The sequence below is a fragment of the Sceloporus occidentalis genome, unplaced genomic scaffold (genome assembly GCF_023333645.1).
Source record: "Sceloporus occidentalis isolate IW3139 unplaced genomic scaffold, rSceOcc1.0.p SCAF_5, whole genome shotgun sequence".
NCBI lineage: Eukaryota > Metazoa > Chordata > Lepidosauria > Squamata > Phrynosomatidae > Sceloporus > Sceloporus occidentalis.
In genome coordinates this window covers 22,335,193-22,396,140 of record NW_028316985.1, presented here as the reverse complement: position 1 = coordinate 22,396,140, position 60,948 = coordinate 22,335,193, and the positions used below count along the sequence as shown (strand labels likewise).

The window sequence follows — 60,948 nt, the reverse complement described above, 5'->3', positions numbered from 1 at the left end:
ATGAAGCTAGTCCACATAGGCTGGCATCCTGTTAATGGCAGACACATGTGTAAATCCAACATATGCCTGTGTGTGTCTTTTTGGGAGGGTCATTATGGAAATCGATATTCTCTTCCACCCAACATAATGATCAATGCCCCCTTTCCCAACTCACAATTGAGCTACTGCAGCCACCTACAGCCATTCCTCATGGAGCGCAGAAGCATGGATGGGAGAAGCATTTGTCAATGTCCATGACTGGCATTCTAAGAACAGGTGAAGGCACAAGGTGGGTCTAAGTGAAGAGTCTTCTATTACAGGAGTAATTTAAGTACTGAATCCATCACAAATACATTTTCTAAACCGCATGGTTTCTACTTGTTGCAGCTGAAGCCATCACAAAAAATGCTGCTCTCCACATGAGAGGCCCTGGAGAGAGAGATGCTGCATTTTCTCCCATAAAGATCCCATGGGGAAGGGTGCTCTCAAGGACCAAAACTGCCTAATGGAGATTTGAACATGGGTGGCAGCTCCCAGAATTTCAGTGGCCATGCTTTCCATCAGATTCTGGGAGTTGTAATCCAGAAAAGTAATGTCCCAGATTCCCTCATATGCATCTGGACACCTCACATATTAAATATTAAGCTTGACCAATAACAGACATATTATTTTAATAGCGTGTATAACCTGTAAATACTGGATTTGTACAGGAAAAAATAAATAGATGCTGTATTAACCACAGTAATTGAGCTATGATTTATTTGTATGGCATTTTTTTTCTCCCATGAAGGAAAAATAATAATTTGTTGCTTGTCAGAATGTTTCTGCTGTAGCAATCACATGCAAATAAAGTAAATTATTTAAACTTATTATATGCTTCTGGTTCGTAGAAATATAGTGGAAATGGGTAATTTGCATCAGCTTCCCCTCACTTCTCCCGTCTCAGTCTTCAACAAAATTTATGGATTAACAAATATACCATCTCTTATTGAGGTCCTAAGGGAATGGCACTAAGCAGTTACTAGGGATGTGTAGACCGCACCAGGTGACAACCTACAGTGGGGTGACACCACTGCTCCTGAAACATCTGTTTTTTGGCAGAAACAGTCGGTGGCATTTGCTTGTATCTCTTTAAAATGCTGAAGAGATGGTGTGAGTGGGGTGAGGGTCAGTGGGAAGAGAAAGGAGAGGCCCCATTGTAATAGAAATTTCAGGAAACTTAAAGTTCTAGGCCTGGCAGAGCAAAGAATTGACAAGAGGACCTAGTAAATTGAAAATCCATAAATTTATTTCCAATTTGTCGACAAAGGAAACAAGAACTCATTGGAATTCAAAGTTCCAAAAATCTGAGACCCAGAAAAATACAAAATGGCTCTTTTTATACTATTTTAGACAAAGAAGCTTCTTCAGTATACTTGATTGGCTAATGACAATTTAAACATACAGAATTATTACAATCAGGACAGGAATATATGAATACATTAATAACTGCATCATCACTCCTCACCCCTCCTTCAGGAATTTAGTAGCTTTTCTTCTAACCTTCTAACCTTCACAACTGCATCTCCTTATCTAAGTTGTGTGTATGTTATGTCTGTTAGCTAGTGCTTGCTGGTGCCAGCTGTTCTCTCACGTCAAGATGCCCTTCCTATTACTTTGCTCTAGTTCTTTTCTAGCTTTTAAACCTCATTTTAAAAGCTTTTTCTTCTTCTAACCAAAGTGACTACATCTTTCTATAGCTTTCTATTATAACAGGAAAATTCCACCACTACACATGTTTTTTTAAATGAATAAATAAAGAAATAAATAAAAATAAATTTAATTTTTTAAAATTTTCTTTAAAAATCAAATTTTACCAAATTTTCACTTTAATCACACGGAACTATGCATATGTACAGTAAATGTATTTATTCTGTGCATATGACATTGTAATTTAAAGAGCATTTTAATTTTGCCAGTTGTTTATGTCACAACTATCACCATTAGATTCAGCGATATACAGGAATTACAGTTTATGAGTAAATTAGTACCAAAAACATGACTAAGAATTCTGTATGGATGTAGTATGGGAGGAGGTCAAAGGGGTGTGTGTGAAACCATGAGTTACTGCACTGGGTGACACCAGTCCTAAGGGAAGCCACTGGCATTAAGCTGCAATCTTTTTTTTTTTCCAGATTGTTTTCATATCCTTTACCTCCCACAATCTGATTTTTTTTTAGGACAGAAAGAACCACAACTCTGAGGGGCCATGCTTCTCCTCTAAAATAATCTTTCAGCATTCATTTATACTGTAGAAAGAAGGCAGTTTGACACTACTTTACTGTACTTCCATCCTATGGAATCCAGGGATTTATAGTTTTACAAGATCTTCAGTCTTCTCTGTCACAGAGTGCCGGTGCCTCACCAAACTACTGTACAAATCACAGGATTCTTTAGGCTGGAGCCATGGCAGCTAAAGTGAGGTCAAACTGCATTATTTTTACAGTGTAGATGTACTCTGTGTAGTTTAAAAAATCAATTTATTTCCATACTGGGAATTGGTTTTCCCCACTTCAACTTTGCTAGTCATTTCCATTTTGAAAAGAAGAAACCTGCAACCAGGAAAATATCATCATAGATGAATCATAGAATCATAGAGTTGGAAGAGACCACAAGGGCCATCCAGTCCAACCCCCTGCCATGCAGGAACTCACAATCAAAGCATCCCTGACAGATGGCCATCCAGCCTCTGTTTAAAGGCCTCCAAAGGAGACTCCATAATTGGTCCCTTCATCTCTCTCAGCTTTACCCAAACTGGTGCCACCCAGGTGTGCTGGACTAGCTCCCATCATCCCCCATGTTAAATGTTCCTCATCACATCTCCAGGGTCCATTCACACTATATAATGATAGTGCTATTATTGTACTTTAGTTGCCATGATTCTGTCGTATGGTATCGTGGGGTTTGTAGTTTGATGAGGCAATGGTGCACTCTGGTTTGATATTCTAAATACCCCTCCCTGAACTGCCAATCCCAGGATTCCATAGGATGGAATCATGGCAGTGACAGTAGAACAATAGTGCTACAATTGTGTAGTGTAAATGGGCCCTGGGTTCCTGGAGTTTACATACCTCTGCTCTGTATTTTCTGCTGTTATGAAATTCAGAAGCTATAGTAGGTGGCTCTCTTTCTCTTATTATTAGAATAAATCTACCAACAACAGTGGGAGAGGGAGAAGGAACCAGTGGCTGAATTGTAACTGAATTGTAACTGAAATAGCTAATAAATATTTTCATAAGCAGAACAAGTTGCAAACAATCAGAGGCCCGATACAGACTGGCACTTTGTGCCAGCCTGTGGGCAGAGTTAGGGTGCAGCACCCACATGCAGGACACCCTAACCCCACCCCCTATGGTGCCATTTTGGCACATGCTGGTCCACACGGCATGTGCCATCATGATGCCCCTCCGGTGCTGCATCCACATGATGCAGCACCAAAGGGACATCATAAAGCTGTGCCACTGCGACTATGTCACCCCTTGAAGGGTGCAAAAAAGGAGCCGTTTTTTGCAGCTCCTTTTTGTGCTCTCTGGAGGCCAGACCAGGGCCATGGTGTGAGGTGGCTGTAGCCCCAATCCAGCCAGTGAAGGGTGGCTGCAGACCCTTTGGGGCAGTCTGTATAGCCTCAGAAACAACTTTTTAAAAGCCTCTTCTGGGCAGTTTAGAACACTTGACTTGATCATCCAAAGACATTCCAATTTAAACTATTTCCAGATGAAAATGTGGTATACAAGCCTAGTCACAGCTAGACACACAAGAAGGGGGCCAGGACATCTACCCAAACAGATTACATAACCTCTTATTAATGGTTCTGAAATTGTTTTACTGTTTTGTTAAAGAAGAAGAAAGTAAATGACAATCCAGGCTTAAGCTTTTCATTAGTTTCAGTACTCTGAAGTTACTGAATTACTGTGGTAGATAACTTGACTAGCCAATCAAAAAGCATGTTTTTATTTAATCCATTGAAATGATACGTGTAATGATTATATTTGAGAAGTGTTAGGCTGGAAAATCATAACTTCCACTATCGAATGAATGCACGGTTTGTGGGGCTGCTCTGGCTATTCACACCACTTTTTTCCTCCTTCTGTGCATTGCTACTACACTCTCATAACAAATGCCTATTTGATATCTGTCCAACATTCTCTACATATATACAAATATTTCAGTCAGAGAGCTCTTCCATGCAAGAGCCTTTTCTTGTATGTAATAACTCTCTGCATACATGGATGTGCATGCAAGTAACTCCTTTCAAAGAAACTAACTGACCCTACTGTGTTGTGGCAAAACACAGTAGGGTCAGCAGTGGCAGTAGTGGTGGAGTGAGCTGCACCATGTGTCTCTACAGTCTTCGTGCATTAATATAAAACTCAGAGGTGGGCATGCATACACCCATCCCACCTTCCAATGTTTCATAAATAAAAATCAGGACACAAATGGTCAAGCAACATCACCATGTGGTCAAGATGGCAAGGGTTATTAATGAGGAAGAAATCACAAGCTAGAAGAGGCTGCAGCAATTTGCTTTTGCATAAGCCTATTGGGAAGGGCAAGACTACACCTTTATTCACCTCTCTATCCTGCTGGGTTATTGTTATTGATTGCCTTCAAGTAGTTTTCAACTTATGGTGACCATGCTACAGTGTTTTCTTGGCAAGATTGTCCAGAGAGGTTTTTGCCATTGCCTTCCTCTGGGGATGAGAGTATATGACTTGCCCATGGTCATCCTGTGGGTTTCCATGGATGAGTGGGGAGCTGCCCCCTGGTCTCCAGAATCATAGTCCAATGCTCAAACCATAACATCACACTGGATTTTCCTGCTGAGTTAACTGAATGCAAATGATTTAACCACTTTGAGCTCAATTTGCAGCACCTGAGGTACAGTGAGGACAAAGGGGGAAAGTGGGAGGAAGAAAGAGAAATTGGAACATTTTATAAGCAACCAAAAAAGTAGGATGATATAGGATTAATCGGATCTGACCCTGCTAAATCGCGACGGTTGGAGGGTAAGGCATCCAGGTTTGTTGCATGTAAGTTCTTCTGTATGGACTTCCTTAGGAAAAGGGCCAATTCCATTACTATCACAATATTGGAAGATAACGGAACAATAGCGCTACAGTGGTATTTTCACATGTCATGCAGTTGCACTATATTCACGATACAAAAACAGAAGAGAAACACTATTGCGTTCTGCATATCCATTCTTATATTGTTAATATATCATTATTGAACATTTCACACATGTGCCATTTTGCCACTACTGTGCATGTGTGAAGATCATGGTTCCATCCTGAACATAGCAAAATAAAATTGATAAATTTAAAACATTATTTTCATAGAATTCAAACAATATTGTGCCCTCCACCTCAAAATAAGAGAGAAACCCACTCCAAAATCAACCTTAGCAGAGAATGAATTGCCTGTACTAAAATGCACTTTGGGAAAAGGTCCTGGATTGCTCCACAATAACATGAATGAAATATTATTGACTTCTACACCTTTGTCAATGAGGCATTATCAGCAAACCATTCATGGGATTTCCCCATGACTGAGTAGTTACAGGAGCATTACAGGTTATTTGTGAAAGAAGTATGGGATAAGCATGACGTCAAGTGAAAATCTTTGACATTTTCTCTGTGCTTGTAGTTTGGCTATTGTTAGATGTGCATTGCTCACCTATTTACATAAACAATGTCCATTATGTACCACTATGCATAGTATACTATTTACATTTCATAGAGCAAAATGTAAATTTTACTGTAATGGGATGTGCATTGAGGCACAACATCCAACTACACATAAACAAAGAATGGGGTCAGATCTGGTAGTGACTGATCCAGAAACAGAACTCAGCTTGTGACAGATTGCTCAGCACAACCCCAGTGTGATGTTGCTGTGAAAAAGATAATTCCCATTTTAGGAAAGGAATTTCAAATAAAACCACAAATATCCTCTTCCTTTTATACAAATTGATAGTGTGATCACACTTGGAGTTCCGATCAATCCACCTTAAAAAGTATACTGTAGACATGGGTAAGCTTCAGAAAAGGAAAATCAAATCAAGGGGTTGGAGCAACTTGCCTATGAATGCAGCGCTTTTTATTGGGGGGGGAGGGAAACATGACAGAGGTTTATAGAATTATTCATGGTATAAAGAATGCATGTAGGGGAGTTTTTCTGTCATGCAGTTTTAGAAACCAGGATCATCTACTGAAACTAAATGTTGGAATTCCAACAAACTATAAAACTTGTTACTGCAAGATGTATTAATCACCACCAACTTAGGTAGCTTTTAAAGGGGGTTCAAGGGAAATTTAAGGAGAACAAAAGATAAAAGTAAAGGTTTCCCCTTTGACAAGTGTGTCTAGTCATGTCTGACTATAGGAGGCAGTGCTCATCTCCATTACTAAGCTGAGGGATCCAGCATTGCCAAAGACAACTCCGTGGCCATGGGGCCAGCATGACTAAACACCGAGGTTCACAGAGTACTTGTTACCTTCCTACCAAAGTGGTACCTATTTATCTACTTGCACTTTTACATGTTTTTGAACAGCTAAGTAGACAGAAGCTGGGACTAGTGACAGGAGCTCACTCCATCACGTGTTGCTTGGGTCTCGAGCTGCCAACCTTGCAAGAGGTCCTTAAAGGAGGAAAGGGTTATCAAAATTATGACAGCCATTTGCTACTTGCAGGATCAGAGACAGTGTGCTGGGGAAAAACAGGGAGACTGAGCAACTGTTCATGGCTTCCTTCAGGCATCTATTTGACCACTATGTTAAATAGGATGCTAGCTTTGATACAGCCCCGTCTGATCCAGCAGGGTTCTTCTTATGTCCTTATGGAGAACGAATGAACTGGCATTACAAGATCTACTGTTTTGATCTCTCTCATTCTGTGTCAAACACACATACATACATCCCATCACTATAAGGCAAACACATTTGCCTTGAAAGACCTTCTATCTAGATTTGTTCCATATTTATCACTTAATTTAATGGAATATTTTGTTCTACATTACCACAGAAACCTGAATGTTACTGCAGCTGACACAAGTCTCTTATAGTATGATTATTTATATTACTGCTTTTTAAAAAAACTATTTCATGTCTTGAAGTCCTTTTCAGACTTATCAGCAATCTAATAAAAACAAGTTCTGCTCTGATTAGGTTAACTGCCTGTACATTTATTTGAAAGAACAAAAGACCCTCTACAGTGTCTCTGTGTATAAAGAAATGTATATTATTGCTAGTACTTTCCTTGCTGGTTATTTTAACAGGAGGAGCAGAAATAAATAAATAAACAAGTAAATAAATCTCCTTGGAAACTATGGGCTAAATCCAATTCACAGCCCATATAGAGTAAACCCACTGATTTAGAGGGACTTGGTTGTTGTTATTGTTTGCCGTCAAGTCGTTTCTGACTTATGGCAACCTCAAATCTTGTCAAGAAAACCCCAAACCTATTATGGGGTTTTCATAATATTTTCATAACAAGATTTGTTCAGATGAGGTTTGCCATTGTCTTCTCCTGAGGCTGAGAGGGTGGCACTTGCCCAAGATCACTCAGTGGGTTTCACGGCTGAGCCAGAAATCAAACCGTGGTCTCGAGTCATAGTCCAACACTTAAAACTGCTATGCCACATTGGAATCTTTTAATGGAACTTATTTAAGTGTCAACAAGCCCCCTTCATTTGATGGAGTTACTATAACTGGGACTAAAAAATGGATTCAGCCTTTGGCTCATTTGTAATTCTCACATGTCATAAAATTGGGAAAACCTGTGCTTGTCTCTACCCTCTCCTCAAACTATACTGGAGGGTAGGGTGACCCTATAAAACTGTGAAGTGTGGCAGTGAGGGGATGTAACCAGGGAGAAATGGCAACTCCTCCCTGTGGAGGTACAGGACTGGCTTCTGCCAGGCTTGAGGCTCTGCTCTAATATTTCCATCTGAGCCTTTGTTTCATAATTCTGTCACCATGACAGACATGTGGCCTTGTAAAATAGCTTCTGGTGACACAGAAACCCATAAGTCACTTTCAAAGGAGAGCAACTATTGAAGGATAGAGGACATAAGAAATCAATTTAATTTGCTTCAGTGATAACAGATACAGTATACACAGTGCCAGTTTCTTTTTGGCTTTGGTTAAAATAGACTTTCTTATCTGAAAGTCAACTTTTTGACAACCTTCTCATTAGCTGGCAAAAACAAAGATGTGAAAACACTCCACTATTCCCTGTAGCGTAAACAGTACAGAACACATTCAGAAAGAAAAGAAAAGAGAGAAAATACTAATAAAGTTATGTCTGGAAGGAATTCAAGTGTAGTGCAGGCAAAACATTTAATATTCTCTGGAAGAGGAAATGTGTTGTTGTGAAATCTTGCAGATATAGTAAACAGACCCTGTGGCATACCTACATGCCAGCCAGACCCCCATATCTACTCTAGTATCACTGTTATATGGCCCAATAAATGTCACCCACAACATCGGGGGATTCATCCTTCAATAATAGTTGCCATCAATGCCCTAGTGAATGGTACACAGGAAAAACAGGCCAGTCTGTATGCAAAAAATTATAAAAAGGCACAAATCTGACGTCAGATATTGCAATTTAAAAATAAAACAGTGGATGTATACTTCAGTCTCTCTTTTACCTTAAGGCACCCATCCTTGAACAAACAAGAATAGCCAAACAAAGAATTCTCCAGGAATTTCATTTCTATCGTTTGGCTTGAATAGGGACAAAGCCTTTTTATTTCTGCAGTGTGTTTTGGACCATATGCAAAATAAAAACTTGTTGGGTCTTTTTGTGTAATGGGAAAACTGGTGAGGAAGAATGTAGTTGAGTTTTTAATTAATCTTATCACTGTTATGCTGTATCTTAAAATGTCAGCCTTCATCACGGTGACGCATGCCTTAAATCACATCCCATTTGTAATGCACTCTGCATGGGGCTGCCTTTGAAGAATGTTTGGAAACTTCCAACTAGTTCAAACAACTGCACTCAAATCAACAGCTGCTTACTTCTTTCCAGGCACAATTTAAACTGTTCATGATAACCTAGAAAACCTTTTAACGCTCAGGTCCAGGTCCGGGCGCAATACAAGGTGTTGGTCATCACCTTTAAAGCCTTACATGGCATGGGCCCAGGTTACTTGCGGGAACACCTCTCCCTACACAATCCGCCCTGCACTCTCAGAACATCAGGGAAGTATTTACTAAAACATCATAGTATAGGTTAATGACAACTTCCCACAAGGCGTTTATAGTAGCGATTCCAAAATTATGGAATGGCCTACCGGAAGCGATCGGTTGCATTACTACCTTAGAGGCCTTTAAGAAGGCACTCAAAACGGATCTCTTCTGGCGGGCTTACCCATCAGATTCTATATAAAAGCTGATGACAATATCCGACTCTCGACTGTGATCACTGACTACTGATAAACTGATTTTAGAGAATAGGAATTGGTAAATTCAATATTAGTGTTTTATTGATTGTATTAGTATTCTGTATTATTTGTATTACCTTGTATTATTTTATTGTTGTAATCCCACCTCGATCTTTGGAGATGCGGGAAATATAAACTCTATATTATTTATTTATTTATTGAAGGACAGTATTCTCCCATATGAACCTACCTGTGTTTTGAAAGGAGAAACTTCTCTCTGTCCCTCCACTCTCAAAGGTACATTTGGTGGGAACATGGGAGGGAACCTTTTTCAGTGGCTGCTTCAGGCTTCATCCGAGAGAGGGTAGTCTAGCACTCTGCTCACTACATTTCTTCCAGCAGTTAAAACCTTTTTATTCTCCCAGGGCTCTGGAGAATTGTGTCTTTAGGGAAATCTATCACATATAATGTGCTGGACTTTTGTCATTGCTGGTTAATTTAACTGTGTTATAGTTATGTGCCTTCAAGTCCTTTCCGACCAATGGCGAACCTATCACAGGGTTTTCTTCATAACATTTGTTTAGTGGGGGGTTGCCTTTGTCTTCTTCTGAGGCTGAGAGGAGGTTACTTGCCCAAAGTCACCCAGTGGGTTTCTACAGCCAAGCAGGGATTCAGACACTAGATTGCAGAAATGTAATGCAGCGCTCAAACTGCTACACTTTGCCAGCTCCCAGGTTTAATCTGTGATAACTTTTTTAAAACTTCTGTATGCTGTGAATTTTTAGCTATGTTTAACTGTGGTAAGATGCCTTGAACTCCAAACAGGGGGAAAGGTGGGATATAAACAAATAAGCAAAGAGCTATATACATGTGTGTATTTCAAGTTGCTCAGAGGCATACCTAAGTTAATTTAGCAGGCCTCTTTCTCTCTGCTTAGGTTTTCCTTAACTCCTCACAGACCCTGCAATGAGCCATACAAGTAAAGAGAGTAGAAGTTTGAAATCTTTCTAGAGATTATCAGCAGCTAGTATTTGATAAGAATACTTTCCCTCCCAAGAACAGGCATCTTCCTATCACCACTTGAACTGACAGAAAGGAACATACCTGTCTTCAGGGAGGAAAATGGTGTTTCCCCACTCCTAACCTGTGTGTTTCACTATAGTTTCAAAAAGTAAGGTATGGTGGGCTACATAATCCCCACCTAGTAGAGTACTCCTTTGTCTTGGCCCTACAGGGAGACCATCTAACGGCTCAATGGTACTCAGGGCTGTGGCTTCCTTGAGTCTATCTACCTGTAATGTAGCTTTCCTCTTCTCCTACTGGCTTCTACCATACACCAAGCATTACTGTATTTTTAGTGAGCCATGTCTTCTCAGGTTTCAGTTTAGTCATGTTGGCTCTAGGGAGAATTCAGACTTGGTTTGCTCTTGGGCCCATTTAATTGTTTGTTTTTTGGCAGTCCATGGTATCTACCAAATTCCCATCTAGCATCACATTTGCCATATACCTGTAACCAGTAAAGCTGTATATAGTATCACCAATGACTTGTTTGGCTTCAGCACACCCGTGAATCTAATTTGACTGGATTTGAGTGGATCAGACTCTTCAGAATATTACAAGATCCCACAAGACTCCTAAACACAAGAAGTGTTTAGCATATCAACCTCTGAGTGGCAATATCTATTGGCATAAAAGCTACTCTATATTCAAGCTAGTAAAAACACACTGCAAACTTTACACAATGTGATGTAAAGCCTTGGCCATCAACAAAGCATTATAGGAATCTATTGCAGAAGTGGAGTGCACAATAAATAGCTACTTAAAGTAGATCACGAAAGCTACTGAACAAAATGTCCACAAGACAGACAGAGAATGGGTGAAAACAACTCACAAAACTGAGTTTCATACCTCTCAATTTCTCAGCGTTTCACTCATTTTATGTGGCACAAAACAGTTGACTATAAGAGGCACAACATCTAACAAAGTTAAAATCAGCAAGCACTCAATTCAGGAAAAAAGAGAATTTTAATCAGTGATTAGGTATGTTTATAAACAGGTTATTAAAAAGAATTGTACAGCTGTGCTCCCAAGTAAATTTGGAAACAGGTTATCTTTGGATGCTCTTTCATGATTGACTTCCTTCAGTTTCATTCTTGAGCCCTTGTAACAACAACATTGTATGGTGAATTGGAATAATAAACACATTTCATTACTCTATGCCTACAATACATTAATACTGACTAGAAAATACTGAGCACATCATTAAGAACAAAAATTCAATTTCTCTGTCTCCTCTGTTTTTCTTATCATTGGGGATAGTAAAAAAAAGGTCAAATATCCTGGAAGGTCCAATGGGATGAGGCAACATGTCAGCTGGAGGGCAGTTGAGGTTCTCCAAGATTAGACTTGGAAAGATCCACAAAATCCACATTAAGGTTTCGCACCTGTGGCCCAGTGGCAACCTATATTATCAGCATTTAATATAGATGGGACTAAGTCATCATCATTTGTCATTTGGGGGCTTCTTTCTAGCTTCCACATCTCTCTTGATGTCTTCAAGTTTTTTTGCGAGATTCGGAACCTATGAAAAAGCAGAAGTGGACATCAGAATTTCTAAGAATTAATTTGAAAGCGAATGTCTTTCAGTGGAAATGAGTACAGCACAAACTAGTTGGGTATCCCAGCTTACCCACTCCTATTTCATATTGCTAATACCTTGTATACTGGACTATACGTCAATCTCATATATAAGTCAATGGCAGGTTTTGGGGCCAAAATTATGGATTTTGAGATGACCTATGGATAAGTCAAGGGTAAAACCTAGGGGCATGTAACAAAGGATCTAAAGTGGATGAAACACAAGAAAACATTGTCAAAGAACTTACAAAAATTCAGCAGGCATAACTATTTGTGCTCATACTAAAGGCTGGATGGATGAGAATAGAAGGGGATCAGTGCTTCCAGGGCAGATTAAACTCTTGCCTATTGCCTTTCACCGTGTGTGTGTGTGTGTGTGTGTGTGTGTGTATGAGTTAAAATACAGTACTTATATTGACCTGTGGATAAGTCAGCAGGTTCTTTGGATCAATTTTAACCTAAATTTCTAGACTTATACATGAATATATACAGTACATTAAAAATCCAATTTCCCATTTGCTTAACTTATATTAAGGCAGGTTTGGAGGCCAAAATTATTAATTTTGGAATGACCCGTGGATAAGTTGAGACTAGCACTTAGGGGCATATAGCAAAGGATCTAAAGGATGAAGCAAAGCAGAACAATGTCAAAGAACTTACAAAATTCCAGCAGACATAACTCTTTGTGCTCACTCTTAAGGCTGGATAGATGAGAGAGTAGAGGGGGTTGGTGCTTCAAGGACAGATTATACTCTTGCCTTTCTCTGGGGGATGTTTCCTTCTTTTAAATAAGAGTTAAGATACAGTACTTAAACTGACCTGTAGATAAATCAACCTAGATTTTTGGGGTCAATTTTTTGACCTAAATTTCTAGACTTATACATGTATCCTTTCCTCCATGAATCTAGGTCTGTCCAAGTAAACTGATTCTCTTAAATCCTGAAACAGATAAAGCAAACACTGTCTCAAACTTAACAGTACCAAAAAAGCAAAATACTTACATCATAGTTCTGGGCAAGATACATCCCAACTACATTACCAAGTGCAAAACCAACCTAAAGCAGAAACAAAAAGGAGAAAGATCATATTTTTCCCTCTCCACATATTTGTAAATGACAACATAACATGGCTTTTCCATTAGAGTTCTTTTAAAGACAGTCTTCTTTCCAAGTTTCAAAACAAACCTGATTCTCATTAGAATGTTTATCATATTTTCAACCAATGTTTTCGCCAAGTGGCTTCCACTATGCAGAATGCCTCCATGTAAGCTCTATACAAATTAATTCCTGCAGTCACTATTTTCCATTTAAAAACGCACTGGAATTCATGTAAATTTCTAGCATTTGAAGAAATGGCAGTTTCAGATTTAAAGAGCATACAAAATACTTGCTCTTAGTATATGGGCTACTCCTTTAGTGTTCCCCTATATTATTCACAGGGCATTGATGTAATCCTTGGAGTAAACTAACAGCTGGGCACAGAGAGATTTGCAGCAGCTGCTCCTTCTCCACATCCTTAGTACCACTGTCACTCATTTGTTCCTCCCATCTGACAAACAAACATGTGGAAAATGGCAAGAGTGAAAAGAAAGAGCACCAGTGAAAGCGGTCTCTCTGTGAGGTTGTGTGGCCCTTGGTAGATGTCATGCTGTGATTCAGAAACAGGGCCTCTAGGAAGTTGTTTCAACCAGCCTCATAGTCCATTCTAGCAAAAGCTCAGACACATTACTTTTGTGACTGGCCAAGCTAGCAGGGACATTTTTGGAACTGCAGTCTAAAAGAATGAATTTTCCAAGCTCTGATTCTAGCCCAATATCATGCAGAAGGATTTAACTGCTTTTGTGTATCTGCTTTCCAAGCTCAACATTTTGGAGCTAATCTTTTAAATATGCTTCTTAAATCTCTTCCATCAGGATAATAATACATTTTTAAAAAGTCTTCAAAAATTGTTATGTTAAAAGCATGGATCAAATATTTCAACAAGTGGTGAAAATGTTTTAGGGCTTGTGTTTCATGGCTGCACTGTGTGAGGATTTATTCCTCAGCCAGAAAAGAACTGCAGGTTTTACTGACATTGGGGATTACAACATATGTCCAGCAAATTTACAAGTGATTTGAACAAGTTGTCATGTCCACTTTAAAGAGGATGGATGCAATTTATTCCAGATACAGAGAATTCATCTCTCACACCTTGTGGAATGTAACAAACTTGATGCTTGGAAGCAGAGATGAAAATTAAATTCAAGAGGTTTACACTACAATAAAACTCATTTTCACAGTCTCCCTTAGAAGTAAAAACCCTACATTTCCAGTCTTGCCTTAGGGCTTACAGTCTCCAACTTGCCATAAAAGTCAATGCTTTAAAATGATTTATCAATGGTATAATACTCCACTGAAATGCAATTATATAAACAGGCAAATATCTGTCAAATGTTAGAAAATTTCTAATGCTGTAAGTATATTCTTTCACATGTGGTGGTGGTGTCCAAAAGTCCAAAGATTTTGGGTGATAGTTTTCAACGAAACTGAAAAAATAACAAATCAAAAAATTACACTTTCACCAACAGTGGGCTTACTCTGTACATTTACGGAAGAAAACAAGTATCTTGTTATTTATCTTATTAGTCTTAATATTAGTAAAAAATATTTTAAAAATCTTCTTAGTAAAAATGTCCCTGTTCAGGTGAATGTGTTCCCTTTTATCAGAAAGCCAGTGTGATGTAGTGGTTTGTGCATTGGACTCCGATTGTGGAGACATTCGAATCCCCGCTCCTCAGTCATAGAAATCAATGGGTGACCTTTGGCCAAGTCACACTCTCTCAGCCTCGTAAGAAGGCAATGGAAAACTCCCTCTGAACACATCTTGCTAAGAAAACCCCATATAGGTTCTCCATAAATTGGAAACAACTTGAAAGCACACAACAACAACAACAAATAAGTATCTCTCTCTCTCTTTTTGTCTAACAGTTTTTATGGTGAATTCTGAAAACTGAAAGGTCAACACAATTTCACTTTGGACTGTTGGTATGAAAAGTTGTGGTCTCTTGCTGTCACAAAAGGTTTGCAACTCAAGAAATAAACCTCATAATGACTCCTTTATTACAATTCATTGTTGTTGTTGTTGTGTGCCTTCAAGTCGTTTCTGACTTATGGTGATTCTATTGCATTTTCTTGGCACATTTCTTCAGAGGATGTTTGCCATTGCCCTGAGGCTGAGAGAGTGGGTATTTATGCTCAAGCAGGGAATCAAACCCTGATCTCCAGACTTGTAGTCCATCACTCAAACTGCTACACCATGCTGGCTCTACGAAATGTATAAAAATGTAGGCATGGAACACCCAGCAGATGAAACAGCATCAGATAATGGAACACTCAGCATATAATGCAAGAGTGCAGTGAGAGATCGTAACACTACCATGAATTGTGGGTGGTCATAATAGATTTTAAACTTATCAGTTGCCTAACAGCTTGGGAATAATCAGACCATTTTCTGACATTCAGCACACTGGAAGGCTGGGCTAATAAAATTGTTTAGGGATCTCTGCCTGCATCCCTACATCAGAACAGCAACTTATAAAGTCTGACATTTTTTTCCCTAATCATTATCCAGCTACAAAGGAATGAAATAATAATTAGAGTTCATGTCTCCTCTCATGGCCACACATTCCTGTTGTCAACACTGAACAGTTCTGCAGAAAATCAAATCTAATTGCCCCACCGTTTTTTGTAGGTCACAATTATTAATTTGTGACTTGTTGGCATGATGATACAGAATTAAAAATCTTTCAGTTGATTTTTATATTACTCTGGCAACATTCATGTTACATATTTTTGTGCAAGGTCTATATTTTACTGGAAAAAAGCTAATAAAACTTCTTGTCCTTTATGGAAGGAGGACAACTAATGCAACATATGCATTTGAATACAATGTGCCACCAATGAACTATGGTTCTTCCCTTAGCTTCTGAGTTCTCCCTTAGCTCACGTTCTGATGTAGACAGGATATATTTCAGTACAAATCTGACTTCTATGATCCACATTGTACACTTACTCAGCATCCACCTGCTGCAGATGAATGTAACAAAATGTAAACATGGTTGTTTGGCATTGTGATAGAAGTGATGATCTGCAAGAGTTCTCTTTTGATGCAGTATCCCTGCTGTACATAAAGCATTGTTCATGGAGTTCAATTCTTTTAAGGCTTCAGACCTGCCAGTTATGTGCCCAGAACATAAACTGCATATTCAACTCAGAAATTTTCTTATTAGTTTTCAAAAGCTATTTTATGCATTCAACATGCAAACACACTAGAATTTGGACTACAACTCCCAGAGTCCCTCAGTCAGTATGAATTCTGGAAGTTCTGGTCCAAAAAATAACTTTGCCAAGCCATAATGCACACACAGAAAAAAAGGACTAAGAGGCAGAAAACTAGCAAGTTCTAGAGCAATGGGCCTTAAACTGTGCCCTTTAAGAGATTTTGGACTTCAGCTCCCAGAATCCCAGACTATTGGCCAACCTGGCTGAGGCTTCTAGGAGATGAAGTCCAAAATCTCTTAAAGGGCACAGTCCGAGAACCACTGTTCTAGAACATAATTGTACATTATGGTATGTTTCAGGCCATAGGTTTTTCTCATACAAGCCAATTCATAACCAATACAAACCTTGTAATTACACAGGGAACGTCAAATGACCAAACAGTAGATAATGAGCAAATATTTAAAAGAAGTTCCATTGCCTTCCTTAAGCTGCATCTCAAAAATTTGCTGCTTCTCCTAAAATATCACTGCACATGTTCTGAAAGGCAGCAGATGCTGACATCTTCTGGGCTGGGTGTTATAGCTTTTTAAAGGCAGTCTAATGAACCATTTCTAGCCTACTAATTGACTCTTCTTTCCTGTTCCAAAGTGCTACTTTGCTACTTTGTTCCAAAGTGCTACTGTTCCTCTGCTACTTCGTCTTACCTGTTGAGTAATGAAGATGGCAACATTCACTTAACCTTCGTTAGTTGAAAGGTGCCTATTCAGACTTACAAGGAAAAAAAAGCTACCAAGTGTTTTTATATTTTTCTTTTGAATCTATTTGCCATACCTGGCCTTTTTATTCCAAAGAAACTCAGATTGGGGAAGGGGAAGAGACAACCTTACAAACTACAAGACAAGTTGAACAGGTCACCCTAAGTACATTTTCCTAGGGTAAAGTTCTACTAAACAAGCAGGATTTATTTTTAACTAATGCTGTCCAATTGTAAGCCAATTGTATTGTATAGAAAACTGCCTTAACACACATGCACATATTCACTCTTATACATGTGTGTATGGACTAGTGACAGGTTCCAAAATAACAATGAAGAGTAGCCGAGATTAATGACATCCAGAGTCGACAATCAGAAAGCAGATATTTAAAAGTTTGTGTTCTACCAAACTGCCAAATGAAAGTACTGATTTCAACAAACTTAGCAATGTGTTTCTCTGTAAAATGAACATACTGCCCACATTCATAAATTAAATGAGCCACACATTTCTGTGGTTATGGACCACACCCCAAAATATTTTATATATATATATATATATATATATATATATATATATATATATATATATTTGTCATCCTGATCAGTTTCTATAAAATGAAGTTTTCTAACCCGCAAATAAGGGACATTTCCCTTATTTAATAAGGGACACCTGGCAAATCAAGTATAGACAGCTACACACACATGAATCTCAAGCCAATATCTTCTATTCTAACCAGAGCTTGAACAATTCACATTATTGACAACATTTTTCAGAATCCCCCAACCAGTAATTAAAAACCCACCCTGAATTCCAAAGATAAATATAAAAAGCTGCTGGCTTCTTTGAACACATCAAATGAAGGTGACGACTTTGTTTACACTTTACTGGACTGGCATAACACACCAGTGTACACTTGCAAACACACAATGTACCCCAAAGTTATTTGCTGCATTCTTTGACCAAAAATAGCTCTGAACTTCAAGAAAGCCAGGAGACATTATGTTTCTGTTTCCAGCTACTCCTTCCAGTGTGTACACACACCAATGTTTCATTCTGACACACATGCTTCATTCTGACACAAAGCAATATTTCCATCATATAATTCAGCCTCATACTGATAAAGCATGGAAAAGGCCCTAGTCCAGACTATGGATCCCAGAAATCCCCAGGCAGCTTGGCCAGTGTCAAAAGCAACCATAATGGATGATGGAGCATTTTAGAAGTTGGCTTCCCCCCCAAAAAAAGGTAACTTTCCCATGTGCTACACAACTGTAATAATTTTTAAAACCCATTCTTAGCTCTGGAAAAGATATACCTACCATTGAGACCCCACGCTTTATACATTTCTACACTTTCCTCTTTATTCTCACCGTACTCTTCCAAAATTATGGTGCATTCCCCCTATGTTCAGTTGGTTACAGAAATGCCCCTCTGCTATCCCCACAATATTTCCGGTGATTGGGCAGCATATAAATAAATCCTATTATTATTATTTTTATTATTATTACTTAGATAATACCTTTCCAGAAATGAGCATCTCAATTTTGCACCTCCTTCTATAACTCAGGCAGCGGGGGGGAGGGGGGGTGTTGAATGGAAAGAGAATAAAGCTAAAAGCCCCACCCATAAGAAGAACAAGATGAACCAAAGCTACCTTGTCCCTGCTAGAGCAATGCTGGCTTCTTTTCTTTAGGCCAGAGGAACACAAAATGCATACCATCATCATTCCATCAGTAGCGGTTGGAAAAACTGACTGTCCTTATGTTTTGCCACACGCTTCCTGGAGCATCACACTGGCACAGTTTTTAACAGAAAATTTTTAAGGCAAACCACAGACCAAAAGCCTATATGAGAACAATATGTGCTTCTTGGTTATTGGCTGTGCTTATTTGGCCACAAGAAGATTTGTCCATATCTTCCAATGGGCACAAAAACACTTTTTTAGTCTTCTACCTATATTTGTTTGCTATTTTGTTTTTCCCTTGTGCTGCATTCTTTCATGAACCCCTCTTCCTCTCCTTTTCTGAGGGACCATATCTGGTTCTCATGGCTTCTCACATCTGGTCCACAAGCTCAATTTTGCTGGTTTCTGGATAAGGAGAAGACAACCAAATTTGGTTCCTAGAATACCAAAAATATTTGAGTATTTTTGTTTAGTTAAAAAAAATGACCTTTTGTCTTTGGCTGAAACCAGAAAAATGTTCACCCAAGGAGAAAAAAAAATTCATGCTATTTCATCACCCAGGAAGGAAAGATCTGTGACGTGTTCGCAAAATTTATTTATAAATGACCCCACAGCCACCAGAAAGAGTTTTCAGGAGAACCATCGCACAAGTATCCCACTTGCCATCTTGAGTGACACTGTACAAAGCTGTACTTTAGCTGCTTCCATTGCAATATAAAAAGTAGTCTGCCAGAATGCTGGCAGCTACAGGATCTGGTCTGTTTATTTCAAAGTATTAAAAACGTCAGTTCTTGCAGAAAGAAAAACCTTGTGGGGACTGCCCCTCAGCCCATTTTCTGATACGCTGCAACCTTCCTTTAAATAAGTACATCCTGGACATTTTGGACTATGATTACCATTATTTATTTTACTGGTGTGCAGGCAGGGCTGATGGAAGCTATAGTCCAAAACATCTGAAGAGCACCAAAACATCTGAAGAGGTTGCCTATGCCAAATGTATCTGGATTTAAATAATATGAAAGAGAGAAAAACCTCCAGCACAGTTGATAACTAACAATATACAGTACGTAGCAAGTTAAGGACAGCTGAGGACTGGTGAGAATTCACAGAGCTTCTCATAATAATCCTAATTTTATGCATAGCCTTAAAAAGAAGTATGCAATTACTGAAGTCCTTAAAAAAATCAAGACAAAAGGACAGTTTATAAGATTATCCCTTTATCTCCTTGCAACAGTCTTAAGCAAGAAGATGGAGGATCTGAGAATTCATACACCAAACACAGAAGGAAAGACAGAATATATCAGCTTTTCCTTTCTCCATTCTTCCAGTTGTCAAACACAAATCAGAAAGCCTTAAGTAGAAGTGATTTTTATCATGGATTTGCCCACACAAGACTCAAGCAATCTCTCGTTCAAACCAAAAATATTTAAGGTTCGGTTGAGAGTCTCCTCCACCACTTTGTCAGAGGAAGAAGAAATGTCATCAGAGAACTAAGCTCAAAGAAACACAGCAATCCTTAAAGAGATTGTCTTGGATTGCAACAAATGGGAAAAACTAATGTCAACAAAAGCTGACTTCTTTACTAAAATTAGAATCCAAATTATGTGGGCTGAACAAATAAGAAAGGAAAAACAAATTATAATTTTAAAATTTGATATGTATACTGACAGACAGATAGATACTAAATATGAACAGATGAAACCATTTATAAGCTAGTGCTTCCCAAATGGTGCTTTGAGAAGAGCTGAAGTATGTTGTGTTGCATGCATTCGTCACCCTATGACCAAGATGGCAGGATATATCTTTGGCTATATTTGATTGTTCAGTGTTTGTGAGGATACCAATGGCATGAAGGAAGCTACTAGAACAGTTGTTCCCCAACACTGGTTCTCCAGATATGGTTCTTAAGTTCCCTGAATCACTAACTACTGGGATTCCTGGGAGTTGAAAGCCAAAACTACTGAAAGACCAAAGACTGAGAAACCTCTGTTAAAAGACATGGCAGGCAAGCCACATGCCCAAGGACCTATTCATACTATACAATTATAGCACTATGATTCCACTTTAACTACCATATTTCAGTTATGGAAACCTAGGACAAGGAGTTTAAAAGTTCTAGAGTTTCCTTTTTTTAAAAAAAAATTATTGTTAAAAACATAGTTATTACACCAAATACAGTACAAAAACTTTACCGTCCATTTAACAGATTTGTCAATCTCTTTTTACGATGATACTTCCCCAAGCCCAAGTTCTAGAGTTTCACACTCTAGAATTCACAGAATGTAGCTCTATCATTTCAAACTGTGTAATGTGAAAAGGCCCCACATACTACAATGTGTTACAGGTACATTAATGGAAAAAATTCCATCAATGGAATGACACCACTGGATGCAATCCTTTGGTGTAAATCTAATTCACTGAAACAAATCACAACTCTCCAGATACTGCTAAACTGCAGCCCTAGCAAGCATCACCAGTGCTGAGGAATACTAGGAGCCACAGTCCAGTAACACTCTTGATCAGTCCCAACTAGAATAAAACCAATGAATAAACGGGCATTTGGTAAATCAACTGCTGGTTCTACAGATGCAAGTTTCACAGATGTAATATGTAATATGTTTATTGCAGGTAGGCCAGATTGCATTTAACAGTGCAATTCCATGCAGGATTCCCAATAGCTCTTACTTCTTATTGAGACTTTAGGATTGCTTTTTAGGATATAGTTTATTTTGATTCACTGCATTTATAAGACTCACTGGTTAACCATATTTCAGTCACATTTTTCTCACGGTCCTACCTCTCTATCTGTTGTGAGAATAGGTAGCTGACTCACACCATTTCTGACCATCAATCCTTCTAGCTCAGTAATTATCTACCTCCACAGAATGAATATAGGACTTTCTGCAAAGAAGGTGCATGTGGCATCACAAAGCTGTGGTCTTTAATAGAGAGGAAACCAAGATTCTTACTGGGCTAGAATATTTTAAGTATCCTCAAACATATGTTCTCATATACAGGAAACATTTTTTAAAAGAATATCAACTGCTTTATTCAAACAAATCCTGATGTTTCTTTCCAATTCAAGGTTATGCTCTTCTCTCAACCTTCTGGTGCCGGATTATAAAATGACCAAAGCAACTCTGCTAAACATACTGCATAAAAAATAAGGAAGATTCTTTAGGTGTCTTACAGCCTACTTATCAAGGAATGAGTGGGAAGAGGAAAATCAGTGGGCATCTTCTCTAAGGATCATTGTTTCTGTGTTAGTTTTTTAGTGCAGATGGTTACTATACATACAGTATGTGCTGCCTCTTCTTGTGTTGTGCCCTCTGCACCTGCTGCACAAGACCCAGCAGGAGAGGGGCTGTCTTTTTTCTCTTTTCCTTTCCCCAACACACTTTCTGCACCTGGGAAGCCTGCTGGTGACAGCGCAGCAGAAGAACACAGTTCTTACCAGTTGGTCTCTGTGTGCTCCTCTAAAGAAAAACTTTTAATGGTTGGTCAGCTTACCCTAGCCAAGCCCTCTTGGGATCTGCAGTTGCCGCCTCTTCTGAACTATCTGGAGAGCATCTGAATGTTTTTCTAGCCTGTAAAAGGTGAGCACTGATGTTTTATGTTAGGTGAGCACTGATGTTTTATGTTTGACACCTCTTTAAAACTAGTAGTAGGTTGAGTAAAATTCCTAACTTTGTGACTCCTGATCTGGCATTTGCTTGAATATGTGAGGATGATAGGTGGGTAGTAGGATAAGGTTCCATGTGCTGATCTTGCCTCCTACATCCATACTCATGTATGCCACATCAAACCCCAAACCCTGCTATGTTGGGTAACACCCTCCAAAGGGATGTTATGCTTGTTCACTTGAATGTTCTTTGAATGCTCCACACAACCCAAGATCCTAAAAAAAGAAAGATCTCCAGCCATGTGGGGTGTTCTTCTCATATTCAAGTGAATGTAAAGAGAGCTCCCTTTCGGAACTCCCTCATTTATCCCTGTACTCTACAGATGAGAAATGTGTGGCCCTTCAGATGTTGGACTGCAATTCCATCATCCCTCACAGTGTGGCCAGGGCTAATGGAAGCTTCAGTTTAACAAAATCTGGAGAGCCACAAGTTTCCCACCCCCGCTCTACCCTGCACTCATGTATTCAGGCAAACACCTGAACACAAGTGAGTTGAACTTTGGATGTAGACATAATCTTGTTTTCTTATTAACACTTCTTAAAGCAATTCAAACTTTAAACATGTTGTGGACACTCTGAAACACTGGCTCAGCAAATACTACAGGTGTGAGGTTTCATCAAGATAAAAATTTTCAGATGCACAGCAGAATCCAGGGACAAAAGTTCCTTGGTAAGTCTGACCAAAAACTGGTACAAACAAACTACAGCATTGATCCAGAAAGCACGTGGACAGGACCTAAAACAGAGAGGATCAATATTCTGCCAATACCAAGGAGAAAAAGGCCAAAGTATTAACAGTTACACTAGTCCTAAACAAGAAGGAATGCATGCACCCATACCTGATACCTGGGTTAATGTCATATAATGCCTAGTGTTAAAGTGCTTTACAAATACTGTAAGACACGATCCAACTTTCTGCTGCACTTCAAAACCCCAAGAAGACTGTTTTGTGTTTTGTACAAGAGAGATAAAGGTTTGTATCACTTATGTAAGATGTTGCCATGCTGCACATAACTGATATCAAGAGGGAGAGTGCATACATAGATTAAAAATGGTAGCTTCCCCATGGAAAGACAATTCTGCAGTTGCTTTTGACTCGGGAGGGAAAAAACCTTGATGAGGACAGATGCATATTAACAATTTTTGCAGGCCCACAAAACCCTCTTGATAACCTCATTCACATTTTTACTAAGCTACTTCAATATGACTTGTTTACAGACACTAGATTTTGCTTCTTCCCCAGCCATCAACTAGCAACCATTCCACCAGCCTAGGAAAGAAGGGCCACCATCAGTCCTTTTGAGAAGCCAGCTCCATGAGAAGCAGCCATGGTCATCCTGCACCCAGTCTACCAGGTTCAACAGCATGCTAACATTAAGAACTTTCTGCTTTTGTTTTCTTCTTTTCCTTTTCCTGCCCTGTCCCTCTTTCCTTTTATGCCATGCCTTTCTTAGATTATAATATGAATGCAAGGGTCTATCTGTCTTTTACTGATATATAAATTGCTCAGAGAGCTTTGCCAGCTCTAGAGGGTAGTATGAAGGCTACTGATCAAGCAAACCAACTTCTGTAACATATCTATGGCTGCAGCCACCCTGCAGAAATAATGCAGTTTGACACCACTTTAACTGCCATGGCTCAATGCTATGGAAGTCTGGGAATGGCAATTTATTGTGGCAGCAGAGCTCTCTCATAGAGAAGGCTATGTATCTCATAAAACTACACTTCCCAAAATTCCACAGCATTGAGCCATGGTAGTTAAAGTGGTGTCAAATTGGATTATTTCTGCAGTGCGGATGCAACATATGCTGTGTAACCTGGAGGCAGGGGTAACAACTCCTAGTCAGCAGAACTGCTGGCCAGGGGATTCTGGGAGCTGTAGTTCAAAAATATAAGTTCCACCCTGAAGTTACAATAACAGTTGATTTTACAAAGAAGTAAGAAGCTTACATTTTTGACAAATCAGGTGGGAAATAATTCAAAATGAGAAGGTAGCTGGGAAAGGATTGCTATATATTTTCCCTTGCAAGGCTGCTACAGATTCGAATCCTACCTATACTGACTCTCATCTTCACTGCAGTTTGACACCATTTTAAGAGCCATGGCTCCATGCTAACAAATCCTGGGATTTGTCGTTCTGTAACACATTTAGCCTTTGCTGTCAGAGAGCGCTACAACTACAAATCCCTGGACTCCATAGCATGGAGCCACGACAGCTAAAGTGCAGTCAAACTGCATTTTTACAATGTAAATGCACTCTTGGGCTGCATCCGCACTGTAGAAATAATCCAGTTTAACTCTGTTTAAACTGCCATAACTCCATGCTATGGAATCCTTGGATCTGTAGTTCTGTGAGACATTTAGCCTTCTCTGTCAGAGTGCTCTGCTGCCCCACACAGCAGGGAGCCAGGGCCATGAAAGCAGTGTCAAACTGCATTATTTCTGCAGTGCAGATTCAGCACTATAGAAATAATGCAGTTTGACAACACTTTAGCTGCCATGGCTCCATGCTATGGACCCGAGATACGCAGTTTTGTAAGACTTTTAGTCTTTTCTGCCAGAGAGCTCTGGTGCCACAACAAACTACAAATCCCAAGAAGGAGCCATGGCAGTTAAAACAGTATCAAACAGGATTATTTCTGCAGTGTGGATGCAGGCTCAGAAGTAAATCCCACTCTTTGCAATGGTAGGATTTCTTCCCAAGCATTCAACTACAAGAATGCCACCTGGTATTATATGATGGGAGGAGCAGCTTTTCCTTCATCATTATTGCTTATTATTAATATTTATTTGTATACCGCTCCCCCCCCAAAAAAATTGGGACACAAAGCAACTTACACATCAAAATTATTCATTCATTCATCCACTGCTCTTCCTCTCCTGAGAACACTCTGCTGCCAAAACAAACTACAAACCCCAAAATGGAGCCACTGCAGTTAAGGCAGTGTTAAACTAACTTACATAGATGATTTCTGCAGTATGGATGCAGCCCCAGAAGGCAATGCCACTCTTTGCAATGGTGCCTTCCTCCCTATTATTATTATTATTACATTTATATCCCATTTCTCCACAAAAAAATTGGGAAAAAAGAGTGGCTTACAAATTAAAATTATTCATTTGCCGCTCTTCCTCTCTCTAGAGCTCCCTCAACAAACTACAAGTCCCAGGAATCCATAGCATTGAGCCGTGGCAGTTAAAGTGGTGTTAAACTGGATTATTTCTCCAGTGTGGATGAAGGCTCAGTAATAAATCCCAGTCTTTGTAAGGGTTTTTTCCCTCCTAAGTAGGCTGCCACTTGGCATTATATGGGAAGGGAAGCAGAGTTTCCTTGGTCATTATTGCTTATTACTATTATTATTACTATGATTATTATTGCTGGTATTATTATTATTATCTTATATCTCGTCTTTCTCCCAATATAGAGACTCAAGGTGGCAAACAGGTATAAAACAATACAATTTAAAACACAATACCAAATATACCTCTGGGATATGTAGTTTTGTGAGACATAATAAGTCCAAAACACACTGGAGAAACAATCCAGTTTGAGACTGCTTTAACTGCCCTGGCTCAGTGCTAGAGAATCCTGGGAACTGTAGTTTATTGTGGCCCCAGAGCTCTCTCTAAATGTCTCACAGAACTACAGTTCCCAGGATTCCCTAGCACTGAGCCAGGGCAGTTAAAGCAGTCTCAGACTGGGCTATTCCTGCTGCAGTGTGCTTTGGGCCTCAGTCTTCATCCTCTGGCTGCTCTTCCTCTCCTCCTATAATGGCTTCCAGGCCCCGAGCTCCTCACAATGAAAAGACTCACCAAAAACTGGAACATAATGGCGGCTGCCAGGCCTTTCAGCTTCCACTAAAAGGCGATCAGAGACTCAGCCGGCTGCGCCCACTCTTCCGGGTCCACGCCTTTCAGCCCGCGTTCGCTCTTCCCATTGATCGAGAGCTTGATGGGCCTCTGACTGAGCCTATCCCTGATTCTCCTGAACAAGCCCCGCCATTTTCTTTCTCACCTGAGAAGCACAGAGAGACTGAGAGAGAAAACCTTCAAAGCAGCCTCTGAAGCCACACTGCAGGAGTAATAATCCAGTTTGGCACCCCTTTTAGGTCCAAAACACCCTGCAGGAATAATCCAGTTTGACACTGTTTTATGTCCAAAAACACACTGCAGAAGTAATCCAGTTTGACACCACTTTTAGGTCCAAAACACACTGCAGAAATAATCCAGTTTGACGCCGTTTTTGCTCCAAAACACACTGCAGAAGTAATCCTGTTTGACACCACTTTTAGGTCTAAAACACACTGCAGAAATAATCCAGTTTGACACTATTTTAGGTTCAAAACACATTGCAGAAATAATCCAGTTTGACACCACTTTAACTTCCCTGGCTGAGTGCTAGGGAATACTAGGAATTGTAGTTTATAGTGGCACCAGAGCTCTCTGACAGAGAAGGCTAAATGTCGCACAAACTACAGTTTCCAGAATTCCATAGCATTGTGCCATGGCAGTTAGAGCAGTGTCAAACTGGATTATTTCTGCAGTGTGGAGGCAGCCTGGATCCCATTGGGAAGCCAGGCAGGGGAGAGGGGTGAAGTTTATTTATTATTTCACAGGAGCGTCAAAAGCGGTTGGGATTTCTAGTAAACCAGTCCCCCTTTAAATTCACAGATTAAAGTCTTGCCTTTCCCCCCTCCCAAATCTTATTTATTGTCATTTGACATTCACACATGTTGTTGTTCTGTGCCTTCAAGTTTTTCCCGCTTTATGGGAACCCTTATACCAGATTTGTTCAGAGGAGGTTTGCCATTGCCTCGACCTGAGGCTGAGAGAGTGTGACTTGCCCAAGGTCACCCAGTGGGTCTCATGGCAGAGCTGGGACTCAAACCCTGATCTCCAGAGTTGTAGTCCAACACTCAAACCACTATGCCATGCTGGATTTCAAATAAACTTTTACTTGTAGAAAATTTTATATATTCTCAGTGCTAAAGAAATTCTAGGAACTAAACACATGAGGGCGCCAGAAATCCACATTAAACTTTTCTGAGTTACAATAATTTCTTTTTTAAAAAAACATGCAGAGGTAGCTGTGTTGGCCATTTAGCAAATTCAAACAAAAATCCACCAAACTGTGATACTTTTACTGGACAACCAAAATGCACAATATACTTGCTGCAAGTTTTCAAAGCTCCATGGCTTCCTCTTCAGGGAAAGTGTTACAAAGAAAACAGGAGAAAAACAATTGGAGATGTTAGTCTCCAAGGACAAAAACAACATAATAGTTGAATTGTTTGAATTTTATTGAGATTTTAAATGTTTTATCTGTGAGCCGCCTTGGGACCCTCCAGGGAGAAAGGCAGCATATCAATGAAATATATAAATAATGCAGGCATCTGACTAACATCTCCAGTTGTGCATTTCAATTGGCCAATAAAGGTATCACTGGAGTTCATATAATCTCCATCTTGGAAAGTGCCATCGGTCCCCTGTCAGGAGAAAGGTGGGATATAAATTAAATAAATATAATTACTGAAATTCTATTGGGGTCCTGTTGTTGTTGTTGTTGTTGTTGTTGTGTGCCTTCAAGTTATTCCCAGCAAACCTGTAGGGGCCTTAGGTCTTCATAAATGGATTTATGCCTGTGGGAATTAGAATTGCACAGGTGCACAATGTCTGTATCCAATTGATGGCTGCTGTTATGTTACTTTATAGCAGAGTCAGTAAAGTGTCTGATGCACATTAGTGCATGATATGCATCAGTGTACAATGCAGATTGTTTCTGGTGCACATCAGTGCATAATGCACCCCAATGAACATTGTACACTAGTATTCACCACACGCTGGTGTGCCTTGTGCACAGATGCATATCAGGCACTGTAGCTAATGTTCCATTACACATCTTCACAATTCAGTAAAGGTGTTTCCATAGCTTTGTTGTAGTTAACTGCTGTCAGCTTATAATTATAGTGATTCCATGAATGAGAGACACCGTAGTCACCCTTTCATGAACCACTCTACTCAGATGTAGCAGATTCAGGGCTATGGCTTCCTTGATTGAGTCTATTCCACTTGAATGAGGTCTTCCTCTTTTCCTGCTGCCTTCTGACTTACTAAACATTATTGTCTTTTCAAGTGAGTCATGACATCTTATGATATGGTCAAAATATGAAAATCTCAGTTTGGTCATCCTTGTTTCAACAAAGAGTTCTTAATTTGCTCTAGGACCCATTTGTTAGCACCACATTTCCAATTAATTGATTTGTTCCTATTGACTTTCTTCACTGTCCAGCTCTTACAACCACACATAGAAATGGGAAATAAGATGGAGTGGGCAATCCTAAATGTAGTATTCAATTATATATCTTTGCACTTCAAGACCTTGTCTAATTACTTCTTAGCTGCCCTTCCAAGTCCGTCTTCTTCTGATTTCTTAACTGCAGTCTCCATTCCAAATGAGCCAAGGTATGGAAAATCTTTAACATTTTCAGTTCCTTCATTGTCTACTTTAAAGTTATGTAAATCATTGCGGTCATTATTTTTGTTTTCTTGTTGTTCAGTTGTAAACCTGAATTGCACTTTCTTCCTTTGAATTTCTTCAGTAATTGTTCCAAGTCTTTGCTATTTTCTGCTAGCAGCATGGTGTCATCTGCGTATCTTAAATTGTTGATGTTCTTTCCGCCAATGTTCATGCCTCCTTCTGCCAAGTTCAATCTTGTTTTACATATGATATGTTCAACATACAAGTTAGACAGATTGGTGATAAAATGCAGCCTTGCTTTACCCCCCCCCCCCCCATTAGAAACCATTTTGTTTCTCTTTATTCTGTCCTGATTTACAGATTATGTATTAGGACAATCAAATGTTCTGCCATACCTGTTATGATAAAGCTAAGTAGCTAGGTATACAAAGTTACATAATGTAGCAGGCCATAGAGGTTTCCAGCAAACAAGTCTGGCCCTATATCTACTCAAATTTTCCTATTTCTTGCTTCTGCCCCATCACTTAACTTTTATACTCCCCAGCCTGATGAAGTCAGCTCAATAGCTTGCTAATTTGTGACATTTTAGTGCTCCTAGTAATCATACAACAGAACCCTGATTTATTTCTCACAGATAATAAAGTAATGCTGTTCCCGGTTTGGACCAGCACTGTTAAAGCTTTGCCATATTTGACCCAGTTTCATAAGATATGTATTATATCTTATCTTACCTTTCCTTCAAAGATCTTTCATATATTCATTTCTAAACTGACCTTTCTTGATCATTTGGTTTGCAAATCCTATCTCACTCTTGTCTCTAGGTGAGTTCTTTTTTTTAAATAATAAATATTTACTTGAATGGGAGACTGCCAATAAATACCAGGTGCTATAAGCTATATTTCAGAAGAAGAAATTGGCAAAGCCACCTCTGAGTATTTATTGCCTAAGAAAAACCTATGAAACTCATAGGATCATCATAAGTTGACAAGGAACTTGAAGGCACACACACACATACTCAAAAAGTAGACATAGCATGTTGAAATTTTGGATAGTGGATGCTAGATGGCACTATATTCCTTTGCAAGGAGTTGTGTAATTCTAAAATATTATGAACACATTCGGCCTTTTCAAATTCAGAGGTTTTTCTGTTTTAGCAATTCATATAACATATATGGTAGATAAAGTTTAATAAAAGCTGAAATCATTTTATGTTGTGCTTTCCCTCCCCAAATCACAGCAGACAATTTATTACACAACATGAGATCTTGTCACAGAGCAATAACTTCGTAGATTGGATATGTATCAGGAGAGTGACTAGGGATGTACAGAATCCTCCAGAGAAATCTAATTGCTTTATGTAAACTGATTTGGCTTCTCTTAAAGTCTCTTGGATGTTTTTTTCATCCAGGAACCCCAATATTATAATTTTCCTTTTGTTGTTGCTTCACTTGTATATTTCAAAGCCGAGCAACATTCACCTAATGTCTATTAGATTATTCATCCACTTTTAAAGTTAACTAAGGGTTGCATCTGCACTGAAGAATTAATGCAGTTTGACACCAGTTTAACAGCCATGGCTCAATGGTATGAATTTTGGGAATTTGTAGTTTTGTGAGATATTTAGCCTTCTCTGGCCCGTTACAGACCGCCCAAAAGGGGAGGTCTCGGGCCGCTGCCGGTTGCAGCGCGGAGGAGTCGCAGCAGCCAAACCATGCAACTCCTCCGCGCTGCAAAGAAAGAGCGCAAAAATCTCGCTCCTTCCGGCAACCCGGAAGAGACACCGCAAGTGCCAAAGCACACACTTGCGGTGTCACTTCCGGGCCGCGACGTGCGGACGCAGAGCATCCACTATGTCAAAATGGCGGCAGCCGTGTGGAACGGCCGCCGCCATTTGTTACGGTCTCTGTCCGTAATAGGGTAAGGGGCGTCTGGAAGAGACGCCCCTTTTTCAAAATGGGACGTCCTAAGGACGTCCCTTATGGCCGTGTGTAACGCACCTCTGTCAGAGAGCTCTGGTGCCACAATAAATTTCAAATCCCAGGATTCCATAGCATTGAACCATGACAGTTAAAGTGGTGTCAAACTACATTATTTCAACAGTGCAGGTGCAGCCTATGTCTCTTTTATTAGTAAGGGCTATTGCTCAGTGTTAGAATATATGCCTTCCACTGAGAAGTCCTAGGGGCCATTCAGACTACCTTTTACCCCGGATCAGGAACCGAATCTTGCACGTGAAGTTCATATTTGCCCCGAATCTCCCACAAGTGAATCAGAGGCTTCCACAACCATTTCGGGGCAAATGCCCCTTAGTGCAGTTCATTTGGAATCGGGGTAAAAGCCGTATCTTTTGAAAAAAGCCTGGGTTTGGCAAATATGAACCTGCCCCCAATCATGATCGGGGCAAGTTAATGGGAGGGATCTAAGGCAGAGGGAGGGCAGAGGGCAGAACATTCCCTTCCCTTCATCGGGGCAAAGGAGGAGGAGGAGGAAGAAGCTGAAGGAAGGATGCAAAAAAGGCAATCGGGGACAATCAGGGTGACTGACAGGGGATGCAAAGGGCAGTCAGAGGGAGGGCAGAGGGGGGAACGGGAGAAAGGGTGCCAAGAGTGACGGAGGAGGAGGAGGAGGAGGATGAAAGAACCGAGGAGAAGAAGGGGGCCATGGAAGGCAATCTGTAGCGGAGCAGGAGGAGGAGAAGGAAGGAGCAGGATGAAGGGTCAATTCAGGGCAGGTCAGAGGGAGGGCACAGGACGGAGCTCACACCAGGCAGCTTTCCCTCTTTTTTATTTTTATGTTTTATTATTTTAGACAAACTATGCACATGTTTTTCGCAATAAGTAGGTAGATATATAGATAGAATGTGCCTGCCTGCCTGTTCACTTTCCCTTTCATTTCTTTGCTTCCATCAGCAGGCAGGGCACTTTGCAGGAGGCTTTTTTCCTTTGCGAATGCTACAATGTGAATGTTACAACAAATTGATACAGAATGCTTTTGCTACTGTCTCTAAGGAATTCAGGGGTAGCCTAGGGAAAGCAAAGAATGCATGGCCTCCTTTTCTGGCATTCCGAGGTGAGGAATTAATTTATTATTATTATTATTATTATTATTATTATTATTACATATGTATGAGGCATTCTGGGGTGGCAAGGAGGGAGGATGCAGGATGCAGAGATGGCATTAGCTTGCATTTTGGGGTTGAAAACGGGGCCAAGGGAAGATCATAAACTGCACTGACCCAAATACTCATAACACACACACACCCAAGGTAATGAGTACTTGCTTCCAGAGAGATTCAGTGGGGGGGGGGGGGGGGCAAATCTTCCCAGTTCCTTCCAGCGCAAAAAGGTCAGTATGAATGGGGCCCTAGGTTCAGTTTCTGGTATCTCTGTGTAGAGCTGGAGAAGACTTCAGTCTGAATCTCTGAAGAACTCCTGTCAGTGAATGAAGACAAGAAGGAATTAGATCAGCCAGTGGGTATTAATGCCTATATGCTAAAACTGCCAAGCTGCCTTGGGTTCTGGCCTGGGAGAAAGGGGCCATTTAAATAAAATAAAATAAATAGGATCCTGTCTATTCTTAGATGGGAGACTACTAAGGAATACCAGGTGTTGTAGCTAAATTTCAGGGGAAGGAACTGGCAAAAACCACTTCTGGGCATTCCTTACCTAAGAAAACTCTGTGAAATTCATGGGATCTTCATAAGTTGACAGGCGACTTGAAGGCACATACTTTACATACACATAGTTGATAAAAGCCTCCTGGATAAAAGCATGGTTTCTTCAACTACTTATTACTGCCTCCTTCCCCAAAAGGGCCACCAATTTCTTCCTCAACCATGATGTCAGTCCTATCTGCGTTCATCTTGGCAGAATTAAGGGAAATGGTCAAAGTGAACAAGCAATAGCCCTCAGTGCTCCATTCTCCATGTCTTCACATTCTACAACCTGAAAAAAATGAGAGATAATTGTAGAAACACGTAGAATTACTTCACTGGAAATCAGATGAGAGTTATAGCAAATTGTGGTAGACATATGTTTATACTGTGAGTGACAAAGCAACGAAAATAAAGTACCTTAATTATGTTGTAACTAGATATCCTAAACAATGCACTCCTCTTTAGATTTCAGCCATCAGTCTTTCCTAAAGTAAGATTAGCACTGGATCTATTAAGCTTATCGCATGGCGCTTGCAGGAACAGGAATGGAATGGAATGGGACCGAACGGGGGGAAACGGGTGTTACTGCACAGGAGAATGCTGTTGATGCCACCTTGGGAATCCCCAAGCTGTTCCCTAGTGGTTCATGTATGTGCCGTGAGATAAGCTCTTATATTGTCATCCTCAAAAAAGATCAGCTCCTCCTTCCACAGTCAAAAGGCACTGAACAAAGATTTTGGTTGGCTAGACAGTCAGAATAGCTAGTAAATCATGTTATCCCTCTTTTGTTTCATTACACTATATATGGGGTCTCATAGGGATTGTATTGTGCATTCTATTTTTATCATTTGCTGTAGGCTTCAAAAACATTGTTATTGCTGGAACGCACAGGTAACAAAATGCAAAACATGATTCAGGAGATTTTGGGAGGGTTGATCCAAGAGATTTTGCTGACTGAGACAAAACATCAAATGTGGAAGGAAAGAATATTCAAAGGCTCATGAGGGAAGTGAAAAGGGGACTTCTTAAGTGTCAGGAAACCCTAAGAGGTGAATTCAGAATCCCCTTTTCCAGTTTCTTCTCCAAAGTCTTTGAAGAGATCTAGTGGACTACTCCTGCTTATTTATTTTCCCCGGCAGACCTCTCTCTCAAGGTTTATAGTACTCAAGGATGACCAAGTTCTTTCAAATCTGAGGCAGAGACTACCACAAGCATCTCTCCATAGGAGTAAAAACATAACAGTAATATATAGATAGATAATATTTGCTTCCCTTTCCTGACACCTAAATCACCTGCCAAGATGTCTATCTCATTCTGCCTATTGATATTTAGTTTGGTAATTCATAAACTGTGCAAGTCTGATCCAGAAAGAGCAAAAGGGGGACAAGAGCAATAGGACTCAGCCTCAGTCCTAAAGATGCTTTGGACACCATTGAGCCAGCTCTGTCTGCACAACTCCATGCACTTTAATTGTTGTTGTGTGCTTTTAAGTCATTTCTAACTTAAGGCAACCCTAAGGCAAATGCATCAGGGGGTTTTCTTGTTAAGACTTTGTCACAGAGGGTGACAGCATGTGACTTGCCCATGGCAAGTTTTCATGGCTTATGGGGGCGATGAACTCTGGTCTCCTAGAGTTTTAGTTGACCACTCAGAGCACTACTCCACATTGGCTCTCATGGTGACAGTTAGTGGTCTTTGACTCCATAATACGTACATATGTACGATTGTTGTTGTTGTTGAGCGCCTCCAAGTTGCTTGTGACTGATCCTATCAGAGGGGTTTCTTGGCAAGATTAGTTCAGAGGGGGCTTGCCTTTGCCTTCTTCTGAGACTGAGATAGAGTGGGACTTGCCCAAGATCACCCAGTGGATTTCCATGACAGAATGAGGATTCAAAACCTGGTCTCTAGAGTTTTAGTCACCATGCTGGCTCTCTACATACCACTATTTCTGATCATTTGTTTCTCCTTTGCAGTATATCAGGGAGCAACTTTCCTGTACTGTCAAACATAGATTATTTTCACAAGGTGCCAAAGATCTATGCTGGATCAGGCAGAATTAAGATAGAGTCCAAGAGAGCAGGATTAGAGTGAGAAATATGTCAAGCTAGAAACACTTTGTCATATATTTCAAAAATCAATACAACCAGACTACATTGAAGATGATTTAGATGCTAGAATATTAGCCTGTATGTACATCAGCTGAAAATATGTTTGTATTTTCCTTAGCAGTGCTGTGATTGTGACTCATTAGATTGCTAATGGCTTACAGTTTAGCATGCTGATCAATGCCTCATTTAGGAAATAAATTTCATGGAAAATATGTTATTATTGGATATTTGCTTTTTGAAAAAAATAAAATAAACCATCTTTTTAAGAGAGATCACATCAGGCATCATTCCAATCCTGCTCAGCAGGAGAATAAAATGTGCAGCAGGAAATAGCCTTTTGTGTAGTAGGCTGTATAAGCTTTAATTAGAAACAAAATTATTTCTTTGAAAAATCATGAGGAAATGACAAATAAAAGGAAAATTAATATATCTACTGTTAACTTTCAGTCTTCAAAATCCTCATGTATGTGCCTTCAGGTCACCTGTTGACTTATGGAGACCCCCATGAATTTCATAGGGTTTTCTTAGGCAAGGAATACCAGTTCCTTTCTCTGAACTATTGCTTACACCCCCTGGTATTCATTGGCAGTCTTCCATCCAAGTACTGACCAGGGCTGACCCTGCTTAGCTTCCATGGTCAAACACAATCTGGTGCCTGCATACTTAATTAACAGTATTTCATTAATTAACATTATCTTATTGGGGCCAACTCTCATTGTTCCATCTGTGACCAAGGAAAATATATACATTAAGATTTGTCAAGCTGCTTTGGATCCAGTTGTGTTACTGCAGGCATAGTCAGTTGCATCTAGCGCTGCTTTTGCACCATGACTGCAGCTTTCATTGGCACCAAGGAATTATGATTTTCATCATCAGATGCTATTTATTAAATACTTCTGTCCCACCATCTTTAATGAGATCTCAGGGAAGCATACAATTAAAATGATATAAAGAGATTAAAACAATTCCAGATTTTTTAAAAAAAAAACATTTTAAAGAAAAAAGTTTAAATAGGATAAAAGAATATTAAATAAATCACTAGGTCAAAACAGCAGAAAAAGCCATAATAGTTAAAACCAAGTTCATGAAGGAATATGATTAGATCTAAAGGATTTAATTAAAAGCCATGTTTTAACTTGGTGCCAAAAAGAAACCAAGGTTGGTTCCAGCTAGGCTGCCAAGAGCAGGACAGTCCATAAATGGGATGCCATAGCAAAGAAGGCTCTCTCCCCTGCCTCTGTCTCATGTGTTTTTCCCACTAATGGGGCATGCAGCAAGGCAGATCTCAGTTCTCAGGCAAGTATATATAGTGGGCTCTTGGTATCCACTGAGGTTTGGTTCCAGGGCCCCCTGTGGATACCAAAATCCATGGATGTTCAAGTCCCATTATAGACAATGGAATAGTAAAATGTAGTCCCTTGTATAAAATGGCAAAATCAAGGCTTGCATCTTCTGGTGGGGGAAATGGAATATTTTCAAGATGTGGATGGTTGAACCCATGGATGCAGAATTCATGGATATGGAAAGCAAACTGTGTAGGGAAGGCACTCCTTCAAGTGCCGAGGCCCCAAATTATTTTGTAATACCTCATGATTATACATTTTTTTCCAATTCTGGTTGGTCTACAGTGCCATCACACCTCAGGAATAGTGCATATGTATCTTCAGTTAATAACTTGATGAAGTTATATAGGGAATCTCTGTCCTCATCTATCCTGAAGAAAAACAATATCTTTCCTTCCTTCTCCTTCTCTTGTTTTCTTGTCCTATCCTCCTTTCTGTCAGTCTTTTCCTTCATTCTAAAGTCAGTTCCACAGTATTCAGTTTTGTTTTGCTTGGGGGAAAAATAGGAAATGCTCAAAATACTGCAGTTCTTGTCGACCTGAACGGAATACACTTTCCCCTTCAATCTGGCACCATACATTATTTTATGTGCCTAGACACAACAAAGAAGCATTCTTCTGTGTAGAATTCAGAGACTATAGTCTTGTTATTCCAGAATATCAGCATGCAAAGGGATCTTGCAGCATCTTCAAGACTAACTGTGTGAAAGAAGTTGTAGCATGAACTTTTGTCTATCAAAGTTTATGCTACAACTTCTTTTGCACAGTTAGTCTCATAGATGCTGCAAGATTCCTTTGCATTTTTCTGACTAGACATGCATAGCAGATTGTTCTGCTAAGGAACTAACACAGATTTCCCGTTACAGTCAGGAGTCAGAATAGCTTCCTAGTACAAATCTACCCACTCAGTGTACAATTTTGTATAAATATTATGTTGCAGCTGATCATTGCTTTACAAGCTACTATCTCAAGGAAAGGGTAACATCTGCCTGAGGGTATACTGGTGAGTCTAAGAAATGTCATTGCTTTGTTCCCTCCTTTTATTTTCCCTAGTAGATCCATTTAGATAGATTTTCTGTAGAAAGTTGATGCAGTCTATTCCTTCACAGGATACGTTTCTGTTTTTATAGGAGAATTATTGGACTAATGCTAAAAGACATGTAGGAAGTATTTCTATGCAAAACTCTGATATCTCCTCTATAAAAAACAAACACTCATAAAATTTTCAGCAAAAAAGGTAACATCATATTGGAGGGGGATGATAATGCAGGTCAGATTTTCATATAAGAGATTTCATGGTATGCCAGCAGATGTTTGGGTGGTAGCTTGTTGGTAAACTACCATCTTCCACTGTTATGTATTACTGAATAGGACAAAATGACTTCCACATTTCTGAGAAGGGTGTCCCTCTTCCCACAACTGCTACTAAATCCCACCAATGCCTAAGAATCCACAATAGAAAATTATATCACTTTGATACCACTTTTATTGCCATGGCCGCATCCTATGGGATCCTGGGATTTGAAGTTTCATGTTGTTGTGTCACTTCAAGTCGTTACCAACCTATGGCAACCCTAAGGTGAACCTATCACAGGGTTTTCTAGGCAACATTTATTAAGCAATTTTCCTGTGAGTTCCTCTGAGACTGAGAGTGTGTGACTTGCCCAAGATCACCCAATGGGCTTTCATGTCTGAGCAAGGATTTACACACTGGTTTTTAGAGTTGTAGTGCAACACTCAAAGCACTCCACCATGCTGGCTCTTTGTAGTTTCATGAGGTATTTATAATTCTCTGCCAGAGAACTCTAGTGCTTCACCAAACTATAGATCCCAGGATTACATAGGAATCTCACTGTAAGTCAAATTTTGAGCAGAACTAGGAAGTATCTAAGCATCTTCCTAATGTTTGCTTGGAAATCTGGGGCTGCATTCACACTGCAGAAGTAATCCAGTTTGACACCACTTTAACTGCCATAGCTCCATTGTATAGAATGCTATGGATTTGTAGTTTGTTGTAGCACAAGAGTTCCCTGACAATGAAGGCTAAATAGCTGATAAAACTAAAAATCGCAGAATTCGATAGTATGGAGCCATGGCAGTTAAAGTGATGTCAAACTGGTTTATTTCTGCAGTGCAAACACAGCCTAGAAAACATTCCTAACATTTGAGCAAAACAGATAAGGAATTTGGAGGCAAGTCTATGGAGTATCAAGCAGCAGCACTTCCTAGTGGTGTATTACATATCCATAATGCAAAACTGATATTTCAGATGTTATTTTTCTCCTACCCAAAATAATGCTGAAAAGGTCAAGAGAGAGGACTAATTATACTAAATTGCATGATAATGGCTCCATGTCAATATTCAAAATAATACCAAGGATAAAAGAAAAAAGATGGATGGATGGATGGATTGAAGGAAGGAAGGAAGGAAGGCTATTTCCTAGGAGATCTAGCTGTTTTGACAGCAGTTTACCAGGTGGAATAAAATGATAAGCTTTAAAAAAAATGCACAGAATACATTTATTTGATTCTACATTTCTGAGTTCACTGTGACTCACAGAAAAATGTAACATCATCATCATCATCATCATCATCATCATCATCATCATCATCTAGTTTATTTGTATTTCCCACCTCTCCCTATGGATCGAGGTGGGCTTACAATCATAAAAATGGAAATACAGTTACATATAAAATACAGCTTAAAAATATAGTATCACATTAAGATCAATATATCATCACCTGCTCCACTTAACATACTCAGAGTGGGATGTCCCTTTATATTTATTTACAAAAGATCTGGGGGATAAGCCCACCAGAAAAGATCATCATGGAATCTAAGTAACAGAATCAGTGGGAAACAGAGGAATGTTCTGTCAAGTAAAATAATGAAGTATTCAGAATATATTGTGGTTTTACCATAAACTTTTTTGATTGTAATGTTAATAATTACAAAACCACCATTCCTGCCCCATTTACCTAAAGCAGTCATAGCAAGCCTGTAGTCACTAACTGCTAGTCTGATCACTTGCAAACTTCCTTTTTGTTTGCTTTTCCACATTCATTCTTTCTACTTCACTCTAACCTACCACCATGTTTTTTTCTCCTCTCTCTCTAGTACCATGTGTTTGATTATGGACAAATACTTCTCAGTAAAGCTATTTTTCATTTATTTTTCAAAGAAAACTATGCTAATTTCTTTTCTCTGCTAGAAAGGGAGAGTCATGGGACTGGTTTTTCAGCTTCTGCCTTACCAATTTGATTACTCTGCTTGAGAGTCAACAACTATCCCTCATATTTCCCAACATGATTCATGTACATGAATACACAACCAAGCAAAATAACTTCACTGGCTATTGGTGTGGCCAAAAGTGTTCATTATAATTTCTAATGCCCTGTATATTTTAGGTCCAGATTATCTGAAATACTATGTCTTTCCATTTGTGCCTGTCCAGATTTTAAGGGGAAGGCTTTGTCTTAGGAGATTACCGCACTGCGTTCTGAGAACGTTCTCAGAACGTGATGAGAACGGAACACATTTAAGAATACCACACGTCTGTGTTCCAGTCGGGTTCTCAGAACGTTCTAAATGTGTTCTACATGTGTTCCAGGAGGGGACGGATTGAATGTGTTCCCAGCGAGCTGTAACGTGATGAGAACATTCCAACAGAGGTCTGTGTGGTATTCTTATCCGTTCTCAAATCCGTTCTCTCATTCCTCCGTCTCCTGATTGGCTGAAAGAATGAGAGGCAGGGAGGCAGGGAGGCAGGCAGGCGAGCAACTGCAGTGAGGGAAGGTGTGGGGGGGGGGGAAGAAGGAGGGAGGGAAGGGAGGAAAGTTGGGACAAGGGAGAGAAGAGGAAAGGAGCGAAAGAGAGAGAAAGAGAGAGGGAAACAGGGGGCCAGGGCAGAGAGCAAGAGGGAGAGGGTCTGGCTGCTTCTGCGGGGGGGGGGGGGCGGGGCTCTGGTGTCATGTCCAGCGGGGCTCCTGTGCTGTCAGCCTGCAGGAGGCAGGGATGGCAGGGATGCCCAGGACCTTCTCCTCCTTCCCTCCAGGAAGGAACCCACAAAAGCTCCTCTGTTTGGAGCACCGCACAAAAGCAAGCAAACAACTCCCAGAATTTCATAGCAAAGAGCCAGACAAGAATTAAAGCGGGGAGGGAAGCTCACAGGCCCCACCTGGAATATTGTGTCCAGTTCTGGGCACCACAATTCAAAAAGGACATTGAGAAACTGGAGCGTGTCCAAAGGAGGGCAACTAAAATGGTGAAAGGTCTGGAAACCATGCCCTACGAGGAACGACTTAGGGAGCTGGGGATGTTTAGCCTGGAGAAGAGAAGATTATGAGGTGATATGATAGCCCTGTTTAAATATTTGAAGGGATGTCATATTGAGGAGGGAGCAAGCTTGTTTTCTGCTGCTCCAGAGACTAGGACCCAGAGCAATGGATGCAAGCTACAGAAAAAGAGATTCCACCTCAACATTAGGAGGAACTTCCTGACAGTAAGGGCTGTTCGACAGTGGAACAAACTCCCCCGGAGTGTAGTGGAGTCTCCTTCCTTGGAGGTCTTCAAACGGAGGCTGGATGGCCATCTGTCGGGGATGCTTTGATTGTGATTTCCTGCATGGCAGGGGGTTGGACTGGATGGCCCTTGTGGTCTCTTCCAACTCTATGATTCTATGATTTTATGATTCTATGAAGGCACACATTACATGCGCACACACACAGGAGGCAAAAGGGTGACAAGCTGCCAAAAAGGGGGATTGGGATGACAGCAGAGGACTCTTCTTTTCTAACCGGTTTAAAGAGCTGCTATGGCTGCCCGGGCTCTGCCCTTGGCCCAGTCCCCTCCCTGGCAACTTGCTTTCCTTCAGCTTGAAGAGACCTGCATGGAGCTCCTCCTTCTTCCCTCCCTCCCTTCCCTCCCTCCTTCTTTCCCCCCTCTCTGTCACACACACACACTTTCCCTCACTGCAGTCGCTCGCCCGCCTGCCTCCCTGCCTGTCATTCTTTCAGCCAATCAGGAGACGGAGGAATGAGATAATGGATTTCTCTCAGCCTTGGTGGAATATGTTCTGGGAACGGTTTCAAGAAAAAGGAAGCGCTGTGCGGTAAAATGCGTTCTCATCACGTTCTGATCGCATTCTAGTTTGCTAATGCGGTAATATCCGTTCCAGGAATGTTCTCATCACGTTACGACACGGAACGTTCTCAGAACGCAGTGCGATAATCTCCTTAGTCCTCACAGGCACAATTGATAAGGTCATGAGGGATGACTTCCTTCGCAGCTATTTACTTCATTCTCAGATAGGCACTTTGCTATCCTTCCATCAGCAGGCAAAGACTGTTTTATTCTGATGGGCTTTTGAGAACTGAAGGTATTTCAAGAAATGTTTTTTCAGAAGATGCTGTACTGTTTTAATTGTACTATTTTCTGTTCTTTATTATTTTCAACTGAAAAATTGATTTTGTTTTTTAGGTTTTAATGTCGCTAATAGTTCGATTCCATTTTAATGTTGAGATCTGGAATGTTTAAACTGTATTCTAATTTGGAAGCTATCTTGAGTCCTGTTTTTTGGGGGGGAGAGATTATAAATGATTGTGGTGGTGGTGGTGGTGATGATGATGATGATGATGATGATGATAAGAATAAGAATATGAATACATGGGAAGGGAGGGGAAGGCTGCACTACAGATCACACATGGATATATCATTCCATCTGTGCTCTCTTGTCAGTTTTTCATGTCCATTTACCAATGTGTTTCATACAGTTCCCACACTGAAGTGCAACATATTTATTTTCCCCAAAACAAACAAACAAAAAAGAACCACCACCACACTTGTTATCAGAATGTGGTTGTACTTGTTCTGAATTGTATTTCATCCTGCTCGGCCATAAACCATGCTGAATGGAGATGATGGGAATTGTAGTCAACACTTCTTACAGGTTTTGGTTTGGGAAGCCAGTTCTACATATATTCGCTAAAAATATCAGGATATTTATTTATTTATTTATTTATTTATTTATTTATTTATTTTGCACCTCTTAAACTCAAATGCAAGGAGCTTGAGTAAGGTCATTAAGTAAGCATCCCTTTTATTGCAGCTCATCTTGACATGTCAGTCCTGAGTGCTTGGTAACGTAGCAACCGCCTGTAGCTTTTCATTATCATCATAATTTGCTACCTTTCTAACATCAGAAGGTGGCATTTAAGACAGGCTGATCTTTGTTCTTAAGCTGGCAGCAGCGGCATTAAGCTTTCCTGCCAGAGGAATGGAACAAACATCGAGTAGGGGCCTCATTCAAGCCACTAAAGGGCTATGTTTACTTATCTGTGGATAATACTGATATTAAGATGAAAGGAGACAGAACACAATTAGGCTTAAAAACAGTAATTATGAAGGCAGCGGGATTGCTGAAAGATTAGGCCAATTCATCTACCAGTTCTGCAAAAACAAGTCCTCTCGGCGGGCAAAAGTTCACAGAATAGTTAATGAAAAGTATATGCAAAATCCTGAGAAAGTGAGTAAAAGAACTACTCAGTGTACAGATTGTGTTATGTCTTCCCCAGGAAAATGTGGAAATCAAATGGTTAGAATCAACATTTGTGAATGTTCAATAGATTCAGTGGATTTACTCCAACTAGGACTAATAACTGGATTAGGCTGTGTAAGTATGTACATGTCTTGAAGTTGTCTGTTGACTTATGGTAACTCCATGAATTTCACCTAGGTTTTTGGGATTTAACCTGACCCTAATACCATATTGTTTTAAGTGTATGTATTTGTATGGCTCTGGCCCTGAGTCTCCTGTTTTTGTGGGTCATCTCCAGGTGAGAGATAAGGGTGCAAATGTACTTATTCTGCTTCCTCCTTTCTTTCAAGTGGTTGTAGTGGTTGCTTACCCTCTTTTCTTTCTAGTTAGAAGAAAGTAGGCTAGATTAAAGGTTCCTTATCTCATCCTCCTAAGCCCCTCATTTCACCTTGATGTGGGAATAGCCCCTTTAGCTAATTTCCAAACAGGAAATCTATTGTCAGCACATAATGCATTGCACTTAATGGCACTATGAAGAGCCGTCCCTAAATCTCAGGGCCTTGGATGAACTTGTAACTATAGTATGTGTGAGGGTGGGCGGGTAGATGTATTTTATAGTGGATGCTTTTAATTAAGTAGAAAATTGGTACATTTAAAAAAATATGCCACATGACTCTTGGGGCTTACTTGAAAATAATTTATTCATTTTGAGTAAAATAAATAATACTAATATTTAACTGAATGTTAAGGAACTTCTCCAGTGATACATACTGAACTTTGGGAAACTGGTAAAATTATGTTTTACTACAAACTACAAGGAAACTGGTAAACTACAAGGAAGCTGGTAAAATTATTTTCTCTGTGAGCCACCTTTGGGCCCTCCTGGGAGAAAGGTGGCATACAAGTGAAATAAATAATACAATAATATGCTGGTTGTGAGAAACAATATTTTAAAAGCTATTTAATTGAATTTCTGCTTTTTCGAACACATTTTCTAGAACAAATCCTAATTACTATATTGCTTGTATGCTGTAGGTTGTTTGGGGATGCAACTTGACATGCTACCGGGCATAATAAACATTTTGATAGCAGTGTAAATACAGTATCAACCTACATGTTCCAACAAGATGATCAAAAGATCATGCTGATCATATTGATCTAAAAATATCTTACACTGATTTCCCATGTCAGAACTTGTAATGGCAATCTACAAGTTATTCTGGAGTTTCTGAGACAGCATAGGGTGTCTAATAGAAATGATACTACAAATATGAATCCAGATATTCTGTGGATTCATGCAGTTGGTCTTGTGGAAAGATACTCTTCCCTTTGTTCCCTTTGGCAGTCCCTCGCCCAGCCTCTTGAAAATGCTATATATTCAGTTCCATCATACCAACCAGAACACACCCAAGTTCATCACATTTCAGTAGTTAAACAGTTAAACAGATAACTGTTTAGAGACAGAAAGATTATTCAACTGTATTGGGAAAGTTGTTGGAAATTTTCTCAAGTGTCTGATGAAAATACTCCTGGATTGATTAAAATCTTTGCAGTTCGAAACATTCAATGCAAAATTTGCATGGTTTTTCATACATGGAATTTCTGTATAGACAATAGTACATCTGCACATGAATACTGTTTTCTGTGCAAAAAAGTCCACATGCATATTTTGCATGATAAGTCCTGAACTGTGCAGTTCTTGAAAATGTTCTTTCAGTGGGCAAAAAGATTCTAAAATTATTTGCTGCTTCCTTCAGTAATAAAGTTAGCAAAGAATTGTATCCCTAACAGGTCCAAATCTGGTTAATACTTGAATGGGAGACCAGAAGGAATATCAGCTAGGGCTGTGAAAGAATTGTGGCCAAAGACTGCAGAGCCACTACCAGTCAAAATTGACAAAACTAGTCTAGATGGAACAAGCATCTCACTTACCAATATATTCGATTATAAATCAATTTCATGTATAAGTTGAGGGCAGGTTTTGGAGCCAAAGCTATGGATTTTGGTATGACCTGTGGATAAGTCAATGGTAAAACCTAGGGGCATGTAACAATGGATCAAAATGATGAAGCAAAGGAAAATGATGACAAAGAACTTACAAAATCCCAGCAGGCATAAGTGTTTGTACTCCCACTAAAGACAGGATGGATGAGAGAGTAGAGAGGGGTCATTGCTTCCAGGACAGATTGCAGTCTTGCCTTTCACCAGGGGATGGTTCCTTTTTAAATAAGAGTTAAAGTACAGTACTTGCATTGATTTGTAGATAGGTTGACTCAGTTTTGGGAGGTCAATTTTTTGACTAAAATATCTAGACTTATACATGAGTATATACAGTAGTTACAGGTCACCTTCTGTGTTCTTGGAATGTTTAGATAAAAGGTCAGATGATTCTGATGAATGGGATGGACTGTGACACAAGAGGGAGGAGATCTGGAAATTGGGCAGTGGTGCCTTCATTTTATTTACATCATTTCATTTATTTCAGTGAGCAGCTCTTCTCACTTTCCCCTCTGTTACAGTCCACTCAGTTCATCAGGGCCCTTGAACTGATGTTTCACATTTGCAGAAGGTGATAGGAAGTATGTTGTAGGGGAAAGGAAACATGAAAGTCCCTTTCCATATCTGCACAAATCTAAATCTGGATCCCACTTGTACAGCACTGGTAAATAATTTGCAACCCAATCCATGCTGATAAATTGCAACTCCTTCTTTGCCTTCTTTTTTTCTTTTTTTTTAAAATAAATTTTATTTATTAGTTATCATCCAAACCATTACATAATAATTCTTTTTATTTTGCTTCCTTACCTCACTCCTCACTCTCATACTCCCTCCTAAACAGCTTTATAGATGATATAACTATATAACTCTTCATGATCAATATTACTTAATATGCATAATAGTCCTTATCACATTGGGTATTTCTCTATAACCTTAACTCTTCTTTAACGTTTTCAATCACCAGTTTCCATTTATTGTTCCACGTTTCTTCCTTTATCTTTCTGATATATTTCAGTCTCCTTTCTCTAAGAAAACTGAATGATAAAAATTCAGCTATATATTTTTCCAGATTAGACATACTCCATATTGATTTATCCTTCCAACTGAAGGCAATAAAACTCCATGTGCTGCTTTTAATATTTGCTTCATCACATATTTTTTATTCTTATTCAGCCTCATTTTTCTGAAATAAAGTGTAATGTTCTTTTCTTTACTGAGATGTATATATTTCCCTAATATCCCATTTATTTCTTTATTAACTAGGCTGGAAAATTTCTGAATGAAGGAAATGAATGTATTATTATTATTATTTATTTATTTCTAGAGCACTGTAAATGTATGATTCTTTAATACCACAACCATGCCCACAATTTGATGAGCAATTCCTATTTATAAAAGATAGCTGATATGGTGTTCTGGAGCAAGCATGGTGTAGTGGTTTGAGCATTTGGCTGTGACACTGGAGACCAGGGTTTGAATCCCAGCTTAGTCATAGAAAGAAACCCACTGGGCAACCTTGGGCAAGTCAAACCCTCTCAGCCACAGAAGATAGCAATGGCAAGCCTCTTCTGAAGAAACCTGCCAAGAAAACCCCATGATAGGTTTGTCTTAAGGTCACCATAAGTTGGAAAGAACTTGAAGGCACACAACAACAACAACAACAACAACAACAACAACAACAACGAGGCATTCTACACCACTGTTTATGGATTGCAACTCCCATCAACACTACCCAGCATAGCTCATGGTGCAGGTGATAGGAGCTGTAGTCTAACATTATCATTAGGGCTACAAATTGCTCACCCCTGGGGTAGAAGCTGAGAAAGAAAAAGATCAGCTTGGAAAACAGTATACAATGAGATCTCATTCTCTGTTGTTGTTGTTTTAATTACAGATATTTCTATTATACTTTGATTAGCAACCAAATGTTGCTTCTCTCTGCTTCCCTAACCTTTGTACTAGTGTTGTCAGTGACTGTTCATTTTCTCTCTATTTCAATAAGAGACATTTCTGGATGTCATAGCAGCTTTACGTCATCCACCCACATTTGTTCTGAATTATACTTATAAAATGTTCAAGAGTAAAACTTGGTATTTAGAGAAATAGCAAGAATTGCTTGCTTACTGTCTTCCCATTTTATAAATTTAGGACAAGCAATGCTAGATGACTTGGACCTTCAGGCGTACACTCTTCATATTGGAGATGAATGAGTAACAGACTCCAGATGGGTTACATTTGTAAAAGAACAGGATGCAAACTCCTTTAGGGGTGGTCAACTTGTTGCTCCCTACACATTTCTTGTTATAAAAAAATTAACTGTTTGGATCTTAGTGTTGTGACAAAGGTAGTCTTTTAACATCAACACAACAGATCTATACTGGTCGTGTGTGTGTGTGTGTGTTAAAAATGCTTTACTCTCTGGTCCTTTTCTCTGAACATCTCTTCAGTTATGACAAACAATTTGTGTTGGTACAAGAAGTGCTCCACTGTAATTACTAAACTACAGCTTGGTGATCAGTACAGAGTAGTCAAAAACAGCCCTTTCTCTCCAGATCACTGGCCTATTTTTGAAGTTGTTGTTCAAAACAGGCAAACAAAAAATAATTAAAAATCTACTCAGATACACAACAATTTAATCCTAAAATGATACCGTCAACTCATAAAATAAGAATGGCATGGGGTGAAATAGCCCAGAATGAGTCATATTATTTAATTTACATACGACCTTCCCTTCACCTCATATTTGGACCCAAGGCAGGTTACAAATGGTAAAACAAATGCAATTAAAAACAGTTACAAAAAGAGAGGTAAAACATGTGAAAAATTATTATTAAGATACAATTAAACAATATCTATAATTAATACCCTTTAAAACAGATCCATGAAAATACAAAAGATACAAAAGCAACATAAACAGCACAAAAAACTTGTTTTTTTCCATTTTGTATACTCATTATTGTATTTTATGAGACTCAAGCAGATTTTGGTATCCACTAGGGGTCTTGGAAGCAAACCCTAGCAGATACCAAGGCCCACTGTACTAAGAAGATCTCTCATGTGTTTTGGCCAAAAAGATGGTAGGACTGAGAGAAGGTGTTAGGTCCCAGGTAGGCTCATATAGGGATACTGATCTTTAAGTTAGCACATTATTGGCAGACAACAAATTTGGCATGTCTATCTACTAAGGGTGCAGTCCAGTTAAAGTGGTCATTTAACTGGCATGACTCTTTCCTGTAGAATCCTGGAATTTGCAGTTTGGTCTGTCAGGGAGCTCTGGTGCCTCACCAAACTATGCATCTGATGGAACCATGGCAGCTAAAGCGGTGTCAAACTGCTTTAATTCTGCAGTGTGATTACACTCTAAGTCAACAAGTGGCTTAAAGGCACAGACGCACATGTCTACTCAACCATGTTTCACAGTTCCTGCTTCAGGGAAGTCTAGGCTATCAGGAATCCCATTTATAGAGCTATGGAATGGCGTAGGATAAATATTCGGTTTAGTTCATGAACAACATGATCAATTATTTCCTATTAGAAGAGAGTACAAGGATTTCTCAACCTAGATGTCTGGATTTTGAAATGAGCAATAAGACAGATGAATGGTTGGTGTGAAGACAAGAGCTGGACAAAGCTACAAGACAGTGGAACAGTATGAAGAAGCCAGCAAGCTGATTCCTCAGAGACTCCATGTCTAGGGAGTACTGTATTCTAATAAGACCCTAAAAACTTGTTATTTGTCCCAAGACAGAAGGAGTAACAGTAAACAGAAATGGTATAATGTACTTTTTCTCCTAACATGCTATCTGCCAATAGTGCTCCACTGCAGTGATGATGAAAACAAGATCAAACAGTTGACAAAAAATAATGGGGGATGTTGATAGAGCAGAAGGAGTTACACCTCAGGAAAGGAGCTCATTTCTCTTTTCCCCATATTTTTATCATTTCATTTTGCTCTCTGTGGATTTTGCTTTCAGGAGCTCGTTTTAGCTTCTTTCCCCCCTCTGATTTTCAGATAAGGTTCATCTTTAACAATTATTTAGATTCTCCGGGGTGGAATCCTTCCTAGATTCTTATACCAGTTTGATTATTAGATTGGACTAGATTTTTAGTCTGTGAATATTGCTAATTACCTAAATCCTGCTCCCACTTATTTATATATTTTTCAGAATAATTTCCTGGTGAGACTAAGGCTTGGGGGCTTAACAGACTGCCCCTTTCCTCGCCAGATTGGGACTGTGGCAACTGCACCCCACAGCCCCAATATGGCCTTTCTGCAGAGCAAAAAGAAGCCGCAAAAAGCCCCTACTTGATAGCAACCACAATGCTTCTCCCTCGTTGAACTCTTTCAGACTTGAGGGTTTGAACGGGACTCACTATGCATTTACTGAGCTGAACAAGTAACAGCATTTTACTGTAATAACCTCAGTGATCAAAGTGATATGTTATGAAATAAGGAACAATATCAGAAACATTTGTAGGAAACTCAGTTATTAAGGAACAGCAGATGTACCAACTTTGCAAAGGTTAGAAACCTCCAAGTCCCTCCACCATAACACATTGTTTTTCACCTGTTCCTTTGCTCTCCCTGCCCCAATCATTTTCTCTTTTCTACCGTTGTTCATCCAATTTCCCCCTACTTGCTCTCTCATATGCCTCATTAGCAGATAGATGGAGGCCATCTCTCTCTGGATTCATCCAGATGTTCTATATGTGTCAGAATTGGTGATTTTCATTTACCATTCTTACTGTGGGTATGTGTATTCATGTCGACTCTGATGTACAGTGAACCTATCAGGGGTTTGGGGGGGGGTGGCAGTTTTTATTCAGAGCAGGTTTGACATTGCTTTCCTATAAGGCCGAGACAGTATGTGTCCAAGGTCACTTAGTGAGTTTCCAGAGCTGAGTGACGATTTGAAACATGGACTTCTGGAGCCCTAGTCCAGTGCTCAGACCACTACCTCATACTGCCTCTCTTCATTACTTTATTTATCATCTTTATTTTCAAGATCCAAACAACTTTTCTTTTCTTCCAGTGTATTTCCAAATAATTCTCATCAATTACTGAAACCTTTTAGTTCTTAGACTAATATGGCACTTTTCCCTGTCCTGACATATTTTGAATTCCATATCCACATTTGCACCTATTGCTGCAGTGTCTTTTGCTTTATTTTGAGGCAGTGCCTGCTATGTGGGCAACAATGTGGGCTGTGGGCATTAACTTTTTTTTGCTGTTGCATACTTTTGGAGAATTTCGAGTGTCCTAGAAGATTATCAAATGGAGAAAAGGACATCCTTGTCCCATCCTTGTCCTGTCCTTATGGGGCAATCGCAAAAAGATTTTCATACGTCATCATGCTTATCCTGTCAATGTCCCGTTATTGAACTGCAATTGACCATGATCACATGAAAGATTTTCATACAACAGTGCACTTATCCTATCATTGTCCCATCACTGAAGTGGAATTGTCCTGTCATTTTGTATTAACAGGTGTTTGCGTTAATACAGTTCCACTTCAATGACAGGATAAGCATGACGTCTATAAAATGCTTTCATGTAATTGCGATAAGGATGGCATAAAGACAGGAGAGCGATCCCATCCCCATCTGATAATCTCATGGACTCCACAGTACATAGTTATAACATTATGATTCCATTTTAACTGTCATGGCTCTATCCTATGGGATCACACCACATAATTATAGTGCTATGATTCCACTCTAACTGCCATGGCAACATCCTATATATTCCTGAGATTTACAGTTTAGGAAAGGGTGTTTCATATTCTTATTGCATTCCCCCATCACCAGGCAGTATGCAGCCTATATGCAACCCGGGCTTCTCCTGGCTGGTCCCACATCTTTTTTGAGAATGGGAAAATCCTGTTCTTGAAAAGCTGTGAGAGAAGCACAGGTTACATATGGGTTGCATACTGCCCAGCGATGAATGAATTCACCAGGATCTGCCTTAAGAAAGCTACATCCCAGGTCTATCCCGGCAATGAAGCTAATGCGATAATCTCCTTAGGCAGAGAGCTCTAGTGCCTCCCCAATTCCTGGGATTCAATAGTGTGTTGCAATGGGGAGTGGAACAGAGCACTATAATTGTGTGGTGTGAAAGGGTGCAAGATCCATATTCATTGTTCTCACTTTTATTTGTACTGGAAATGAAAAAAATAATTGTACTTATAATTCACAAAGTTAGGTTTTTCAATGATAAAACAAATAGATTTAAGGCTATTGTGTGACTTTGGGGGCTTACATTATGTATGGTGTTTCCCTTGAGAAAAGATGTCTGGATGATCCAGATGTGTTCATGTCTCCTGAGTAATTAAAAAATATTTTCAAATTAATAAGGCATGACTGAGAGAGTCAAAGGTTATAGGAAACAGGCAATTTTTCAGACATTAACAATACACAGCAGGATTCAGACTGGATTGTCACTATGAGCAACAAGAAAAGACTGCTGATGTTATTGAGGTGTGTCCTTGCATTCAAAGAGACAAACTTTTTTTAAAAATCACACTTATGTGTGCAAATGAAAGATGGCATAGACATCCTGTATTTATTTAGTTCATTTTATTTATTCAGATAATTGTGTGCACATCTGTGTGTGTCTTCAAGTTGCCTGTCAACTTATGGTGACCCCATGAATGTCCTAGGGTTTTCTTAAGTAAGGAATACTCAGAGGTGGTTTTGCCAGTTCCTTCTTCTGAAATGCATATAGCCTACAGCACCTAGTATTGGCAGTCTCCCTTCCAAATACAGCCCAGGTCTGACCCTGCTTAGCTTCCAAGATCAGAGGGTATCTGGGATCTTTAGAGTATTTATCTTGCCCCACATCTGCTAATCTAAGGGTGAAGTATAATAAAACCAGTTGAGAACAACAAATAACAATATAAATAGTGCTCAAAAACTACAAATATAGTAAATCAACACTTAAAACCAACTTGATAAAACAATTGAAAATAATGATGACCATAGCACACATGTAAATTAGATAAAAATAAATTAGACTGCAAAGCTTTTAATGAAAAGCCATGTTTTTACTTGGCATCAGAATCACAGCATTGGGACTAATATAGCTATTGAAAGGTATTCCATAACTGAGATGCCATACATAGCACAGAAGGCTATGTTATTTACTAATAATAGAGTGCTATTAGATAGAAATAGAAAAGCAGTATGAGAATGCTTTGATTTAAATGTGTGGAGGAGTTTTAAAATCCAGTGCTGATGCCAGTAACAGTTGCCCCATTGAAACCAATGTGACTAATGTAAGTGGTGACTAACAAATTCTATTATTTTCAATGGATCTACTCAAGTTGGGGCAAACAGTGGATCCAGCCCTTGTATTTGACTGACTAATTCAGAAAAGCCTTGTGCAATGGTTCCAAAGTGGATGATTTTCTGTGAGATATGGGAACTCAAAGTGTGTTGTTTAAATCATCTTCATCTTCAGCCACCACAATTTTCTTCTGTTGGCCAGTAACTGTTGTTTTAGTTTGATTGTTCTTGGAACTTGGTAAGATGACTGCGGAATTGTACACAGTTCCTTGAGAATTTCATTTCTCTTGATCACCTTTGTGTCCATAACTCCACAGTGCTCTGCTAACTCCAGATTAAACTTTTACATCAAGGGGATATTTCTCTCTCACACATACTCCTCCATGCTTTTTCTCACCAGAGTGCGGAAATAAGGTATTTTTTACAGATTTTTTTTTAAAATAGTGCCACGCTGCAGCTGACACATTGTTGATATATTTCAAGCAAACTTCTCCAAGCTGATGTATGTATCAGAGTGCAAGTTCCATCATCCCCAGACAACATGGTCCGTGGAGAATGACAGCAACTGTTGTTCAAGAGGAGCTTTGACTAAAGGCTAGATACATCATATTTCTTGTCTGTGACAGTTTTGCTTATACAGTGCACCCTTGTTATACGCTGGGGTTTGGTTCCAAGATCCCCTGTGGATAACAAAATCTGTCTGTGCTCAAGTCCCATTAACTATAATGACATAGCAAAATGGTGTCCCTTATAAAATATGGAAAATCAAGGTTTGATATTTGAAATTTATACTTTTTTTGAACATTTTCAAACCATGTATGCTTGAATCCATGTATAAAAAATCCATGTATAAGAAGGGCCAACTGTATTCAGTCATGTGTCTGTTCTGTGTTTGGTTACAGGGACTCTGCAACTCATGTTAAAGGGACTCTACAGCTCCTTGTTATAAGACCTATGCTGTCTATTGTTTTGTTTCTAGGAATGACCCAAAGTGCTAGTTATGAACTATAAGCCCTATCTGATATAGATCTACAAGCCCCGTATGCCATAGATCATATTAACTGCTCTTACGATGACTCAGGGTGCAAATACACTGTAGAAATAATGCAGTGTGACACCACTTGAAGTGCTATAGCTCCATCCTATGAAATCCTGAGATCTGTAGTTTTACAGGGTCTTCAGCCTTTTCTGCCAAAGAATGCAGGTGTCTTCCAGGATTTTGTAGGATGAAGCCATGGCAGTTAAAGTGAGGTCAAAGTTCATTATTTCTACAGTGTAGAGGAATTCTAAGTTTGGGTCCAATTTGGTATCCTATGTGTGCAAGGGTTAGGAATGTTCCAGACAGAGTAAATGAATTGGGAAGTTGTGATATTTGTTGCTGTAATTCTTGAGTTTCTTTGTTTTGTTAAAAAAAAAATCAAATAACTTTTCCGCCCTGGACTACTTTCTGGCAAGTCCTAGCAGCAGCTGCAACATTTTATTCCCATCCTTGAGGGGTCTCTTTCTAATTTTGAGATATGTAAGAGAAATATGTTCCTTTCCTTTCTTTTCTCATCTTTTCTTTTTTAAAGAGGTATGATTCTATAGTGTATCATGACCCTGTTGCACTATGGACATTATAACATGAGCCTCAGTCTCACTGCAATTATGTCGGTAAAAAGAAACAGAAACATACCATTTTAGAGACATTCATTATTACAACTCTCTGCAATAGGACAACTGGATTACACATGTGGAGTTACACAATGATCACATTGTGCAACCCTTGTGTTGAATGGCAACTTTGAATGAATAATTCAATGGTCAACCATTGGCACAGCAGCACTCCATGGACAAGTCCACATCTGCAACCTTGACAGGAGTGCAATCATTTCATAAGGGAACTTATGTATGCATGAGAAATCAAGATGACCCCAGCCAAAATTGGACAATGGCTGAGAAATGACATGCAAAACCAGTTAGTAAAATTTATTATAACTTTATTGGTACATTATACCAGCCAGTTCAAAATCACAGTCCTTTCAGTGAAAGGAAATGAAAACCCAGAATAGTCATATTTCAAACAAAGAGGCCAAATTACATTTTTCTGTTCTTATTTTTATTACATGGATAGTGCAATAAAACTCTACAGACAAATACAGAAAACAAATGCACAATATTTGTAAATGTAGTCATGTACTATACAAATACAGTCAATCATTCAAGAGCAGCACAATTATGAGTGTCTGCAAAGTCATGCCAGTGCTCACAGTTCTTCCAGCCTTACACACATTTCCCTCCCTCTGAGCATCTTGGCCAAATCGGTGTCTGCTCAGATTAAACAAAGAAATAAAAAATAAAAGCATGTAGCAATCCTGCGCCAATCATGCAGGGTGGGAAAAGAATTATTACCTGAAAAATTGGCTTGTATGGAATCACTGATGCAGAAGATCACTTTTGTCTGGTTTCTTTATGAGAGCATCATGAATCTAACTTGTGATGTTATCCTCTATAGCTGGGATGGGAGACTGGGGTGTGTCCCAGGGCTAGTTTTTTGAGCTTGGGTCTCTCTAGGGGCTACACAGACTGCCCAAATCATTCTGCTCTAGGCAAGTGTCCAGAAGTCCACTTATGTTTTTGAAAAACAGTGTATGTGGCTTTTTAACATCCAAAAATGCAGGACTGCCTTGAAGGGTGTAGCTATGGAGGGATGAATAAAGTGAGGATATATGTCCCTCATGAAAATACGGATATTCTTTCCATAGCCACCCCCATGAAATCTTCCTTTGGTTCCATATTTTGTAGCATTGCAGTAACTTAAAACTTCAAATGAGCATTTAGAAATGCAGTTTAGGCAGCCAAAGAAAAGGGACAGGCAAAGTTACCAAGGGAATGTGAACACAGCAAATAGGAATGCTAGCTGGGAACGATTTCAGTGTCCCACTGTTTGCAATGCTAAAAATTTAGGGACTGAAGGGAAAAAATCATTTAAAGGGGCAGAATTCTCAGAATTCTCCCCCCCCCCCCCAATAGTTACATCCCTGGTTGGCAACTGCACCAAATAGAAGCCAGTTTTTTTGTTGTTCTTGTTGTTTTTGTTTTGTTTTTTACTTTGGGGATCTCTGTGGGGCTGCATGGACAGTCTAGTGGGGAAAAAGAAGTGGCCATAAGTCTGTTTCTGGTTTTGAAAACCTGGTTTTTGGTTTTTATGGCTTGGGTTTTCTTTTTAAAAAATAGTGCAGGAGTGCCCTGCAACCCATTTAAAGAGTGAATTGTCTCTCATGAAGGCTTCCAGAAGATGACATTCACCACTTTTTTTCCTCCTAAAAAGGGGCAATTCAGAGAGACCAGACAAGATCAAAGAAACAAAGGTGGGAAAAGGTGAATAGTAAAAGGCTTTACTAATGGGAATACTTTACCAACCAATGAAGCTTGTTTCCAGTTGAAGGAAGTCTGGAACAGAAATGGACTCAATAGCCACCTGGACACATGGGACATGACTAGCTATTGAGGAGCTCAATCTAGTCAAACTGACAGCATGCTGACCTGCTTACAAACTAGACTGAGGGGCTATTTTCTGGGCACCAATATTTATACTGTGAAATGTGCCCTCAGGCCAGAAATCAAAGACTGAATGGATTAGCTTCTATGTCAGTTTTTCAGGAAGGAAGATTGGATGGGAATTACAGTAGAAGTATCTGTGCAAATTATCACACTCGGATGGGACAGGGTTGGGATTGCTCTCCCATCCTTATACTGTTGGGTGGGGGGTCATACAAAAGCCTTTCATATTGTACGAGCTGATCCCCCATTAATTAAAAATGAGAGGGCAATGCCACTTCAATGACTGGACAATGACAGGATCAGCGTAATGTCATTTGAAAGGTTTTCACATGATCACTGTCATTCGTGCTTTCTGAGTGGGACAATGTCTAGATAAGCATGATGTCATATGAAAGTTCTTCCACAATCACACAGGAAGGATGGAATAATGATGTCCCATCCCCCGTGTGATATTCTCTTATGTGTTTTGCATAAAGCAAACTTCTGCCCTTGCAAGAGTGTCCCCTGTCTTTGAAGTACCACCATCCCACCAGGAGCCCTGGTGGCACAGTGGTTAAATGCCTGTATTGCAGCCACTCACTCACAAACCATAAGGTTGCGAGTTCAATACCAGCGAAAGGGCTCAAGCTCGACTCAGGCTTGCATCTTTCCAAGGTCAATAAAATTAGTACCCAGATTGTTGGGGGCAATTAGCTTACAGTTTGTAAACTGCTTAGGGAGTGCTTAAGTGCACTGATAAGCAGTATAGAAATGTACTTGCTATTGCTATTGCTATCCCCTATGGCTGGAATCCCATCATCGCCGTCCATAATCAAAGGGATTATGCTGATGTTTTGGGTAATCTCATTGTAGTGAGTGCCTTGCTTTCTCCCTTGCTGGAGCCAACTGGTCTGGGTCTGATGTCTTGCTGTGGGACATTTCCAAGTCACTCAAAGGTCACCCTCTATCAGAGTCCCTTTTAATATTAAGCTGATATAACATATCAGAAGGGTGATACTGGGGGTCCAGACCTTGAAGTAGCACTTGCTACAATATTTTCTTAGGAAGTAACTTCATTAAGTTGATACTCAGCAACTGTCTCGATTTTCTAGTGACAGTCCTGATTAATCCTCTTTTACCCCATTTTCAGATGCTTTTAAAATGTCCTAATTTATCTCTCCTCCTTACTCTTTCCCCCTTTGTCCTCAACTTGCAAACTGAGTTCAGAGTGCAGAAGTTGTTTGCACTCAATTAACTCAGCAGCAGGGAGAGGGGGAATCTTTCCCTTCTCAATAGGTTCAGGCAAAAGTGAACTGCTGCTGCCTCTCATAGCTTGTGTGTTCTTCCTCATTAATAACTTTTGCCATCTTGACCACACTCTGATGCTGTCTGACAACATATGTTCTGGTTTTCATCTGTGGAATGTTGGAGAGTATATAGGTTCAATTGGGCTTACTGCTAGGTAAAATAAAATAGCAATTTCCCCCTAACTTCCTCTCAAAATTGTTGGGTGTTTTTTTTCCCTCCCAGCTTCCTCTAAGAGTTCCTGTGTGCATTTTTCTAAAACCAATTGAAAGGCTTTGCTCCAAGCCAGCATTAAATCTTTTTTTGGCCCTTATTTTTGTTTGATCTACTGCAGGCAATCAGTAAGAATTCTTTGAAGTTTGGAACTATTCCAATATTTTTCAAGTGAAAATACAAGGTAATAACTTACACTCTGAAATAACTGTCCAAGCATAAATTCTGGGATCAACTGAAGCGATTCATTAATCTGTTATAATTACTCAGCTATGCTGCATTTTTCCAAGGGTTCATGCAAAGCCATACAAGACAGTCAGCAATGGGCTCAGAATGAGGTCCAGCTGAAGAGTAAAGTGCAGTCAGTTTGACATATATGATGTATTTTACATATCCTAAGAAAGGCAGCCACCCGACTCACCAGGCTGGCCGCATTGCTGCTGGGGCAGGGAGCCACTGGCCATGGGATCCTCTGGCTCAGCAGTCCCAACATGCCCCTCTAGCTGGCCATGGGAGCCTCTTCCTGCCTAGTGCCAGCATTTTGAAATTTATGCTTTGGTTTGAATTTTGAAATTCCTGGTTTGGTTGAGGGAGGCAGGCATTGCACCATGGACCATATCTGTCCACTTAGCTGGGATTTCTTTCTTTCTTTTCCAAGGCTGGGAGTTTTGGACCCATGTGCATCCTTTCTAGTCAGCAGAACCTTAGAGGGCAGGAGGAGGACACATGCAGGGGGTGGGGATGGCAGGAGACCCATTTATTTCAAGCTGCTCACCAGGCTCTCTGATCAGCTTGACTGGGTTTGCAAATCCAAGAGTGAGTCCAGCCAGTTCAGAGCTGCCTTCGTAACTGCATTCTGTGGGGCTTTGAGGGTAGGCAAGCTCTTGTCCTCTTCCATATCGGATGCCTCCAAATGGGCTTTACAGAGGGAGGGTGTTTCTTTTGTTCGAAACACTGTTTGCTTAGTTCTTTGAAGATCCAAGTGCGACCAATATGGCAGGGGATCCTCCATCATGCTGCAAAGGCTGCACTGCTCTCACCTGTATACTGGTCAATGACCAAATAAATCTTACTACTACTCTCACCTGTGCCTGGTGTGGACCTTGCACAAATATGTGGCATCCCATCCTAGTTGCAAAGGCCCTTTGTTCATCCACACTGATGGCTCTCCGCTGACATACAGTACTTCCAGGTGATGTTGGTGGTTCATCTGGCCATGCAGCACATGGGACTGCCTCCAGGGGACTTTGGGGGACATTCCTTCTGTTTTGGAGCCACTACTACCACTGCGGGATGTGGCTTGCCGGTGGACTCTATAAAAAGGCTGAGCAGATGGAAATTCAGGGATTATGAGGGCTACATCCACCCGGTAATGGACTCATGCTTGGGGCCTCTTTAGAGGGGCAGCTACAAGAGTTGGCACCGGCATCCCTATGGGGGGGACAGCCTTCAGTGGCAGTAGCATAAGTCTTGGATCTGGTGGGCATGGTTTCCAGAGCTGCATAACACTGGATCGGGAGTCCAAACAGGACCCAGGGGTGCTGGGGAGCGTGATGGCTTGCTATTGTGGGGGCAACACCAATTCAGTGTCCCCCAGTGAGAAGGGGTAGAGATCTGCAAATGTGATCAGCCAAGTAGCAGATATGCAAGTGGGTGATTAACCAGTTACCCCTTTGTCATTCTGAAGCTTGGCCATGACCAAGCAAAATGGTTCATCGATCAATAGCGGATTGGTCGATGACAGATCCAGACCTCATTGTTGCGGGACAACCCTGTGCTTCTGCTATTGTCAATAAAGTTGTGGCCTTTTCCTTCCAATTTGGCATTGTGTGGTCTTTCTTGCAGCCTCCCCTTCAATGGCAATGGTTGCAAGAAAGACCACAGGATGTTCTAGAAATGTAATGGAATGCAGAGAGACAGACAGCACAAAGTGCAGTAGTAAGTTTTAACTTCTTGAGAATCACAGCTTTATGTTATTTTTTTATTAAAAAAAAACAGTTTTCTCTTTTAGCTACAGTACATGCTTAGTTAGCTGATAGCTTAGCTGGCCAAAACACTCCCCAAACCTCATGGAAATGTCCTCCACCTATGCTTTCATCAATAGCAGAATTGACCTATTCACTGGGGAGGAAGTCTATTCTGCCTGTGATCAGAATGATATTTTTATCAGGTTTTGCAGGCTAAGAGAGGCTACGGATATGACAGGCTGATTTTATATATAATCTTTAAAGCTTCACTGGCTACCAGTTCATTTCTGGACACTCTTTTAAAGTTCTGGTTCTGACCTATGCGCCTGCTGCAGAAATAAATCAACAGGACACCATTTTAACTTCCATGGCTCCATGCTGTGGAATTCTTGGATTTGTAGTTTGGTGAGGCACTAGAGCTCTCTGACAGAGAAGGCAAACTATCTCACAAAACTACAGATACCACCAACAGCAAAATATCTTTCTACTTAAACAAACATTTGACAATTAGTTGTGCAGAAGGGTTTTCCGGTGGTGTATGTGTGTGCTGTATCTTTATGCTTATATTTTTTAAAATGATTTTATATTGTTTTACACTGTAGGCGAGTTAATATTTTACCTAACAAATGGGATTTTAAAACCTTTTTATAATCAGGTTTTTAGTTGTCCCTTGTTTTAACCCTTTTGTAAGCCACCTTGGGAGAAACACAGGATAATGAATAAATAAGTAAATGAAATGAGCATGCATCTCAATTCAAATAAGTCAATGGATCTACTCTAGCTTGGACTAACAAATGGATGGAGTCCACATCTTTTCTAAAAGTTACTGAAACTAGACATTGTTATTTTCATGAAGTATGAAGAGTTACTTTTCCATCCTAGAGTTACTACTTTGAGGGGTTGGAAATTGAACAGCAGCCCATTGCTTTTTTTTTTCCAAAATAACTTTTCCAAGCTTTTTATGGATCCACTCTGTATCAACACATCTTCAAAAATATCATTTTGAGCAATAAACATGTCACAGGAAGATGAGCTTATAGTGGGCTTCCTTATTAAGATGTACCTGTTTGAAAAACTGGGGTTTTCAATCCTTCAAAGGTCTCCCTTGAGGCAACACAGAGAAGCTTAGCTAAACCATGCTGACTTTTTCCAGCAGTTAAGACTGTAAAGTATAAATGGTCAGACTGAGCATTGTTGCTAGTGAATGTCTTTAGGGCTATTAGATGGACTAGGAGAAGAGTTTACTGAGAATTAGAAGCCCTTCTCCAGGAACCTTTTGCTAAGCCCTTGATTATTGTATTGTGCTGCCTGCTCTTTTGACATCAATTTCACTGGCTTTCATTTCAGAAAAGTCATGCAGATAATAATATATTAAGAGCTGCTGGAAAGGTTTGCACAGCAGTTTAGAATTATAGTTCCCCCAAGCTCATTTAAGAAGATTTCTGTATGGCCCCTGCATCCTAAAAGATTTTTGGATTAAGAAGAAACAAGTTTAGACTCTACTCTTCCAATCACTTACTGATTGCAATCCAGGATTTTCAGGAATGATCTAGATTTGATGGTTTCCGTCCAGACCTAGTTGGGACTTGTTTTATTCAGAAAAGGACATACTCACTTTACATTTGCATTAATGTAATCCAAGACCTGAGATTAACATCTGAGACCCTGTTCTGCAAAACAGTACAAGGTTGTTTGGAAGCAGCCTTTTTCAATAGAAGCCTCCCTGATCTGCAGGAATAGAACTCAAGACTGAAAACTGCTGCCTAGATGTGAATTAGAGTTATTTCTCTCACTTTCTTTTAGTGTCTCTCTCTCTCTCTGGCTTTGCTTCGTGAACGAAGATTCAGGAAGGACACATCCCGCGCCTTGTACAAGCGCGTTGGTGACTAAAAAGGCCAATCCAGGACAAACAGGTCTGGTTGCAGAATGCACAGTGGAAAGTCTCCTTGGGTGATGTTTCCAGGTTGTGGTTCTTTCTGCGTTGTCGTTTCTCTTCGAGACTCATTCGGCATGAGCTTTTGAAAAAGGCTGCAGCATTGTGGATAGTGCTTCTCCATGCCTCCCGATGCGAGGCCAGGGCATACCATTGTTGGTGATCAATTTGGCCAAGCCTGAGATGT

General features: G+C 39.8%; 1 protein-coding gene across 1 annotated transcript; it reads right to left on the bottom strand.

Moving 5' to 3' along the window:
- Positions 1–11,412: 11,412 nt before the first annotated feature.
- Positions 11,413–26,321, bottom strand: LOC149311760 (short transmembrane mitochondrial protein 1-like). The gene is made up of 3 exons (XM_089526706.1): positions 26,234–26,321; positions 13,045–13,098; positions 11,413–11,987 (listed from the first exon to the last, which is right to left on the bottom strand). The coding sequence occupies exons 1-3, from the start codon at positions 26,246–26,248 to the stop codon at positions 11,910–11,912; spliced, it is 147 nt and encodes a 48-aa protein (XP_089382832.1). The 5' UTR covers positions 26,249–26,321; the 3' UTR covers positions 11,413–11,909.
- Positions 26,322–60,948: the final 34,627 nt, after the last annotated feature.

Bases quoted from the DNA above. Each gene is read 5' to 3' on its own strand.
- LOC149311760 (XM_089526706.1), bottom strand. The intron at 11,988-13,044 runs GTAAGTATTTTG...GCTTTTTCATAG, and splicing joins ATCTTGCCCAGAACTATGAT to GTTCCGAATCTCGCAAAAAA.